We start from the raw sequence: 72,089 nt of genomic DNA on the forward strand, positions 1-72,089 counted from the left end.
TAGCTCTTGCCGTTTATAACCACTCTATTGTATTTTAACTGATATTTCTTCCCGGAAGATTTGGCAAAATCAATCAGCTTTTTACGGGTGGCTCTTGTGGCTCTGCAGAAGTCTTCGCTGATTGAAATGCCGGTATCTCGCAGTTTCGACCTTTGTGACAAGATAGCGTCTTTAATTTTAAACGATAAAAAACGAACTACGACAGGCCGGTGCCTGTCCTGGACGAATGCACCTAATCTATGTGCACGAGAAATAGCGTCGTCGGCTAAATGCAAATCAAACAACTTAGCAATTATTTCTCGAACGTTTTCTTCAGAGGCAGCCCAAGTCTCAGATATACAATCGGAAATCCCATAAAACACTAGGTTGTCCCTGCGGGACCGGTCTTCGTATTCATCTAGCCGTGATTGAAGAGAGACACTTTCGTTCCTAGTTGCAGTTGTAATCAAATTTTCCAAATGCGTTTCATCGCATGTACTTTCAAATGACTGCACCTTTTCTTCTAGCGTAGCAAGTCTTTCAGTTAGGGCACATACTTTGCTATCCAACTGTTTTTGATTTTCTTTTATTTCATCGATACAAGTTATCAGTTTGTCATGTGGCTCGTCAAGTGATATTCGTCAAGTGAAGTCGCTCGCATATAGTGATATTTCCGCTGAATATTGTTTATGTATGGAAGGGAGTTGGCAAATTTAGTTACGAAATAAGTTAGATGTTCAGTATTGGCTTTTGGTCGTTCATGAGCACATCGTTGCTTCTTTAAGCGGTCGTTTTCTCTGGGGCCATGTAATGGCAGTTACAGCGATTGCTTCATTGAATTAATGTTGCTTTCAACGAGTGTAGTTCCTTTAACTAGTCTTACCATGACTACCGACTATTTTAAGTCGTGCCACCTGTCCTACACATATTCCTTGCTTGCAATGCCTCGGATGATAACTTGTGAAAGCTAGGCCTTGTTACTGGTTCTTTGGCTTTTTGTACAAGAAAGTCGAAAGTATTCCCTTTTTCATTGACACCCTCGGGTCGAGAAAGTCTACTTTCAATTCAGAACACTGAAAAGTACATTTATTGCTAGTGTGGTGATTATTATGATGTGAGACAAACGAATAGAGTGATTTTAATCCATGCTGTCATACCATGAAGATATCGTCAATATCGCCAAGGTAAAGGAGGAGGTTTTTCAAGAAATGAATTCAGTATTTTTGCAGTTTAAAACTCTCATCAATAAATTCGTGTACCTCAGTGCGAATGGAGTGCTCATGCTGATTAAGAATATCTGCATATAGTAGGACGAATGAAATTCGAAACAATGTATTTAGGACTAGCGTAAAGAACGATACTCTCTTGCTTTTGGTTCCACATAAATGCCGCCAGTTTCACATAAGTTCCAGTTTTTCACCGACACCTTCTAAAAGATACTTTATCTGGAACCAGATGCTATCAGGAAGACTGCACTTATGTCGCGTCTGTCCCTCATTTTAACTGGAACGAGCTAGTATTAACCGGAACATACTCTATTTATAAAGAATAGCCGTTGTTCCAACTTCAGTGCGTTCCACTTCACTACAACGTTATCTAAAAAACATTGTGGCGTTCCAGATAAAACCCGGCACTGTCGACAAAGAAAGTTGATGCCGTTAAAAAACTTTTCCAGCTGTGTTTTTCCCTCAGAGCAGTTGGCACCATTTGGAATTTGGACCAAACGCCAATTAGTGCCAACTAGTCCAACTAAAGGAGCACACGTAAATGGAAATTTTCCATTTGGAATCAGCTGCCGTTTTTAAACCGGGTGGTTACTGCAGAGCACAAAATATTGTTACCATTACACAGCGGACTGCATATGTCTGACTGCTAGTTTGAAAATTTCTAATTACTGGCTTGATATTTACAGCAAAGATTACTGCTGTATTTCTTAAATTTGATTAATATTTAGCACTGACGAGGGCTATAGCAAAGCAGATGAAAATATTAGGCTTGATTATGGTTTCTTTTTTGTCTTGATTATTGGCAAAAGCTCATAATGTCATGCACTAATGGTGTTGGTCTGGGGCTGCAGATTTCTATTACATAAAATTTCTTTTGATTTTTTCCCGCTGTTCGTAATCGAAAAAGAAACTCGTACTTTTGGATAAGCCGCTTCGGCAGCAGAAATTAAATACGTTTGTTGTCTTCCGATATTATTACCAGACGACCCGAAATGCTTTGATGATTCCATGTCGAAGAAGGCGAAGTAAATATACATGATCCAAGAAGGTTTAATGGACGAAATATTCGTGTACATAATTGTGTTAGAAGTGGATAGCTCAAATGAATAGCGGAAAAAGAGGTTTTAACGTTTGACTTTATCGCGCTTGGAATTTGTCTTGTCAGAAAACAAAAAAAAAATATTGTTTACCATTTATTTTCCCCATTAAGCTATTCCTACTCTGGGCGCAACAACCGCTGCCAACATCGCCAATATACACATTACAAAAGGTATTCGTGCGCATACCTTTATATGCGAATTGCGACGCATGCGAGAGAAAATATTTGCGAATCTGACCTCGTTCCCAGTTGCTGATTTATATAATTCAGTTCATGATTCATTCTATCAGGCAGCGATGAAAAACCTGGCCCTTAGAAAATAGCAAAACCTTTGTAGATACATTACATGCGAACTAATATGGTCATCAGATGATACTGTATCCTTTACTAAATATATTAAGTTATGTCCATGTTACACCTCTTAAAAACGTACTCTGTAATTGTAATCAGTCTAGATGTATCTTTCTTACTTGTATATTATTCCAATTTCAAGGCACAACTCTTGAAGGCACGAGCACGAAAATGTGCCTTGTAACTATATTCTACGCCCCCTTTTTTGGTTGTTTACCCTCATTGCAGTGTGGTATCTTGTTGTAATATCTCTTTTCTTTTTGCACATTAAGTGAAAGTGAACTTGTCCTGAGCTCGCGCTAATCAAATTTGCGCGAGATCGAATTTCGGGGGTCCAGATGGTCAATGTTCGGGGGTGAGCAATCCACATTTGGGGTTGACCAATATTTACCGATATTAAATTTAGATTAGACACCATTTTTTTTTTAATTTTGGACGAGATGAAATTTTGTGTGTCCAGGCGGCCGAATTTCGAGGCTGCGGGCAACATTCCATGATGACACCTTCTATGAAACGATTCTGCATATAGGGTCTGTTATACTCACGAATTAAAATAGTGAAGGCCCGCAGAATAGCATGGGTCCCGATCATATCACCGCATGGTGTCGGTATATATGCGCGCGTAGACTAGAGCCGTGGCATCTGCGGTCAGCTACGAGTGCTCTGCCGGCACAGCAGACCAGTGCCCTTTATGTTTCGCTTCTATATGCAAACGCGGCTGGCACGGTTCGGCTCGAAAATTAATTGGTACTCCGGTGGAGGAACTACGAGGGTTGTGTACGACGCCCTCGATATCACATTCGCAGCGGCGGCAGGCTTTTCCCGCATCGATGAAGGCTAAAGCAAGCCCCCGCGTGCGTGGGTAGAATTGCAGCCGTCGGGTATACAGGCTGAGTTGCTTTATTGCTAACCCGCCTAAGCCGAACCAAATAAACTTATTGACGCGAAAACGCCGGCGCGAACATGCGCGTTCTCTATTCCACACAATCCTGCTCACAACGCTGCGCGAACTAACGCCCGCGAACAAGTTTCTGCAGCCGTGGGGTTCAGGCTACAAGCCATGGAGTGCACCAGTCACCTTAACCATCGCACGTGAGTAAGCATTCGCTTCGAAAAACCCTGTCACGATGCTTGCCACAAATATTTACGTTCTCCCTAAGCAGATTGAACACGCAGTATACCTGCCACTCACTCAAGCAGATATGACGCTGCGCTTTGCTCCACGACGACGATCCCTAGCCTCGCCGAAGATTGCAAGATAGCCAACGAAACCCGGAACTGAAAAGTTCATGCGCAGTACAATGCGTCAACAGGACTACGTGGTGACCCGTTTACGCGCGGGAGAAGAAAAGCGGCGCGTAGCGCTTCATCGCGATAAGCCACGGGCACATTTCTCGATGGCTATGAATCAGACCGCCATATCAGCCATACGAATTCGTTTTGTGGCGCTGCTCAACGTACTTCCTTTGTTGTCGCCTCTAAACCAGGCGAAAGCTCACTAATTTCGAAGCTGCGTTAAAATGAACTATGGCGACTGCGACAACTAATTTCAATAGTCCAGAAGGCCGCGGATAACCGATGTGAGTTGGAAGCGAATCAAGAACACGCGAGGTTTGCGTCACCACGACACTCTGCAGATGGCCTAATGCCTAGGTAAGTGCTGGCTGCTTGAAAACGTCGCAGTTTGTTTGAAATCACGACTGCTCTTCACAAAGAGGCACTCGCACAACCAAGCCACCTCGCACACATTCATGATAGGCTATGGGAGGCATGTTGGCCTTTTCTTTTGCTCGTTGTTACAAACGTTTTCGCAAAAGCTACCCTATAGAAAGCGCAGTTTTTGCTGGAAGCAAAGAACTAAAGGCTGTTGGACGCAAATACGCAGTTCTTATTCTAGCCGCGGCGGTCACGTTTAGATTGAGGCAAAAAATGTGTCGTCTATGTGCTCTTTGAAGTCAGTTAACAACCCCTCATGATCCAAATTCCCCGAAATGTCCACAAAGGCATTCTTTATAGCATGTGTAGCTTTGCTGTTAATCCCTATAAGACAAAAACAACACCGAAGTGTGCAGACATCCCAAGTAGCATAATGTGGGCTATCAGGTGCGGGCCCTAGTGGGTCCGATGAGTGCAATGTTTGTCGGGCCGATGCAGGCTCTGCAAGTCGGGCCCCGGTAGGACCAAAGAGGGCAGCCCACCAAACTACCCCATTGGTCCCACTTTGGACCGATCGGGGCAGCCCAAGTGGGGCACAATGTCTGATTTACTAATCGGTCCAACAGCGAAAGTGGGTGGGCTGCCTACATCAGCAGCCTAAGTGGGTTTTACAGCAGGTTGATGTGGGCTGCCTACATCGGCAGCCTAAATTGGTCCCTCAACAGATTGATGTGGGCTGCTGCCTATATCGGCAGCCTAAGTGGGCCCCACAGCAGATTGATGTGGGCTGCCGACATCGGCAGCCTAAAAAGGTCCCTCAACAGACTGATGTGGGCTGCCTATATCGGCAGCCTAAGTAGGCCCCACAGCAGATTTATGTGGGCTGCCTACATCGGCAGCCTAAGTCGGTCCTACAACAGGTTGATGTGGGCAACCTATGTAGGCTTCCTCAATGGGGCCCACAGCAGGTTCAGGTGGGCTGCCTTAAGGGGATCCACAACGGGCTAACTTGGGCTGCCTAAATGGGCTGGGACAACCTTAGCAACTGTTACGCTACTACAGTTTCTTAGGTTGGCTTAAGCCCCTGAACTGGGAAAGGCAAGCGGCGGCAATGATATTCAGATAAACTGTAATAGTTAACTTTAATGTCAGATTAGGTAAGCAAGTGACATTATTTTCCATATCACTTCAGCCCACAAATCAGGTACACAAAACCATCAAAATGCAAATTAACACATTTTATTTCAAGAATAAAAAAAAAAGCTTGTGGTGGGCAGCCAGAGTTAACATCGCTGTCCTGCTGTAGCACAGCCTATTTCATTCTGGCCCTGCGGCCGCCATCCCGGTCTCGGGCCCCTCTCAAGTAGCCTCCGATTCGGTTATTGATCACTGCCACATCCGCATGCGGAATCCGTCTCTGGACAGCAGCTGAAATCACAATTCTCATTTATGACACAATCGATTGAGAGCTGGAAGAGTACTCATCTTATTAAACATTTAAAAAGAATGCCCCAATGCATAAAAACAGCGATGCAGCTGCCAACAGCAAAATGTACTTTTCTTTTCAAGGTATAAAACTTCATTTGCACTTAACATCTAAACAAAGGAGGTTATGCCAAAATATTTTTGAATATTTGCAAGATACTAAGACCTACCAAACTAAACATCACATTAATAAGTTAGTTCGATTCACCTACAATAGGTGAACTGGTTCATGTGATGCAGTACTTCGTTTCACTGGTGTAACATGGCGCCCTCTGCACGACGCCTTTTGTTTCACAATGTACAGAAATCGTGCTGCTCCAGTTCGTGAAAAGTTCAAGAAAACTGCACCACCACAGCGGTCAATGCAGAAATAGTGCAGCTGCTTCCACCACATGGAAGTAGACGATAGCTTGTGTTGTGATAGTGGCGAAGTGACCCCTAGGTATTCCACTCATCGAAAACAGTGCCAGTCAAGGAAACGCTCACGCATTATGATGCATGCTGACTTCAGTCGCGATTGGTAAAAGTTGTGTATGCTTCGTGCCAGCTGCACCATGGTGCACATGCATCGAAGCTGGTTCTATTTGATGCTGGCACTAGTTGACGTGAGTGGCAATTAATTTATTCAAGGCAAGCTGACCACATGAATGCAGTCAGCTTATATAATTACTTGTGCACCGCATTCATGATTGAATCCATTCTTACATTTATAAATCAACAAAAGCATGCGGTCAGCTGTGATCATGACACGGACTTATAGCATTGTTCGCTTCAAATGGCATTCGCAGCTATAGCACATTACAATAAGTATTCCTGCTACCAATAAGTGCGCGTTGCACCTTAATTGTGGTAGCAGGCGAAAAATGCACATGATAATGCCTGAAGTACATATCCAATTTATTTGCATATTGCTTGCATCCCCACATTGGCTGTCAAAAATTTGAATTTTATTTCTCACATAATCATCGCACCGCCAAAATTACTGTCAGTCGTCTGCTAGTAGTAGCAAGTGCCCTCTTTAGTGTGCTACTGAAACTAGCTAGCCCATTTGTGCGCATGCGCTACGAGGCAACGATAGTGTGCTCAGGTATATCATCATCATAGCTTATGCTCGTTGCTGTGGAGTCTGGGAGAATATTTTTGCAGGTCCTCAGTGTGCCATCACGTGACATTAGTATCGTAGTGTATACGTTGCTCACACGCATCTCCGAGGTTTTTTTTTTTTTTTTCCTTTAAATGAGGCACGCTGCTCAGTCAAGAAGCGCAGTGCAGGAAATGTAGACTGAGTGCCGATTCTGTGCGTTCGCAACCTTTTGCTTTCATTCTTTCTGTTCTGGTGGTTTGCTGGGGTGGCTAGTATTTAAATCAATGCAGGGACTCAGAGTCATGAGTCTGCCTCTTCGCAACGCGTTGCAGATATTATGAGCTTGCTTTCCTCATTGTAATGAAAATGTGTAAGAGTACTGGCCGTATGCGGGGCTGCAAATATATACAGTACCTACGCATTAGTTATTTGCACACAGGCGCGCCCACGAACATGCAGTTTTATTGTGGCAGAAGAGAAATAACTATCAAAATTGAAAGCATCTTATCAGGGCGCATAAGTGTTGATGTTTGAAATTAAGCTGTGAAATTATACAAGATGTCGCTTAGCTTATGGACAAATAATTTTCCGTCATTCTAGTTGTTTCCCATAAAGGGTGTGACTTAAGGTAGTACAAAAGTGGCCTATTGAGCTCAGAGCTCCAACGCACTGTGCCAGATGCAGACGAATCTTTAGCGCTCCCTCTGCTGCCGTTTAGGCCAAAGCAGCCCATACCCCGATCACTGCTAATACTGCTAGGAAGAAAAAAAAAGGAAGGCAGCAAGTGTGCATACTGCTCTATGCTTTGCAAAAGGCAGCTCCAAGCCCTCACTGGCTTGAGACCGTGCTGTCTACATTGAATATCTCCCTCCTTTCATGCCTTCCACACTTCTAGGAGAAAAAAAAAGCGTGCGTGCTTTGCTCGCAGGACAGATTGATGTTCCTCTCCTCCAGCTCAAAGCTATGCTCAGACATCCAAAAGCCTCCTTTCATCCTTCCCACACATTGAACTAAGAGACATCTTGCAGCAGCACCACCTAGCCACCTTCTCGCTCCCTACAGTAGAATGGAAAAAAAAAGAGGCAAGACACGCAGGAGTGGCGTAGGCTCTACGTCACTTTTGTGCCGAGGACTTGCAAAAGTATCCACCATTTTGTGAGGTGTCTGTGTCCCGTCGTTGTTTCTTCGTTCCATTCCTGTTACTTGTTTGTTCCACCGTTTACAGTGTTCTTGACGCCGCATTGTGATGGGGCGGTACCAAAGCTATACAGCTCCTTTTAAGATGAAAGCAGTAGAGCACGCACTAGAGCAATTTAAGTTCTGTGGTTACTGGAGACGGCAGTATGAGAAGCTGAAAACAACAAAGATGTACCAGGCCTTCTATGGTCCAAAGAGCGGAAAGTTTCCTGGCCTTGAAACGTCACTCCTTGAGTGCATCAACTGATAAAGAACCAAGCACGCATAATAAAGTGCTTTAGCAGTTCGTACTTTCGGCGGTCCTGTAGTTTTAAAATAAAGGTAAGTTCTCTTTGAAAGTACTATTTTGGTTATATTTACAGTAGCGGACCTAAGAATCCAGATTCGCACCTATTTCAATTTGCTTTTAGTACTCCAAAACATTTCCTCGCAAAACTTTCCCCACAAAACTATCGCACCTAACTTGGCACAGATTTTCCACAAAAAAAAGTGCGAGCAATATGTAAGTAAACGGTAATGAGTAAGCATCACACCACATACATGTAGGAAGTACGCATAGCCATTTCCATGGCAAACTCTCATTCTCGTCGGCAAGTGGAATACCTCAGTTCTTTTTCCATTTATTACAATGGACAAGTTGCGCATGCATTGCGGCTGGTAATGGGAGAACTTTATTGTCATGTGGTATTTGAAAATTCATCAGGTTAATCGGGTTGTTGACGTCGATTGACGCGAGTTGCACACAGCTTACCGCAGCTTGTTCGCAATGCCAAGGTTAGCAAAAGGCCCTGCCTGCACTCTACCATTCATTTAGGAAGCAGCCAATACTGCACTTGAACTGCTGGAACTGGTGCTGTACACTTGCAGCACCGCTACAGAACTTTGCAAAACTGGTGTAGAGTGCAGCTGAATTGAATGAACCTAATACATTTATCACACTGTAGCAATACAATTTGCTCTTGATTCACTCAAACTATAGACTGCTAGTACACATGTAAGCATAACGCCTGAAGTCAGGCACAAGGACTAAGGATGTGGCTAGTTAAATATAAAATTAGTGTAAAACAGAAACATACCAACAATCACGTTGTAGAGCCTTAGGTCTTTGAAGGCCGGCTTATCTCTTCGCCCCTCCAAGGTTTACTCCAGGGCCACTGGTGTTTTTATAAAGGCTTTCATTATGAGGCGTGTAGCCTCATCAGGAGTTGTTCCCCCAATTAATCCCAACTTTTTCGTCTGAAAGAAAAATGACATCAAGAATTACTTTGCTAGCTGCACAATTGATGCAGCAGGAGTCCCTAGTACTTTTTTCGGTTTTGGCATATAAAAATGCTTCGCAATAACAACTCTGCTAACACTAATAAGACTCAATGACGTTAAGAAATGACAACAGGATTTTACTATATTTGCTAGGATGCAAGGATGATGAAGATGAAGGCTCATGGCAACAATCAGACAAATAAAACTGCTGCACCTTCAGCAAGCATCACTGCATCGAAGTGCAGTCTAAACCCTCAGCAATGAAAGCCCTCAAGAATGAAATTTCAGCGGCAACAAAGAATCTGGCGGCCCTGGCGAACGTCCATAGAGATCATTACATTTGCCGCCGCTCAACAGCGAGCGTTCTTTTTGTTCCGCATTAACAAAAGCTTCAGGAAGGGATCTACAATATTTTTTCGGCACATGAGCCAGATGGGAATACAGAAGTTCCAGATTTGCACAAGCAAAACTAGCCAACAAGCACTGGTGAAGCCATTGTTTTTACGTTGAATTGGTTGAATAATGATGATGCTGACAGCTAGGCGTTTTGTTTGCCGAAAAACTGCGTTTTACTAGCCCATCTGTTGGCAACAACGTAGGCATGTGACACATCCATCAAGTGACAATATCCCAGCTGCCGGCTGCAAACAATGCTCGCTGCCGAGTGCGAGGACGCAAGTTTGTGACCTCACTGTCCACCATATGCACACTATGACTGATCACGCCCTGCTGGCATTAGTCCATTTGTTTGGCCTATTAGAAAGACGCCGCCACTTGTTAAAAAGTACTCGTTTTTGACTCTTCAGAAGTCTGCAATCACTGCCAACTTGATCATGCACAAGGAGTTAAGTGATGACGCTAATATCTACAGTATGCACAAAGGAAATGAAGGATGACGAGGATAGCAAAAGTAATGCGCAAGAAAAGCAAGCAAACTTGCGTAATTTACTTGATGGTTTCGATATTGCAAAAAATTTCCACGGCGCCCATAAAAACAATGAAGCCACGAAAAGCTTATCAAACTGTGAGGCCAAAGTGATGAAACTCGTGCACAGCAAGACGAAGCAAGGCAAAATAAGCTACTTGTTTTCATTGTTTTTTGTTCTTGGACGTAATGGGTGCACTTATTTGTCTATTTTTGCAGCAGCGAAATTTTCATGAGAAAAAAAATATATTTTTTTCCGGGCAGTTTTGCTATTGCAGGGTTCGACTGTCGTTTTACACTTTCACTTCTGCAAAGTCAAAACCTGTTTCCTCATACTACCTAAGGAATGCTCCCACCTCTTGGAAATCAGCAGCATAACCATAAGGTTTTCAGCAAAACGTAGAGTTAAGGAAATAACAAGAAGAATAAGATTGGGATGGTGCGCATTTGGCAAGCACTCGCAGATTATGACTAGCAGCTTACCGGTATCGCTCAAGAGGAAAGTATACAACAGTTGCATCTTGCCTGTACTCACCTATGGGGCTGAAACGTGGAGGCTAACCAAGAGAGTTCTACTTAAGTTGAGGACAACCCAGAGGGCTATGGAACGAAAAATGGTAGGGGTAACATTAAGAGATAGAAAGCGTGCAGAGTGGGTCAGAGAAATAACTCAAGTTACCGACATTCTAGTGGAAATTAAGAAGAAGAAATGGACATGGGCAGGACATGTAGGGCGAAGAGAGGATAACCGATGGTCGCTGAGGGTAACAAACTGGATTCCAAGGGAAGGAAAGCGTAGCAGGGGGCGGCAGAAAGTTAGGTGGGCGGATGAGATTAAGAAGTTCGCAGGGGTCAAGTGGATGCAGCTAGCACAGAACCGGGATAAGTGGAGAAATATGGGAGAGGCCTTCGCCCTGCAGTGGGTATAATCAGGCTGATGATGATGATGAGAGTTAGGTGAGTTAGTAAAAGTATATGCTGAAAAAACAGTGCACATAAAATGGTGGACAAGAAGTGGAGGGCACAGGAGTCTGTGCACTGTCTTTATAGTGCAACCATTATATACCTGCTAACTCTTCCGAATTTTCCGTAAAATGTACGAATTTTGACCAGTCTTACGATTTTACGAATATTGCGGGAAATTTTATGGAAAATGTTTTATTTTCGGAAAAAAAAGTACGGATATCTATTAACAGCATGGCCTCCGAGATAACACCACACGCACAGAAGGGTAATCTCGGAGGCCATGTTAACACTATCATGGTACCTTTGGCGCACACGAGAGAGCAACACATATTTGTGATATCATCATCAGCAGCTGCAATGTTGTAGTGACTTCTATCGTCTACTTGGGGGAACACGAATCCATATCCAAAACACGATACCGCCTCCGCCAGGCTAGTGGCTGTTCCTTTGTTCACGTGTTTGGACAACTTTGGTGTTGGCCTCTGTTTTTGCGTGATCTGCGGCCGCATCCGACTCAGTGTGACTCTGAAGTTTTAGTAGTAGCGGTTTCACAGTGCAATGGCAGGCTCAAACCCGCGACAGTACTTCCAAGTATTTTTGAAGTGGTACGCGGCAGAATTTCCAATTTCCGTGCTTCGTGCCGTCTAAGAAAGGAGAGAAGTTCGGATTTTGCACCATGTGTGCCTGTGATGTTAACATTTCACATGATGGCAAGTCCGACATAAAGATCCACATCGCTTCGAAAAAGTACCAAGGATACCTGCGAGCCGCGGATAGCCAGCCGAGCCTGACAAGTTTTGTTCGCAGTGACAGCGACCTCGGTGTGATTCGTGCAGAATGCCATTTCACGGCGTTTTTAGTTGAACACAACATACCGCTCAGTGTCAGTGATCACGCTGGACCACTTTTCCGGAAAACGTTCCCCAAGTGCGAGGAAGCCAAACGCTACGCCTGTGGACGAACGAAGACAACGGCAATTGTTCGTGAAATGGCCGCGAACGCAAAGACTCCTTTATTGGATGCCCTAAAAAAGCAGGTATTTTCGATTGCTGTGGATGGAAGTAACAATAAGGATACGCAGTTTTACCCTATTGTTGCGACATACTTCGTTAAAGAGACCAGTAGAGTTGAAAGCCACCTCCTTTGCCTCGGTACAATCCAAAGGGAAGCGACGGGTCAGAAAATTGGAAATCTGATTCTGGACGGAATGAAGTCCCGAAGTCCCGAAATGAAGTCACGAAAAATAAATTGTGACACAATGGAGTTTTCGCTCATTCCTGTACGGGACACGGATTTTGCTTGTGGGTGAGTGAGCAAGGGTGTCGCTAAAGATAAATTCTTAGAGAGTAAAAAAAAAAAAACAGCCCCCCCCCCCCTCTCTTTTTCCTATCTATTATGCTGCCTCGGTAATAAAAATGCTGTAACACTGCAAGCCCCGTGTACTTCTGCGCTTTAGCAGACACGAAGCACCGCCTCCAGGCCCCTGTGCTACTTCAATGCGAGACAGTGCTGGATGTGCTGACGCTTCGCGGACCCCAGCCACAATGAGCTGTGTTTGCATATATTTAGGATGGCCCTGTATGTTCCACCGAGCGACATTTGCGGTGTGGAGGAACAGTGGAAAGGGTAGTCTCGTACACTGTGTGCCAGCTGCCGTGGAGAGAAGTAGTGGAGAGGGTAGTTTACGAAGCCTCTATATGAATACCATTCTTAGGGTGGTAACTCAGTGCCGCATGCAAGCCAACGTGCTGTGTCCGCATTGCTAAAACAGTTTAGTACCCAGAAATATGGCGCAACGTACACAAACATGTGAATAGAAACAAAGCACAGGCGCACACTACCAACTGTAATATGAAACTGAACTCACACTTCCTCTTCACCACTCATCCACAACTTCCTCTTCTAAAACCGAGTACATCTCACTCGCACACCTCTTTGCCAAGCAGATGTCTAGCCAAGAATAAATATTAGCAATATAATCATCCCAGTCCATCACCTGCATCGTCTGAGCATGACCGTCAAAACTTCCACCACATAGACACACACTAGAAAGAACCCCCCACATCTGCAGCTGCCACATATAACATATATATATACACACACAAGGAAATACATTGCAGTCCACATATAACGATATTGAGAAAACCTAAAAATCCGATCGTTATAGCCGGTTATCATTATATTTAGATCAACAAAAAAAAAAGAGCATTTTCCAATGCATTTAGGCTTGTCCTTACTAGCGATGAGTAAATGGGGTTGAACAACACTAATCATCGTAAAGAGCACTAAACACTATAACAGTATACATCAATAGCCATAAAATAACTTAAGCATACCTAATAAAGTCTGAAATTCGCGCTTGCTTGAGCAGCAGCTGAAGCTTGACAACCGCTGTGAGTATCGCTTTCAGTAGTGTGTACGCTGGCGGTAGTTCTTTTCGTGTGCACGAAATTGATTAGCGGCTGGATGAACTGAAGAATATCTTCAGCCTTGATAATCGTTAAAATCGTAGAGTGTGGATGTCCGTACTTTTTCACGCGGCTTCCGACTTTAAAACCCTGCCAAAAATCCCGATGAATCTGCCATTTCACCTCGTGAGCTACCGCGCCATCTTCCATGGACGCGGAATCGGCGATGGCAATATGACCGCAGCAGCCCCCTTTGCGTGGCTGCGATTGCAATGATGATAGTGTTGATTTCATTCTATTTTCGCCGCATATGTCGAATTTTCACGTCATTGCCTTCTAAACATTTTATCTTTTATTGAATATTCAGTAAAATTTTCATAGTAAACACCTAACAGGCGGCAATAAAGCTATCGCTGTATCCGATGTACAACCGATAACCGATATTTGGGTCTGCCTCTGTTTGCTGTGTGGTGCGGCATTCAAGGAAGCAGCATATATATGAAGGCGCCGCGCGGATGCCTGGATCGGACAGCCGGTGGGGTCATCTTCATATATGCATGAATCGATATATCACTATATCTGGTATCGTTATAAGTGCACTGAACTGTAGTGCAGGCGACCACCCAACATATAAAGCACTGGTTTAATTAAGCTGTATGGTCGTGCCTTCTTAGCGTAAGAATAGTGTGCTTGACTAGACATCCAAGAGAACTGGAAGGTTGATTCTTATTCCGATTTTATCTTCCCACCTCACATGAACCCGAACTGGCAGCTCCTCCCAACTTTTTGATATCATTTGGCCTGTTAAGTTGAACAAACCAGTTGCGCAAAAAACACCATTGGCCAGCCATGCAAGCCACCACCTGCCAGCCCCATGCTCATGATTTCTTGCTCACAATGCCAACGACGAATTTTCTGAGTAATGAGACCTTAAATGCTATCGCGGTAAAAATTGGTCACCTACTGTACTTGTTAACCATCCATTCTTGCATCAAACATTCTCACACAAGGTACACTCTAAAAACAGAAGGAGTACTAGAACTCCATTTGGAGGAGTTTTCGCTTGTCCCATATACGACTCCTTTTTCCAGAGTAAAAGAACTCTCTCTAGCCATAGAGTAATCGGACTCCACTGATGGAGTACTGCGCTACTCCTGTGAATAGAGTAAAGGTACTCCTCCGAAAGGAGTAAAACTACACACTGTAGTAGCGTCCTACAACTCTTCCAGGAGGAGTTCAAGGACTCCACTGATAGGAGTGCCTGTACTCCTTCAAGGAGAGTTTTATTTTACTCCTCCTGATGGAATTTCATGGCCTGTTCTACATATCCTACCATTTTTTAAACCAGTTCCAGCCATATGTTTTGTAGGACTCACTTTGGCCATACCTTCCTCTGCAAAACAGTGCATAGTATTTCCACTACACACTGTTCAATGGTGAATGTACAAATTTTTTCCACACTTCTTGCACCATACACACAACAGTCTGTGATGTGAAATCGGTGCTTCAATAAATAGGGATGCAAAAGCACGCTGATGACAGCTTTATTTTCTCACAATTGCTGTGCATGCCAGCAATACATTTGGGATGTGCTCTGTGAGGTCTAGGCCCATCAGTGTTTTCGACACCACAGTCTAATTGGCATTAGATGCCCAGAACACTGCTACAAGCCAAGTGATCCTGTGAGCAAAGTTTTAACCAAGTGATCCTGCCGCTCGACCACATCGCAGCTTGCCGAGCCGAGTGAAGCCGCTCAAGATATCCTTGCATTTTCCAGGTGCCTGCATATAAATAAAAACAATGCAAGGGAGGTTAAAGCAAACCATTATAAGCAACTAAACATACTCCTAATTTCAAGTTTTCATTTTAACCTACAGCTAATGCAACAAAACAAAACTTGGTGTGAACGCCTGGGGTCGCCACCTAGGTATGCCCTAGCAGTGGCACATCATGACCAAGTGTAGACTTTTCATTCCAAATCATTAAACAAAGCTAGTGATCTAGAAATCCACATACTTCGTTTATTCTGACTGCCAATTTGCTATACCTCAAGTGGGAATACCACTATGCTAGTCCCTCAGAGGCTAACCACAAGCCTGGCCGGCACTGGACCGTTTGTTGCTCGAGAATTGGCTTTGGATGTAGAACACATGCAGCTGTACTGGCGAACCTCTACTCCCTCTGGAGTTTACTGAGGCCGCTTCTGCAGAGTGGCATCCATCTACAACTAAAAACAGCGCTGCAGAATCTGAATTGGAGTAATGCAAAAGCACGGAATCTGCTGTTGGTTGCTTCTGTTTGCTTAATTCACTTATTGTTTACCCATTTTCTTTGGTACTTTCAAATTGTGCACCAATCCCTTCCTATGCCCTTCTTCAGCTAGACTTCCGGTTGGTAGTGCGACGTCACAGCCTCTAGCTCACATTATCCACTTCTTGTTTATTCATTTTAGTCTTTGGTACTTTCAAATTGCACAATCCCTTCCTATGCCCCTTTTCAGCTTTATTTCCAGTTGCGTGACGTCACACCTTTGACGCCACTCTAATTGATTGCCTTAACTACTTTAGTCTTTGGTACTTTGAAATTGCATGCTAATCCCTTCATATGCCCTTTTTTAGCTCGACTTCAGGTTGTGTAATGTCACATACTTGAAGTCCCCTTAATTCACTGGTTTAATTATTTTAGTATTTGATACATTCAAATGTGGCACCAAGCCATTAGCTAATGAGACCATTTTTGCCTTTACTGTTTCATTTTTTGCCTCTTATTAATTACCTAATTACCTTAATGGCCTAATTCTTTGCACACATTACATCACCCTCTATCAATTAACACCACTCATTAACCTCTACGATTTCTCAATCACTCACAACTGCTACGGACGTGATTTTGCATGTTTTGCCTCTAATTAATTACCTAATTACCTTATTGGCCTAATTATTATTTCGCACACAACACTACGTCACCCTCTATCAATTGGACTCATTAACCTCTACCACTTCTCAATTACTCACAACTGCTGCAGAGAACTTTTACATTTTTTGCCTGTAATTAATTACCTAACTAGCTTACTGGCCTATTTTTCGGCAGCAACATTATGTCAGCCTCTATCGATTGACACCACTCATTAACCTCTCACGTTTCTTAATTACTCGCAACTGCTGCGGACACGATTTTGCGGGTGCGGTCTACGGACAGAAATCTGTGAACATAGCGAAGTAACGCTTTCGTGTTAATAACTTGAATGAATCCTTGAGTTTAGTTATATTTAGAATCCAGGAGAAGAAGGCTTTTGTGTCAAATATCAAGAAGGTCATAAAGGCACGTTCGGTGTGATGACTGCTCCTGAACCAGGCTAGCTTCAGCGATATAGTGAATAAAATCATGAAGCAGATATTGCAGTTTCTTGTTTTTCATGCCTTCCATGACCTATACTGATTTCTGACACAGCCATTGCTATGGCATTGAAATTGAAACAGATGATGGGAGAGATTGCATTATTTAGCAGCCATAAACAAATACTATGTGGTAATCCATGTATAGTCATGCACACTGTTACAAAGACAACACGCAAAAAAATCGGGGGTCCTTTAAACTCTACCTTAAGTGTATGATGGAGCACATTGGGGCTTCCGTGTGGATTCTCATTCATGTACAGACACTTCACTACAGGGTAATTGAGTAACCCCACAATTTATTCTATTATGTTGTGCATACTCATTAACGCAGTTGTAAGCCATCACATTATGTTAGACCACATAAAGATATAGAGACCTGCTTTAACCAAGAGATCTGAACCTACCTGAGTCACCTGGGGATGCCTGGTTGACTGGATCCAAAGAACCTTGGATCCAGACAAAGACATGCTACCCCTAGGTCACTCGGGCACATTTAATGGCTTGGTTAAAGCCAGAATTCCTATCTGCTAACTTAAGGTCTATTCACACTTGCGACTACCAGTCGCGCGACCAGAGGAGAGGAGCTCGCCACTACCAATGTTCACACTTGCGACAGTCGCCTTCTCGTTCTGTTCTCGTTCCGAACGAGTTGGGAGTAGGAGAGCTGCTGGGCGATGACAGTGAACGTCGGTAGCTGCCGCCTGCCAGACACTTCAGCTTTTTCAGGCGAGCCGGTTCGCATGCCGCGCTCTCGTGTTTCCAGGAAAACGCCGACGACGAATAGACAATGTCAATCACCGTGGTGTCAATATAAAATGTTGCACCTGCGTGAAAAATCCATTTCTTAAAAGTTCATGGTATTTACCAGATAGTCCAAATATCTTTCCAATCTCCTCCCAGGCGATATCCTATCTCCCTGCCTTTGAATTCCGGGTGCCGTTTGTTGAAAAGGTAGGGGTATTCTTTAATTCCATTGAGAAGGTGCTCGATCAAGTACTCCGGGACCTCGCTGATTGGTGAAATGGTTTGCGACTAGTAGTCGCGCGACTGAAAATTCGAGCAGTGCCCGATCGGCCCGCGGCAGTCGCTTTTCGACCGATGCGACCATTTGCGACTGTCGCTTTTCGACCAAAACGGTCACGCGACCGCTGCTAGTCGCAAGTGTGAACGGGCCTTTAGCCGTGTCATGTAGACTCGTGACATGCACAACCACTGAGCAGTGTCCAGCCATGTCACCAGCCAACCACCACCTGCTAGAGATATGCCCATGATTTATGATTTTTGCTCAAAATGCCTATATCAGACTATATCCAGAATAAAGCCATGAATGCTGTGGCATTATTATGGTGTCTATACAATTTTAAGTTAATACTGCCACTCAGGCAAGACCATGACAATGTAAATTTTGAAGTGACGCTGCTTTTGTAGTAATGAAATCTATCAAATGACAAATTACATAGGGAAGCTAGCAGCCAGCGAAACTAGAGAAAGCATAAGCAACGTTTTCAATTTTTATTCATATTTGTCTTGTTTGTACCTACTGGCAGCCAGACATGGCAGGATTATTTTATGCTCACTGCAGCCCTCCAACTAGCAGACAATGGAGAGGTGATATAGAAGTGAGAAATTTATGCACTATTTTTAAACTGACTAGAAGGACAGGAGTATCATGCGACATTTCTTTTATCCGAGGGCATCATAGGTGCTCTTAGCTGATCCATGGTGCCCACCTATGGTATCTTTTTCTTTGTCAGCTGTCGCTGCTTATATACGTATAATATGCATGCGGCACTCTTTCCCACCAGGCAACTGACAATTGCAGATTTCTATTTCATAATGAACTCACTGAACTCGGATTCTCTATATATCTTTCATCTGTCAAGTGCATAGCCTCAGCTTATTTTATGGTATCATTTAATGACCTTCTCGAGTGTGACATCAGATCATAGCCCTCAGTACATGCTCAGGCATGCGCATTCATGCAAGCATATCGCCAGTGTGTGAAACACAATCTGGGTGCATGGTATTTTATTTTTCAATGCAGTGGAAATGAGGACATGCTCTGGTAATAGCTCAGATATATTTTAGATGTACCACATGCATGCACTATCATGTTTCACTTCAGCCATCAAAAAGCAATGTTTCTCAAATGGGAGTCACGATTTTAGGAGTCCAAAAACATATGATAAAAAAAATTGAAAGGTCATGCAATAGCTTTGACCCAGCTAGACACAGCTTTAAATGGCTAAAAGGGCACAGGTTTAAAGCTGATTTTAGTTTCTCAAAACTCAACATAAAGGAGTGCGGAAACAGGGAGCATGGGAGAGAGAGCATCAATGGGATTTGTCGATGCCAGCATCGGTGACGCTCGAACTTTGGCTCCATTGCTGGATGGGAATGCAGTGCAGTCTTAGGAATCTATCAGGGAAAAAGAGGACACTATGTGGTAGAGCTGACACGACAGTGTGTCTGTTGCATGCCGTCATCCATGCATAACGTCGATAAGAATGTTTTTAATATGCAAGCGCCTCTACCATAAATAAAAATTAAGCTGCACACCGCAGGTTTGAATTCTTTATGCAATTGGGGCTGGTACAAAAGCAGCCAATGGTGTGTGCTGTGCCGTCACTGTGGAGAAACCGCTAGCATGACCAACGTGACAGTCCTTGCATGTTGGTGTCCATGCATGATGCATGACGCGGAAGATTGGGAACGAATAAAGTGATAGATAGTGCATGCATTGGTCATTTCTCAAATATTTGAGTGTTTTCCAAAACACGTCCTTTTTCCACTTTGCAGAAAAATGAAATGAACATGTGAAAAATGAGTGCACTCATGATACTGATGTACAGGGTCCTTCAAAATATGTGCGAACACGGCGAAGCGTTCGCACATATTCGCATATTCGCACATATTCGAAGCGTTCGCATGCGCACATAGTGTGCGCATGCGCCACATTGTTTCGATGCGCGACCGCGCCGGATGCGCTGACGCTCACGGAGCGCGGGCACGCTTCGCCGTGTTCGCACATATTTTGAAGGACCCTGTACATGTACGAATTAATGTGCCTTCCTGACTAAGCACAGGGAGCTGCAATCCGCGCTAATGCCCGAGAAAGCCCTCAAATAGCAAGCCATGTAAAGTAAACCGAGTATGGACTTGAGATGAAATGCATTTTACAAATCAATCGGCTTAATGCGCATAGTATGACGCAAACATCTGCACTTTTAAATGGTGAGAAGAGATATGTTGCCCCACATACACAAAATAAGTAAACAATGGCAATGGAAAGACACACATGATGTCCATCACGAGTGGCAGAAATAAGCACTATCCTTGAGATTGTACGATATGTCGTGTTCAATGAAGTACCGCACATGCTCACCACTTCCATATCACCTCTGTTGTCTGCTAGCTACCCAAGCGCAGCCCGCACTAAATCATCCTTGTGAAAGTCTGGCATCCAGCAGCATATCGTCGAGAAAAAATGAACGCATTCTGGAGCAACCAAAAGTAGTCCCCCTCCCCCCTACACACAGAAAAATGCAAGAGCTGGCTCCACGCTCGGGCGCCCCGTAGGCTAATGAAATAACTTAAGTGCACTCAAAAGGCAGCACGTATGCAGAAACTAAAATAAAAAAGAAGAGTAAGTGTGACAAATGTCTCAAACGTAATTTATATTCATTATTTTACCTGTTTTTGCTGTGCTTTTGGTCATTTATTTTTAAAGTGACAGTATTGAAGGCCCCATTCTCCCCAAAATCTTGCATTATTGTTGACAATGTCGTGAGCAAATAGTCATAAGCAGGGTTCTAGCATTTGGTAATAAGCAGGTGACATTTTTGTGGGTCAGGCATTGAGTTTTGGTGTTACTTTGTGTGGCATCATGAGGCCGCATGAGATGCCGAATTGCTAGGAGCTCCTTGTGATTGAAGAGTGAGATGGCAATCAAGCCCCTCCGAGTCGCACTTTTATACAATTGTTAAAGCAAGTATATGTATGTCAGGTTGTCTTTCAGATAATGTGGTAGCTTATCACTGTATGTAAATAAATGTTTGAAATAAATGGATCGGTGACGAAGCAACTAGCAGCATACCCTTAAAGGCAGACTTTAGGTATCCCTGCAGGTTTTAAAGTTAGGTTTAATTTATTTTTCCGAGATTTTTAACACCTGCTTTCCTTCCGGACTTGGTTTCCATTTGTAGCACCGCGTCGATTTAAGGTGGTCTCTGTTCCTGCAAGGGTGAAAAAATGAGCTAGCTGGTAGTTCATCTCTGGGAAAAAAAAACAGCACTCTCTTGAGACAAGGACAAAGCGCTGTGTTGTCATCTCTTTCTTTTTCAATGTCTTAGGAGTGCGGTTTATTTTTTTCCCAAGCTCTCTATTCTTACTGAGTTTTTTCATTCCACCCCAGATGCATTACCTACAGCAATGAAGAAGATGAATTTGTTTACGCATTATCGCCTACTGTTGTTTTTATTTTTTTTTAAACCTAATTTAACAGCTGCCACATGTGTGTGTATTCGATATGTCAGACTAAAGAGAAAATCCTCGACAGCTTGGTACCAGTGAGTACTTATGGAACTTGTTGGTACTGGTTTCACTACTTTTTTCTAGCTCTGAAGTAGAGCCCACCTATATTGGCCTCAGCTATCACAAATGCTTATTATGAACGAGGGTAGAGCTACTGTCAAAATATGTGTTTATAGCCTTGAGTTTGAGACAAAAAGAACTACCGAGGTCACCCTGCTTTGTTATAACGAACAACAATGCACCATAAAGTCACCCTACTGTCAAAACATGCATGAAGATCAAAGTATATCCTAACTCCCATTATCATCCTCAAAGAAAGTGTCGAGCATGTAAAAAACAGTGCAAGAAACTATAAATCAGAAGCACTAGTAAAGTTAACCACTGCCCGAGCACATGCTTACAGGCTACAAGGTCGATCAGTTGGTCCGTCAGTGTGCCGGCTAGGCAAAACTTCTGAAGTGTGAGCAGGGTCAGGGTAGCAGCAGCTTCACTAATGCTATTCTACACTGGCAGTGATCAACCACTAACAGGGCTTTGAGAAGTTTGAATACGAGCCACGAAGTATGCTTTGTTAGCCGAACTGGTCACATGACAATGTGTCACCTGCCCAAATGGATCTGCACCTTCTCAATTACTGGAGCGTGCAGATAGCACACAGAGCAAATAATCTGCACCTCTCCTTTGTAGGTAGAGCAGTGCACACTCATCAATTGAAACTAGACAGCAGCCGATGGTGTTATGCTAAAGAGCCACTTCCTACCAGGCTTGTTCGTATGTGCAGATCTACTTGTGCAGAAAGGTTGCTTCAAAAGTAGAGCAACGGCGACTGGGTATCAGTTTATTTAAAGCTCGATGTGCAGCTAGAATGCTTTAAACAAAAACTATGCGTACAATTGATGTTCTGCATGCACATCTGCTTGGTTAGCCTTTAACTGTTGAGGGTTGATGACAAAAACACCGACCCACCTAACCACCAGCTGTCGTGAACACCTCAACTGCTTTATTATTGCATTCCTAAAGCAGCACACCCACAACCAATGACTGCATCAGGCGCCTGAATGCTTGGATATCTGACTTTATTTGTATTTAACAGTAAACAAAAAGACAATGTGAAGGTGTATGTATCTATAGATAGCTCTGTTGCTGACTTTCAGTGGTCAGTTTAAAGAATGTGTAAAGGCCAGCACTTTTTCACGTGTTTATGTCCATAAAATTTAGTAAGGGTTACATTTTTCATTCAGAACTGATACTGGTGTCTTTCTAATGCACCGTTAATGTGTGGTAAAAACTGCAGATTCAGTTCTTACAAAATTAATGCAGTCATGTGATTTATTTCCCAGCAGATGGCTGCGGTTTCACCCCCAGGGCACATATATGGCAATTTTGCAGTGATCTTAACTGAAGGTGTAAGGAAATAACATCATGAAAAGGCAAGCAATTAGCTGAAAGAGCATAAACAAGACCACTGTAAAGGCAAATTGCTTTACGTTGCTAGTGGGGACGCAATAAGTATGCTTATTACGGTTGCCTGTGCATAGTGTCACTTTTCCTAGTAGCCTGAAACAACAGACGGATGCATTGCTACAGACATACAACAGATATCTTTCAGCAGGGTGGCAAGAAGGGAGAGGTAGACTGCAGACTATCTTTGCATAATGCAGTCTAGCACTTTGCCAAGTGTAAATAATACTGAGAAAGGGCAACCCTTTTATGCAATACATTTTCTCAAAAAGCCTAAACGACCTGATCATCCATACCAAGGAAATATAGAGTGCCTTTTACACTCGACTAAGGGCTACATTTATGTATGAGCCACTCCTTGTAAATTTGGAACCTGTTATTTGGAAGGAAATGGAATCTGCATAGTACAGTGGCCCTGCATACACCCCGAGGTACTGCCCCTGCCTGCTGCCATCATTATCATCGTCTAGCTCTGTGGCATATAAAGAACAATTCAGACACATCTGTACTTTGCGCATGGCAGCAGTCAACCACGTAATGACACCATGAGGTTAGCTTGGAGTGTCACTTTAGCCTGTCTGTTTGCGTATTTTCAAATCTTTGCATGTGATGTCCCCAGATGCTGTTGTTGTTCAAAGGTTCAAATATATGGGTATTTGAGATGCAGAGCCTGTAATTGATTACTTCATATACCAGGGAGATGAGGAGCCAGGTTTTAGTACTGCAGACAACAATAGCAAGAAACAAGAATAAGAGCTGGGGCGGCCCTTACCCTATCTGTAACATGCTGATGGGAATCTCAAGAAGACATCGGACCCGCCACATGCCCGAAGTGTTGCACACCAGCTGCAGAAGTGGATGTTCGCCACCTGCTGTGCACTTGTGCAGGGACCATCAAGGACAGATTCAGCAGGAAGTAGGACTAACTGCAACAAGGCAAGCGGACTTCTCCAAATGGCTCACCGACAACGATAAGAGCAAGAGCCTTCTTCGGTTACTTATGGAAAACAATTTAAATGGGTTTTTATAATATGCCTTATGGCCAGCTTGCAGAATAAAAAAAAACCTAAATGTATGTGCAATTAGCCAGATATAGCATCATACTGTATTGCACAGCTGATTACACTGAATATATTTGCAAAATTGACTGATAATTGCTACTTTCATGCAAGATCCACACAGAAGTTATATCTAGCAGAGTGTAAAAGTTTTAGGACTGCCACCACTTCCTTTTTTGCATTATGCTTGCCATACCAAATTCAGTAAGCACCCTGACCCTGTCAAGCTAACGTCTAAGCTCTCTGGAGTGCTTATGTTCTTTTGACCGAGTCATTGGTTGTGGATAAGCCACTATAGCAACGCAATAATATAGTAATCGAGGTGTTCACAACAGCTGGTGGTAGGTAGGCTGGCATTCTTGTCATCGATCCTGAATAGTCAAAGATACTGCGGCAATGCTACCAAGCACATGTGCATGCAGAACATACATTATACATGTAATATTTGTGTAATGCACTCCACCAGCCCAACAACCTTTAAGAAAGGTGATATCGGATCGCTGTTGCTTGGACCACAAAGCAACCTTTCTGCTCAATTACGTCTGCACAGACTAATAACACACTGCTACCTACACTCTGCAGTGGTGGAGAAGGCAGAGATCCAACTAAGAAGGTGATGCATAGCAATGTGACCAGTTGGACCAACACAGCATACTGCGTGACAAGTATTCAAACTAATTAAAACCCTGTCAGTGGTTCATTTCCTGGCAGTGTAGAGAAGCTGCTGCTACCCTAATTCTGCTAACACATCAGCCCTTACACACATACACACTGAGTGGCTGACCTCGTAGCCTGTGGTCATGTGGTCAGGCGGCAGTTAACTTCACTAGCAATGCCTACCGCCTTAGTGTTTCTGCATACTAGACACTTTCTTTGAGAGTGATATCGGAAGGTAGGATATGCTCCGATGTTCATGCATGTTTTGACAGCGGGATGACTTTATAGTGCATTGTTGTTCAATATAACAAAGCAGGGCAACCTCGGTCGTTCTTTTTATCTAAAACACAGGGCTATAGACATAAGAAAAAAATATAATACTACAACATTAAGTGATAAGGCATAAACAAAGAGGCATGTCCTTCTTCATTACTGTAGGTCATGCATCTGAGGTGAAATGAAAAAGCTCAGTAAGAACAGAGAGCTTGAGAAAAAATAACAGCGCATTTTTGAGACATGAACAAAAAATGACAACACAGCACTTTGTCGAGTGTGCAATCATTTTTTCCTTTCCCAATATGAACCAGCAACTAGCCCGTTCTTCCACCCTTGCGAGAAATGAGACTACCTTAAATTCATACAATTATAAATGAAAACCAAATCCGGAAGGAAAACAGGTGCTAAAAACAGCCCTCGGATAAATAAATTAAAATTAAGACCTGGAGGGATACTTAAAGTCTGCCTTTAAGGGTATAATGTGGTAGTTTGACTGTCTTCAGTCTGCATTTCTACAAGGTGACCTACCTTTTCGTACCTGCATACTGCTATTCGCTTCGTCACTGATCCATTTATCTCAAACATTCATTAGCATACAGTGATAAGCTACCACATTATCTGAAAGACAACCTGACATAGATATATATATACCTGCTTTAGCAACATTGCACAAAAGTGCGACTCGGAAGGGCCCATCTCACCCTTCAATCGTAAGGAGCTCCAGGCAATTCGGCATCTCATGCGGCCTCATGATGCCACACAAACACCAAAAATCAATGCCTGACTCACAAAAATGTCACCTGCTTATTACCAAATGCTAGAACCCTGCTCATTACTTTTTTGCTCACGACGTTGCCACCAACAATGCAAGATTTTGGGGAAACGGGGCCTTCAATACTGTCACATTAAAAATAAATGACCAAAAACACAGCAAACACAGGTAAAATAATGAACATAAATTACATTTAAGAGACATTTGTCACGCTTACTCTTTTTTATCGTTAGTTTCCGCATACGTGCCACCTTGTCACTGGGCTTAAGTTATTAGCCTAAGGGGCGCCCGAGCGTGGAGCCAGCTCTTACATTTTTCTGTGTGTATGGGGGGGGGGGGGTCATTTTTTCTCTGATGATATGCCACTGAATGCCACACTCTCACAAGGATGATTTAGTGTGGGTTGCGCTTGGGCGGCTAGCAGACAACAGAGGTTATATGGAAGTGGTGAGCATGTGCGGTACTTTAGTGAACAAGACATTTCGTACAATCTCAAGGATAGTGTTTATTTCTGCCAGTCGTGGTGGACATCTTGTGTGTCTTTCCATTGCCATTGCTTACTTATTTTGTGTATGTGGGGGGCAACATATCTCTTCTCACCATTTACAAGTGCAGATGTTTGCATCATACTATGCTCATTAAATCGATTTATTTGCAAAATACGTTTCATCTCTCAAGTCCGTACTCAGCTTATTTTACTTGACTTGCTGTTTGAGGACCTTCTCGAGCATTGCCGTGGGTTGCAGCTCCTAGTACGTACTCGAGAAGGCACATTAATAAGTGCATGTACCGTCTTTGCCAAAAGTAACCAGGCTGCATGTTTTGCTTCTTGCTTGTATTCTGAACCTAACATGGATCCCCTGAGGGTCATAACTTTTTGGCAAGTGAAGACAGGAGCTCTCATTTATGTTGCACCAATTTACAGCATCAGAAGTTTTATGAATTCTCTGCTAACCGACTGAGAAGCGGAACACGCAGCCTGGTTACTTCTGGCAAAGACAGTACATCAGTATCATGAGTGCATTAATTTTTCAAGTCTTCATTTCATTTTTCTGCACAGTGAAAAAAGAATGTGTTTTCGGAAGCACTCAGAAATATTTGAGAAATGCCAAATGCATGCACTGTCTATCGCCTTAATTTTTCCCAATCTTCCCCGTGTGAGCCATCATGCATGAAAAACAACATGCAAGGCCGTACTGCCACGCTGGTCATGCTAGCAGTTGTTCCCCACAGTGAAGGCACAGCACACACCATTGGCTGCTTTTGTACCAGCCCCAATTGCATAATGAATTCAAATCAGAGGTGTGCTGCTAAAGTTTTATTAAAGTAGAGGCGCTTTCATATTAAAAACATTCTTATCACTGCGGACAGGAGACTATGCACGGTGAAGCGTCGTCTGAAATGCAGGCTGCAATATCAAAGGACACTTTTTTTTTCTTTGCAGGGAAGGGGGGGAAGGAGTTGATTGACTCAGTGGCCGACCCTCAGACGAAAGCGCTTGATGAAGATGCTACTGCACAAAAGCAATATAGAATAAGGCATGTTTCCTTCAGCATAAGGCACGGTCAGTCAGCTTATCAGCTTTAGCTTATCGACGCATGATTTTTCGCATTACACTGGCGACGACGCCAGCACGACCAGCACCTATCACCGTAGTGTGAGGTTTTCGGCCCCGCGACACCGACGGAACTGATCAATGGAAGGTCGTCAAGAGGTACTGCTTTGTTTAAAAGTTTTGTCTGCTCCTTTAATGTTGCAAGGTATGCTCTCGCCTCAAGGTAATGCTTGCTTACTCTTAGTTTTTGGACCGAAAGAGCAACGGCAATACCTCAGCAATCAGGAACATAATGCTAACCCCTCCCCACTTTCGTGGCGCGGGTACACGGCGGGAAGAAACGGACAAGTACCTTTTTATATGCGCGAGTGCTTGTTGCTAAAACAAGCTAAATCTCATAGTGTAAGAATAAGATGCTTCTGATTGTATGCTGAATTATACAGCATGAGCCCGTCCATTTCAGCCTCCTCGGCAATCTCTAGACGAAGCCCAAAACAAGTCCGAGGATCACTAAAGTCGCATATTATAGTAAAGGCTTTTCAAGGAAAAGAGAATATGCGAATAAAATATTTTTGCTGAAAAAAAAAAAATCTGTGACCACCATCCAAGCATGAATGCAAAAGTGCAGCCTACATAGACTACATCGCGAATAGCAGACGACATGGGAATGATATCTCATGACGTCAGCGGCCAATGGTTGCCAGACCAGAAAGCCAATTTCAATAACAATAAAAATTATTTTTAAAACTATCTGCTGCACCGAATGAGCTCAAATTTCGAGGATTTATAATTTAACGTGTGAGGAGTGAAATGCAATAACTAGTTTATGCTCAGTTGTTAGCTGTCGTGACCACCTTAATGAATCAAGTGAAACGTGATAGTGCATGCATGCGTTACATCTTAAAATATTTCTGAGCAATTACCAAAGTATGTCCTTTCCACTGCGCTACAAAAGTAAATACCGAACACTCGGACCGTGTATCGCATGCTGACGATATACTTGCATGAATGCGCATGCCTGAGTGCACAGGGAATTGAGGTCTGCTCTCACGCTCGAGAAGGTTCTCGAACAATACTGTAAAATAAGTTGATGCTAGAACTTGACAGATCAAATATAATTTGCAAATCCGAACTCATTAAGCTCAATATGGAACGAACATCTGATCTTGTAAATTATGTGATGGGAGACAATGTCACACACATACAAAATATGTATGCGGCGACAGTTAAAGATGTAATAAATGAGCACTGCAGATCAGCTGAAATGAGCACCTGCCTGCACATTATTAAAGACACCCTAAAAACAAAAGATAATTTCACCCGAAGCTCTGCGGTCCTAGTCAATAAAAACAGCCGCAGACATTCCTCACCTCCCCATCACCTCTCCGTTGTTTGCTAGTTGGATGCGAGTAGCCAACATAAAATCATCCTGGCAAGTCTAGCAGCCAGCAGGTAGCCCGGAACTGTCCATCTGGAGAAAGACTAACGCCAGAGCAACCCTAGTAAACAAATGGCTGGGCTGTACTCAGGCGACCTGCGGACAGTGGATAATCTAAGAGGCCCACTGATATACACAATGATAGTCAAGGAAAGAATACATATCATCAAATATAAAGCAAAGTCAACTAGTGTATTACAAAAAAAACAGCATTGAAGAACTGTGATTGAGTCCCCTTGAGTACAATTACATGTTTGGGAACAGAACAGATACAGTGACTTATAAACAAGAATCACTGATTCTCATGTGCTGCCAAGCAGAAGCACACCTGCTGGAAGGGCACAAGATCAACCAGTTCACTAATTATTGCCATTACTTAACACAAGACAATGACAACAAAATTATTAAACCAAGCATTGGCTGAAGGAAGTGCTTGAGAACAATACACTCAATCAGTGTCACATGCTGCATGGCAGCAATAGCAATAAATCAGTTGTCAAAATAAGGTAGTGATCCATTTTATGCAATTACCTACACAGATCATTCTCTTAAGATTAAATAAGGAGTGCAACAATTAACACACACATAGCATGGAAGGTAATAGTAGGCCTGTAGTAACTGCACTTAGCCACAAAGTGATTGGTCAAGAGGTTGTACATGGGTTGAATAGCATGCCCACATCTGCTATACTGTTCTTTAAGGATGTTACTCCACATAAGCACACTTCAGATGAACAGGCAGCATGAGCAGACAAACGGCCTTGCTCATATTTTATGTTCTGAAGACTGTCCTATACAGCAAACAATTCAAGAAATGCAATTTAAACACTGGCCAAACACGCCCATTTATGGATCGTTCATTTCTCACTTTCTGATGTGAACGCTTTTTCAATCTGTAAAATGGACAGTTATCAACATGCATTGCTTAGAGCTTCAGCATGGCTACGGACCTATAAGGCTGCCGCGATACCTCAAGCGAAAAGATTCTGAATTAGAGGGACATCACTGGACAGCGCACTACAGAAAAGCAACTGGAGTGGCTGAGGCTTCAGAGGGCATAATCATACATACTTACCGGGATGAAGACCAAATCAAAGATGCTTCCCACTATCTCACCAAAAAGCAACCAAAAAGAATTTACAAATTGTTGCCTCAGTTAGTGACAGCCTGTTCGTAACAGGGGGTGAGATAAGGGCCTTAATGTGTCAGATAAATTTATTAGGCAAAGGCGTGACAAAGCAGGATTCAGATAGGATGGCTACACAAAAGCCCTAACTTTAAGGCATTACTGGGTGGGCCTGTACTGGGTGGGCCTAGAAACAAAAAGAGTGCTGCCTAGTTGCTAAAAAGTAAATGATTATACTTTTGTCTTTTGACATGTGGCTTGCTTTCTTATATACCATGTTTGTTTTGCTGCCAAGGCTGTAACTTTCATTAAATACTGCTATTTTAAGGTATGATCCCCTTTATGTCAATGGCCTCAGGCCAAGCACTCAAAAATCCTTAAACATGTGAAGGGGGGGGGGAGGGGGGGAGGTTGCCACAAAGACAGCCTCTCACCTCTTCCCTGCATTGATGGTCAGCTGAGCTCCCAAGCTTATTTTGTAATCATTGCCACCAGCTCCTTTCTCACCTACTAAAAGGACCTTGCAAGGATAGAAAAAGTTGTCGGGCTAATGGTGTTGATTCATGGTTGACAGTGCTTAATTAACCACACGGACAGAGTAAACACATAAAAGACGAACACAGGCTCTGAACTTTAACCTCATTCTGGAACCACTGATACTCTGCTTATATACCCATAAAGGCACCGACTAGTGGTGATTTTCGACACTTGTGACAAATAAAAACAAAAAGAAGTACCGTAAGAGCAAACCCGAACAAGGGGAGAACAAAATAGGCAAATCATTTTTTAAGCCGCCAACACGTGGAACAACGGACTAATAACAGAAAAAAAAAATGCAATGGTAACAGAAAATGGGTAACAGACGTAAGCTAACAATTACACAGCAAAACGCACGAGATGAAGTACACTAAAACTGAAAGAAAAAGTGCATGACAAGAAAGATGAAGCCAACAATTGACCGCTAAATGCAGAAGATGAGCACTAAATAGCTAAAACAAAGCAAATGAAGGAAATGCTCATGAGCAACAAGGGTGAAGTCTACAATTACATCGCGAAAGGATGAAGATGAGGTGCATAAAACGAAACAATAAAGATAAAATGTCAAGAAATGAATTCAACAAATGTTATAACGCTAAAACCAGGCTAGATTAGAGAAGTCCATAAAGAAAGGCAATCTTTTTTTCCAAGAGTGAAATGGAGGGGGTACTAACACAATCATCCTTGAGCCTGAAAATCTTGGCAGCTTTAACTATTTCATGTGTCAGCTTATAACGATGAGTTTTTAACACAGTTTTTTTTCGAAGATTGGGTGGCATGGCTTCTTTAAGTCGGTTCCTGCAGTGGACGGGCAGATTCCTGGGGGATATACCTGATAAGTCATTTTAATGCTCCATTAGCCTTCATCGGCCAGTTTGGTCCATGTATAGCTTACGGCAAGTGAAAGGCTTAGAGTGAGCGCCTTCCGCATGTGCTGCTAAGGGTTTTCTGTGCTTCTTAGTGCGGCCTCTTTTTTATTTATTTTTTTTTTTGCTTTTCTTCTTCATTAACGATTCATCAAAGCTTCAATAGTTGCTCGAGGGCAGAAAACAACGTCAACTCCTGCTTTCTTTTCACTCGTCGTAAAGTTGTGGGAAATTTGGTGCATGTAAGGAATCCCTGGAACATTATCGTGTTGCCTATGTGCTTCAGCACTTTTTCTGAGACAGTGGAAAGGACTTGTAACGGGTACCCTGATTGCGTGAGCCTGCATACCTTTTTCAACTAGCTTTCTTGCAATTTGTGCTCGCATGACTTGTTCAGGGCATTGACAAGGGCAGACTGGATGATATTTCTTCTAACCAGCTTTGAACGAGCGGAGTCATATTATAGGAAGGGCTAGTTGCCCCTTGGTTCAAATGCCCAGCTCACGTGACTGGGTGTGAAGATGCTTAGTTCCAAGAAGCACATGGAATCATTGTCTGGCATTTCTTGCTTTAATTCAAGGGGAGCCAGGATACTCTTAAAGACACTCAAAACTTCAGGTACTTCATGAAAAAAGGTTTCTACGTCACGGTCTAAATTAACTAAGAAGTCGTCCCGAAAGTAGAAAATTTTTTGAATTCGTGAGTTTTCAAAGTGATTCCTGAGACTACTGTCATGCATAACTAAGAACAGATCACTAAGCAAGGGAGTAAGTAATACATGATATGATGCAGATCCCGTGCTTTTGGATAAGGTGTGAATCATTCCTTTCTGCAAATGTTTGTTTTAGATACACAGAAAACAATTCTAAGAGACCATCTACAGAGACACCACACTCACTCTGGGAGGATATGGTTCCATGTTGGTCAATTGCTTTGCGAACGCATTTCATGAGGTCCATCTTGAGGTATAGAATAAAACAAGCCTTTTGCATTTATAGAAAAGGCATGATAGGCTTTGTTTCTTTTCCCGTTCAAAAACCTAATGACTACATCTGCATTCTTTACCAGAAAGGGATCATCGATAAAAAGTAATTTCAGGTTGCCATGCAAATACATAGTGACGTCTTTCTGCCAGATATACCTCTCGTGCCCTCTGTGCGTTATTGTTTCGGAGGATACCTGGCAGAAAGACGTCTCTATGTATTTGCAAGGCAACCAGAAATTGCTTTCTATCGATGATACCTTTCTGGTAAAGAATGCAGATGAAATCATTAGGTCTTTGAACTGGAATAGAAAGAAAGCCTACCGTGTTTTTCTACAGATGTTAAAATTATTTTATTCTCTACCTCAAGATGGGGGACCTCATGAAATGCGTTCGTGAAGCTATCGACAAACCTGGAGCAGTATCCTTCCAGAATGAGTGTGGTGTCTCTGTAGATGGTTTCTTGGTTATGCTTTCTGTGTACCTAAAATCAACATTTCTAGAATGGAATGGTTTACACTTTATCCAAAGTCACAGGATCTGCATTGGATCATGTATTGCCCCGTTATCAGTGATCTGTTCTTAGCTATGCATGACAAAAGTCTCAGGAACCATTTCAAACACTAACAAGTTCAAAATATTTTCTGCTTTGTGGATGATTTCTTGGTTCTTTTCGACTGTGACAAGGAAGCCTTTTTTTTTCATGAAGTACTTGAAATTTTTAGTGTCCTTAAGAGTGCCCTGGCTCCCCTTAAATTTATGCACGAAATGCCGGACAATGATTCCATGCACATCCTGGAACTAAGAATCTTCTTTACACCCAGTTATGTGTGCCGGGCAATCCGCCTTTTGCGCGAGGATGTGGCACCATCATGCGGGAGCGGGCGGGAAACACATTGAGTGGCAGTGTAGCAGACGACGCGAGAGCGCACCATACGAAATGGCCACGCCAACACTGGTAGAAAGCGAAAGCTTCCCCCCTTTTTTGGCCTCGGAGCGGAAAGTAGTGACAGTGATTGCAGCATATCATGTTCACGCAGTATGGGGGAAGGTAGAGCGTTTTCACAATCCACTCATAACGCACGTACGCATATACTATCTTCGTATTGTAAGAGCGTGTAGCGCGGGCCGTGTTCGACGCGTGCAGGTTTTCGGCAGACAGGAGAGCGTGGGGGCAGAGAGAGAGAGGGATCTCAAAGGGCAAAGCAGCCAGGGGTTTGTTGATGCTGCAGAGCTAGGTGGAATCGTACCCTGTGACTTTGAGCGGCGCATATGCGCGGGGTGTCTTGAGTTACCGAGCACAATGCGGTCACCGCGGCGCCGGCATGGTGCAATGGGCGTCGCTTCCTCCTCGCGTCATCTACAACCGTGCAGCTATAGGATTTCATCCACGAAGATCGGCAGAGAGTCACATATACACACCCCGTGAAAAGGGCATTGTCCCGGCCGAAATGCACACCTGCAGGAAAAGCGCTGCATTTTTCTGGCAATGGATGATTCAGAGCTGTAGCCGGTTTCTGGCCTCAGGAGTCGGAACGGATGTGGTCGCAGTGGTGAAAAGGTTCTCGGTGCGCAGAGAATGTTCATTCTGTTGTGAAAGGATCTCCAACGTTCATTTCTGCCTCCGCCGCGATTTCTGCGGAATCAACAACTTGGTGACACATATGTGAATCTCCTACATATCGGATGCGCATCTCGGTCAGGAACCAACCCTGTTTTACGTCCAGAGCGATCCACTCTGCAAGTGAACGAGCATGAACCCTCCAGGAGACTCATTTATTGTGCCGGGCGGTTTCCTTGCCGTTGCGAACGGTTGGACGAAGACGACGATTATCAAGCTCCCTAACGAAGTGCATCTGATTGCGTACATTAAAGGAACAAAGTCCGGATGCTTTGGCGTGCACGAAGGCGAGCCTTTAATTAAAAAAAAAAAATACTGTGCGTCGTGCAAGTGCGTCATATGCTCCGAGCGGCAAAAACACAGATACTACAGGTATGTATGCATCTAAGCGAAATAGGCATGATGAAAAGTACCTACTGGTTTTCACCCAGGCTGTAGCGCACCAGTGATAGCTGCAATGAGGATTTCTTCGGTGCGTGATTGCTTCAGTTGCACCGGGGCCTGAAGGCGATGTATTTTGTCCCTTCTTATCTTTATGTGCGAAAGGGATAGGTAGCTTAGATATCACAGGCGGCTTTGTGCGCTAGGCCGTAATATTTAGCATGTTTTATCGTAACTGCCACCTCACTAACAAGAAAAAGAAAATACGGCGTTTTAATGCACTGCCGTTCGCGAGCCTCATGACCAGCTCAACCACTCGGCTCGCTGACGGCGGTGCATCACAACACCTTTTTTTTTTCTTCTTTTTAGTAAGGCGGCAGTCGCAATAAAACATGCTAAATATTACGGTCTAGCGCACACAACCACCTTTGATATCTGCGCTACCCGGCCCCTTCGCAACAAACGACAAAATACATCGCCATCAGACGCGCCGAACAAATGCTCATTGCGGCTATCACTGGTGGGTTACAGGCTTGGTGCAAACTCCGGTAGATACTTTTCATCATGCACATTTCCTTTAGATGCATACATACCTGTAACGAAGTGTTTTTCGCACAGTCGAGAGCACGCAGTCGGCTGCCAAGGTTGCCCATTCACGTCTTGACGCTTGGTTGCCCTAATCCAAGCTTTACGCCGTTGCAGGTCGCGGCTTGCCGAAGGAAACCTAACAAAACGCGTCTTGCATCCCGGCACGCCTCGAGAGTGGCAGCCGTAAGCGGCACAGGTGGTTGGCATCGTTTTACCGAGGCTGTGAACGTACCGCGCCTCCAGCCCCCGTGCGTTGGCTATGAGTGCGGCGACGAGAAGCGCCGTCGACGTCTCTCAGTGTGTTTTCATCAGTCGCCGCTGGGGCTTCGCGCATGCGCAGAAAACTCGCGCAAAAGGCGGATTGGACCAAGGGGAAACAATCCCTTCCTAACATGCAGCTCCGCTCGTTCCAAAGCTGGTCAAAAGAAATATCATCCAGTCTGCCCTTGTCAACGCCTTGAACAAGTCATGCGAGCACAAATTGCAAGAAAGCTTCTTGAAAAAGGTATGCAGGCTCACGCAATCAGGGTACCCATTACAAGTCCTCTCCACTGTCGCAGAAAAAGTGCTGAAAAACACCAAGTGCAAAAACACAACCACTGGCTGAAGTGCACAGGCCACGCAAAAAGGTTGCAGTGATTCGTTGCATGCACCAAATTTCCCACAACCTTACGATGAGTGAAAAGAAAGCAGGAGTTGACGTTCTTTTCTGCCCCTGAGCAACTATTGCAGCTTTCGTGGATCGTTAATGAAAAAGAAAAGATGCCGCACCAAGAAGCACAGAAAACCCTTAGGAGCAGTGTACAGAAGGCGCTCACTCTAAGCCTTTCACTTGCCGTAAGGTATACATGGACAAACAAGCCTTTTTGATGCATCAATGAAAGGCTAATGGAGCATTAAAATGACTTCTCAGGTAATCCCCCAGGAATCTGCCTGTCCACTGCAGGAACCGACTCAAAGAAGCCATGCCACCCAATCTTTGAAAAAAAAAACAGTGTTAAAAACACATTGGTAAAGCTGACACATGAAATAGTCGAAGCTGCCAATATTTTGAGGCTCAAGGATGATTGTGTTAGCACCCCCTCCATTTCACTTTTGGAAAAAGAGATTGCCTTTCTTTATGGAATTCTGTAATCTAGCCTGGTTTTAGCTTTGTTACATTTGTTGAATTCATTTCTTGACATTTTATCTTTCTTGTTTGGTTTTATGCACCTCATCTTCATCCTTTCGCTATGTTAATTGTTGACTTCACCCTTGTTGATCATGCGCGTTTCGTTCATTTGCTTTGGTTTAGCTATTTAGTACTGCTTGTGTTCTGCATTTGGCAATGTCAATTGTTGGCTTCATTGTCGCTGTTCATGACGCTTTTTTTTTCAGTTTTAGTGCACTTCATCTCATGCATTTTGCTGTGCTAATTGTTACCTTTACCTCTGCTACCCATTTTCTGCTCTCCTTCCACATTTGTAATTTTTTTGTACTTATTAGTCCACTTTCCATGTGTTGGCGGCTTAAAAGATAACTTGCCTATCTCGTTCTCTCCTCGTTCGGGTTTGCCCTTTCGGTACTTTTTTTGGTTTTTATTTGTCACATTAGTTTTTGTTGCCACAAGTGTCAAAAATCGCCACTTGTCTGTGCCTTTATGGGTATATAAGCAGAATATTAGTGGTTACAGAATAAAATTGAAGTTCAGCACCTGTGTTCGTCATTTATGTGCTCTTTACTCTGGCCGTGTGGTTAAGAGCTGTCAATCATGGCTTACAAGAATGGGCATTTTCTGCCGCAGCATTCTTTCCCTATCCTCACGGCGCACATTGTGAAAGTGCACCTTGAAAAGCTTTGTAGCCCATTACACTAGCTTGGCTTCCTAAGGTCGCTGATATGAAAGTCACTGAAAACATTTCAGGCATTAAAAGCCATTTTGCAAAAAAGGGTCCTGCACACTGCAAATTCTGATGAGTTATGGAAGGCCATCAAAAGTGCGTGGAAAGAGCTGAAGCCGATGCAACACTGTCGTGCCAGTGCTCTATGACTCCTTGCCATGCCAAGTCTGCTGTCATAGAGCTCGGTGATGACTTCCTCCGCTACTCAACTTCCTGTGTGCACTCAACATTGGTCCCCACCCTCATTTTCTTTTTTTTGTGTGTGTGTGTTTCAGCAAGCACGCAGCAGGTCACTGAAATGTTTCCAGATTTTTTTTTAGATGTAGGACATTTTGCATTATTTTGCACAGCAACAAAGAATATTCTTTATGACTCGACAATTAATTCGTGAGCCATTCTTAGCAGCTTCTCTTTCTTATGAGCATGACCTAAATAGCAACTTTACTTCTTTGAGGTTTCAAAGTGGCTTTATAACAGGGCTTTATGCAGCATGTCCATGCTGCAGCTATAAAAAAAGTATGCATACTGTTTATAAGTGACTTTTCTACAGAAGAAAAAAAGTATGCCAGGAAGTGAAAAATGAACAATTCATTTTCTTCGGATTAACTCACGATTACTTCCTTGATTGGCTGCTACACACGACACTAATCTTCAGAACATAAAGTGCAAGCAAACACATTCGCATACTCAAGCTGCTTGCCCATCTGAAGTGCCCTAATATGCAATGACGTCCTCAGACAGAACAGCCTAGGAGACCATGGCAACAGCTTACCGCACTTTGTGGGCATGTGCTTAGCCTAAGGCCGCGGTTCCTCCACTTGTACAGCATAGGTAGGCAAATAAAGCATTTATCACCATTAATCATGGTAGTGCCTTTTGAGAATCATGTGACGGAAGAACACACTTACGAGCTTAATGCTGTTCACGGGACGCCTTTAGCAACCAAGCAAGCATCCACCCTGAGCAAGCAGCTGTCTTCCAGGAGAACATTTTCAAAAACAGTGTACACCTGGAAGTGCAAGGAACAAAATTGTAATGCCTCACTCAACCGGGCATAAACGTGACTGCCGATGCATATTTGTGATGATAAAAAATGGAAGTTATTAAAGTATGTATGCACAAGAACACATACTTCTGTGTCTACGGAAGAAAATTAGCGGTTACAGCACTGCCAAAACAAATAGCGCCTACGCGCCTCCCATGTTCGAACAAGCGACAATGCCACTGCTCCCAGTACAAGAAAATAGCGCTTGGTAAAACTGAGGCTTCAAAATATGTGCTAATGAACAGAAGTCTACACGCTTTTGCGCGTTTTAAACTTGCAGTTGCGGAAAAAAAAAATAGAAGCGAACCTTACCTGAATGACTCCATTATTGTCCGGAGACCGTTGATGCCGTTGGCGAGCGAGCATTGAAAGCAAGTTGCAGGTCATATCCTGTGTGCGCGCTGCAAATGGTGAACACTGCGAAGGCTTGAGGCTTGCGATGCATTTCATAATGATATAACAGGGTAGTTTAAGAGGTCAAGCCGGCGGTAATAGAGGATTTCTAAGCGAAATACGATGTAACTGACAGGCCGCAAGAACAAACAACGCACAGCTAACGCAGCGCTTGAACTGAACAAGGAGAGCAACAGTTGCGCAACGCTAAAAAAAAAAAAAAGAAAGAAGAGGGAGCATGAGTTTGATAACTATCAAGTATTTGTGAATGCATAAATTATTTTCAAATAATAAAGTTCATTTGTGAAGTTAGATGGTCGTAGGTTATTCATTTCTTCAGGTAAATTTGGTTTGAGCAGTTGACAGTTTCGTAGTTGAAAACAGTAGCAGACGACACGCCTGGAAGCCTTTGCCCTTGATAGCTGATTACTACTATTTAATGCGGTATCACGCAGACAGGAGGAAAAAATGAAAAAGAAGCCTGCTTCAATGTCCAATACGGACACTTGTGCTGCCCGAGCAACAATCGAAACCTGTGTGGTACGGAAAGTTATAATTTCTTTATCGCAGGAGTAAAACAACCTTTAACGCTATCTAAATCTGCAGGAGTAGAATGTTCACTTTACTCATTTTTTCTTGGAAGATTGAAAGGCCATTTCACTCTTCCTCGCATATGGCAGGAGTAAAGTGAGATCTGCAGGAGTAATTAGGCTGTTTGACTCTTGAAATAAGAGTTCCAGTTCTTAGAGTGTATTTGGAGTGAAAAGTAACATCAATAGGTCTATTTGTTAAGACTATTAAACACAAGGACAACTTGAGAATATGCCAAATTGACTAGCTTTCAAGCTGTACAGCCCTAACTACAAACAGTACTGCAAAAGCCTCCGTGGACCCTACAACAAAGCCAACTAGTCTACATGGCTGCCGCAGGAAGCTTACCAGAAAGGTTCGTTTGTCGGGATCTGCAAGCTCCTCCTCAATTTCTTTCAGTACCTCAACAGAGGTTGCCGGCCCGATTTCTTGGCATGGGCCTTCACTATATGCAGTTGCGTAGTTCCCTTTCAGCTCCTTAATGTCAGCCCGGACTTCCATCAGTAGCTGCACAACCCGGTGGAGCATGCCTAGGGAAGATCACATGAAGTGCAAAAATGAAACATTCATCTTTTACTAAACATCATCAGCCTGACATACCCTTTGCAGGGCAAAGGACTCTCCCATATCCTTCCATTAACCTGGTCATGTGTCAGCTCATCCACTTGACTCCTGCAAACTACCTAATCCCACCTAGACACCTGGCTTCTTGCTGTTTCCTACACATCCCTTATCTTGAAACCTACTTCACTATCTTTAACCGTCGGTTACATTCCCTACCTTTCTTTTGACTAGCCTATTATTAACCTGCATTTGTTCACTGTCCCGCTCTGCTCTCTTCCTTCCTTATGTTACATCTACTGTATTTACTCGCCTCTAAGTAACTTCTTTTTTCTCTATAGTGACTAAAGTGAGGGAGGAGATAAAAATCTAACCCCCCCCCCCTTAATTTTTCCATCAATATCTTGCCAAGACGGATGCAAGAAGTAACAATTCATTTGGCCAAAAAAATGAGCAAACATCTTCCTAAAATGCAATTGCACTGCACTTGAATTGCAAGCCATGAGAGCCCTCTGCAAACTTATCTGACTTTCGTTACGGATGCCAAACAGCTGACATTAAACAAGGCAATGTGGGCCCACGGCGCCTGCCGACATCGCCAAATGGCTGCCATTTCCAGGTCCATGAAGCAACACGCTGAAAGAGCAATAGGGGTCATTTTCGATCTGCTTTTGCTGTCCTGCGCCACTAGCTGTTGTGTAGTGTCGGAGCGCAGCAACACAAGAAACGGAGACCGCGCCGTGGACACCGCACCAACTTGGATCTCAGACTCCAGTTGGAATGAGTGAGCAAGCGTTCTGGAAGCCTTGTCTAGGTTCTTTTCCTCGCAAAAAAGGGGGTGCTTAGATTCACATGCCAGGTTTTTGTCCAAAATTTCTTTTGCCAAGTTGGAAGGGGGTGCTTAAAATCGTGAAAGTATGGTATTTATAAAAACATGCACAAACTCCTTTTCAAATTATAATCTCAATGGTTTTCAAGGACCCACAAATTCCAGGATTATCAAGGCACTCAAAAACAGCTTTTTAGTTAAATTTCAAGTATTTCAAGGATGCAAATGAGTTCTAATTAAATCATTGTAAAAGAATATGAGTACTTACGTTGGTTTGCGACGCACCGTGGGTCTTCACAGTGTCGACCTGCAAAATTGAACCATATTCTTTAAAAGTGTCAAGTGATATTTCAGAGCTGCCAACTTTAGTTCAGGTTTTCAGTAAAAAAGTATATAAGATATCAAGGAAGTTTAAAATATTATGGTTGAAGCACAGATCAGAGGTTTCCTAAGCTGCCCTTCCAGCACTTTCACAGACCTAGTGAATGTTACGGGCTTCAGCGGCGTTTTTTATAGCACAGCATAGTATTATAGACGGCTACAGCTCGAAAAAATAGTGGATTTAACTCCTCAAAGAACCCTTCTGCAGCCAATGGCATTGAGAGATTCTAAAGTATAATCCCCTTAGACCTGATAGAGAGACAATGCAGGGTGTGGCAGATGAAGGAAGATTCACCATGCCTTCACCACCTTCATCTCCATTTGCACAGTTCTTTTATCGTGCCAAAAGTATGCGTTCGTCTATTGGCGCATTGTGCAGTGCAGCCTCCTCACACTTAATACAGGCACTTGAGAGAGGACACCACCATTACTGAGTCACACCATGAAGGACGCAGGGGTTGAAAATAGGAAACAATGGTCACTGTTCCACACTTCTCATCAAAAAGCAACCATTGCTCAGTCTTTAACAAAATAAATACATCCTCTGAATTCAAGTTAGCTTTTACTGTATCTGGTAGTAAAACGGCAGTGGCCATCGTTGCTGCTGCTGTGCAAGGTGTACCAAGGAATATTTAATATTAGGCACTCTTCACTGCCAATAATGCACTGTAATTAAGTGAAAAGAGCTTGCCAGCCTTCCAATTTGTTCAGTCTATCTGAATGTATATTGTAAATGAATCTCCAATAAATGAAGCTGTGGGCCCCATGCAGAAGCCCAGGGGGCAGTAAAGGCAGTGCCACGAATGGGCACCGAAGTTTTCCCAGGATAGGCATGGCCACCTGGGCAGGTCGCACGCTTGAAAAGGAAAGTAATCGGGATCTGCACAGCGAAACGTTGACAATTTGGGCTAGCTGGAGTGATGTAGCGAAGCATGAACAATGCAGAGACACGGACAAGCCCTGTCTGCCTGCTGGGCGTTTATTTAAAAGAGGAAAATGGAAGAAGAGAGAAGGAAAAGCACGTGTAGTTTAGAAAGGCCAAGCAAAATAACGAAGAAGAGGAGATAAAAAACACGATAAAAAGATAGAAAATAAAAAAATAATTGTGGTGAACTCTCGTCCTTCCACGTGTAATGCAGTTTCACACAAAACCAGCCTCGAATTCTTCATGTGGGACTAGCTAAGAAAAAAATTAAAAATAAAGGAACACTGTGAGGGATTTATTGGCGGAGAAAGGTGGAACGAGCATGGGAAAGGAACAGGAATGAAAGTGGGAGCCGAAAAAGAGAAGGCATGAAAAAAGAATAAATAAACATGATCGAAATGCGCAAAGCCTGAAGGCTCAAAAACGATTACCGGGGCTTGGCAAGCTACAGGCAGCTGTTATTAGGCAGAAGACTTTTTATAAGCTTTGGCTATCTTTCTGGTGATGCGATTGCCACTTTTCTCGACGATAAAGGAAAGGATGGCAGATTCACACTGATCACTCTGTCTATGCAATGCTCGTGCACGCGGTCGCTGATGCAACAAACCAGCTATGAGCATGAAAAACTCATTACAGCACAGCACAAAAGGTGATCTAATGGTTTCTAATACACATGCATGGTTTCCTCTGTCAGATAGGTAATAAAGCTTTCAAAGCTTATTGCCGGCCCATCGCTGAATGCTTTTCAGTTGGTGACAAAAGTCATGAAGGAATTGTAGCATGCCTACTTTTTTATTTCATTGAAAGAAAGCCCTAACTCAAATCTCGACTTTAATGCCAGTTCTTTCACCGTACTTTCAAGTCCTCTGCCACAAAATTAAGTTAGCATGGGGGAATGTAAAAGGTAGCAGCGAGCCATTCGACCGCTTGTTTGGAGTAGGATGAGGTGTAAAGAATGCATGATTTATTCAGAGCGCCCACGAATAAGTAAGGACAAAGAAACTGCCCAGGAGAAAGAAAGTGGCGGCAGTGCATGGAAGGAAAAAAGGAACGAGCTAGAGGGAACAAAAAATATTTAAAAAAAAGTAACCAAGACGAATTCGCAGAACTAAGCGCAAGAAAGGCGAACAGTAAATATACAGTAAAAGCAGTACATTTCCATTGGTTCTCTCTGCATTGCACTGGTCCTCATGCAAGCTATCGTAGACAAGGAAATATAGACCACAGGACAGGTTAAATAAAGATTACGCAATGATAAACTGTGGCCACGAGCGCAGCCCATAAGGTGCATATGGTGGTCCTAATGCATGCGCATTCCTTTTGTCAGGCATGGCATTGACTGCAGATATTGCAGATGCCTACGAGCTGCGAAATTTCTTTTCTTTTTTTTATGTGAGAAAGACTGCAAATGCAAGAAAAGGCAGTGTGCCCTCTATTGGGAAGAACGCCTTGTGGAAAATCTGGAAGCAGCAGATCCGGACATGATTGCCAGCTCACTGCTCGTTGGACAGCAGCTATCCCCAAGCTTCGTGTCACTTCACTTCATAAATCTTATTTGGGGCGTCAAAAGCATTCTGTCAGACAGGTGAAAATGTGTGAAACCCATTGACTGCAACCCAGCTATTCATTGGTGACCTTATAATGGCACGAATACAAGGAGCGAATGGTGAATATGAACCACGCAAAGCAGAAACGCAGCGTCTCCGCAGTGCGGCCGGGCACACCCCTCCAGAACAGACCTCCATTCCTGCCTCGAGGGGCACACGCATTGTGGCGTGAGTTGCTCCTACAGTGCACCTACACATTAGCAGAGCTAGGAAGATTAAAAAAGCATGCCAGATTTGAGAGCTACATTCAAATATTCAATGGATGGGGATATTATGACATGAGATTATATAATTCAAGTGTAAGCTATTCAGCACCTGTGACAGTTCTCAATGCTGACCAATGTATAATTAAATGACATCAACATCCACAAACCCAACAGGTCATCACTTGCGTCGCGCAGACTGTGCGCACTGGGGACATCCATTGTCCGCATTATACATCCCTGACAGTCTCATGACGGACTTCACTACTGGGGATGTTTGCCACAGACATGGGTGAAGCTTGGTCCCTGGGGCTGCCAGCTGAAAGAACCTCTGCACAACTCTCCTGTGCATACTCTGTTAAGTCTGCAAAGAATGGTAGTAAAAAGCAAGAAATGGTTTCACCAGCACAAAAAAGCACAGTGACTTGACAAACTATACCATATTATTGTGTAAATAACTGAACCGTGAATACAATCGGAGGAAGCTTAAGACCTCATGAAAAAGAAATATTACAACTATATTATGATCCCAAACTGCTCAAGCCAGTCACCACCAAGAACTTAAAAAAAACAAAAAATGACAGCTTACAAATATGCTAACTTGGCCTCCTATTTGCAGCTCCACTTCTGGGTCCTCATTTGTGTACATATACTCACTTAGTCACTAATCCCTCATGTTGAGCCTCTATTATCCAAAACACTCATTACCACACAGTCGTAAGCTACCACATCATGTGAAAGACCACCTGACACAGCTATAAATCACTGCTTTAGGCAAGTCTTACAAACATGCTCGTGGCAGCATGTCTGATTTGGGATCCACGAATCTCGGGCTTGATGCCCATCTCAAAGGAGCAACGCGAGTTGGCAGCACTTGCCGCCTCGGCCATGTTAATTGGTCTCATGGCGTCACACAACCCACCATCTGATCAATGCCTGTTGATGTCACATACCAGAGGAATGCTGAAAATTTTTCACTCGGCCACCAGCATTGACGACAGATTTTCTGTAGGGCGAGACCATTAAAGCCATCGCATTAAAGCAAAAATGTTAGCTGAAAGGCAATTATAGTCATAATGGCATGCTACTAGAGGATCAGATGGCAGGCTCATCTGTGCAATGGCGCAATCAACAGTCGTTTCTGTGGGCTGGCAGCAAAGCTCTATAAATGAAATTATGCAGTCATAGGCTCTTTCGGCTCGTCGAGTGCCAACATGTCTACCATTATGTGCACATCAGAGGGGCATCAAAAGCGATAAATCACATTCCAAGAAAGAATATTTGGACAACCCTTTGTCTAGCAGGTCACATTTTGATAATACGCCACTTGAAGTGCCTGTCCAAGCAAACCAATGCTAGTTGCAGGTCATCCAAATAAGCGAGATTCTAGTGCTACTGATTTACATGGGCATTTGGCGGGAACCTGGTAGCAGCCCAAATTATCAGAATTTACAAGTTAAGAGGGGTAAAATTAGCAAGGTTTCACTGTACTAAAGATCACAACAAACAAGGCTATAATCGTGACTGCAAATTAGAGGGCAATGCTGTATTGTTCGAGGCATACTGGTTGTACTTCTACCTGTTTTCTTCTCCGTGCCAGTCATAATTTCCTTCGTGCGTAAAGCATTATGTACGCCGTTTCTGTGGATTCAGCTGATTCGATTACTGAAAGGAATGTGTTTGTTGATGCCTCCTTCCCACTTGCTAAACAAATTCTGAAGCTCGTGTTCAGTTGTCACAGGGATTTAAAAGGGTGCTAAAGAGCTTTTAAAAAAAAATAAGGTCAGAACATGAAGATCATGTACAAATCGGCCAAAACTATATGCAATACCATTATATGGGCCCTAAATCACATCCTGTACTTGGTTTATAATATAGCTCACTTGCTCGATTGTGTTGTAATGAAGATTAGCGCAAAATAATACACCTTTACCTGCAGATCACAGCCCACAATCGCATTAAAAGTTTGGCAGACTCTCTCCTCTGACTTTTGCATTCACTCTTTCTTTCTGTGCAACACTACTATGTATCAACGGCTTTTAATAGCTACTTGTCAGCTTCAAGCATGAATCACATATCTATTTAGCACAAAAGAAAATTATGAATGTTTAGTACGTGAGAATGCTTTTTAAATATTTTTGTTTTGCACTTCCGCTCTCGCATTGGCGGCTCAGGTGGCCTTCACCATTTTTGCATTTTTAACATGAAATCATACACAAAGTCAGCGCCTGGAATGTTTGGCACAGGAATAAGAGCTGCAACCCAGAATGGCATGCATGGAGCAGATGACAGGTGCCACCATGCCTGGCCATGCTAGAACGGAAGCTCCTGTTTGCAGAGACAAGTAAAAATGCAAACGCACAAAACTACCAAAGGTGGGCACGGGACCCAAGGAGGAGCTCCAGACTTTGCGCATGACAAAAACATCAAAAGGAGGAATGCCACGAAGGCACGGAATTTCAAACTTTGGTTGCAAACAACTTCGCTGCTAAACATTGCTTTGAAAAAAAAAAAATTTGCTGAAGATAATTGTATAGTGAAACAGTATAAACTAGCTGTTTAGAGCTTCTTTAACTGTTGAAAAATGTGTGTCCACAGCCCTGCCCACACACCAGTTGTGGCTGCTCCATGCAATTGGGCATTACAGCCATGACATAAGAACTTCGGTCCATTATGCTGCTGGAAAAGCCTTTCTCATGGAGGAACATGCTGCTAAAGTGGCCCTTCAGAAAGTGAAGAGCCCCTGCCACCCGTACAGCATAATTAAAGAACACCGCAATGGACACATTACCTGCAAGCTCTGCAATGAAAGTTGTATGAGCTGCAAAACAATAAGAATATAAAAATACCCTCTTTCAAAGCCACAAATGACTATGTTACTAGCTTATTCATTGCCGAGTAAGCACTTAAACATGGCGCCATCCAAGCCGCTAGTGATAGTACAGCACAAGGTTGTGCAGACCACTGGCATAACCCCACCACTTTATTTGGATTCAAACTGCTTTTAGTAAGCTTGTTGACCAAGCCAAGAAAAGCGGGAACTGTTGCAGCCTATCGTGGGCTCAGTTGAATGGCAGATGCACAGGAGTGAGTGTGACTGCCAGAGCTGCAGAAACAAGAGGCCATAAGACTGAATTCATGCCGCTGGTTTTTGCTGCTACCTGCTGCCAGCACAGATGAAGTGTAAATGGGGCAGGGTGACAGTATATTCTTAATCATTCATTTCAATGGTCCTAGAAATGTAACTGACAAAAAATATTTTTGTTGATGACATATGGGTTCATTTCCATGCATCAGCAGAATTTTGAACTAGACAATCTTTTGTGTCCCTTCAATTAACAGATAATCATTCAGAATCTTTCTTTGAGACATTCGGTGCATGTTAGTGTTTTCATATGTTTGTGATGTTATCAGTTTATGAAACACATTGTCCCTGACCGCAGAGTGAATTTTAGTTTGCTGTTTTTGTAGTTTTAAAACAGTCCCACTTTGTACAGTAAAAGACACTTGTGCAAATGTAAAGGAACTCCAAAACATGTGACGTTCATAAAACCCCAGGAGTTACAATGCCACACCGCTGACCATCTTCTGGCGTAATAAAAGCGGTCTTCTCACGGTCTCGCTCGTCAACCTCTATTTGCCAATATCCACTGCGGAGGTCAAGGGACGAAAAGTAAGTGGCATGGCGAAGGCGATCGAGGGAATCGTCTATGCGTGGCAGGGGGTACACATCCTTTTTCGTGACGTTGTTGAGGCGTCTGTAATCCACGCAAAACCTCAAGGTTCCATCCTTCTTTGCGACGAGGACAACAGGCGAAGACCAGGGGCTCGTTGACGGTTGGATAACGTCGTCCTGGAGCATTTCTGTTACTTGGCGGCGGATGGCATCACGTTCTTTTGAAGACACCCGGTAAGGACGCTGACATAGTGGACGTTGGTCATCGGCAACTATAATTCGGTGCTTCGTTAGTGGCGTCTGTCGGACCTTGGAGGTTGATGCAAAACAATCTCGGAACGAATTGACAAGATTCTCTATGCAGCGTTTCTCACTGGGCGAGAGGTGCGGGTTCACATCAGTCTGAATGGCTGTAGGCGTCGCATTGTCGGGGTCTGACGTGTTGGTTAAAGCGTACTGGCCTGTACATTCTCCAAGTTCTTCAAAATAAGCGACCGCCGTGTTCGCCGTCAAATGTTGGGGTTCACATGTGAAGTTCGTCACTAGCACGTTGGCTTGGCCACGGACAAGTTCGACAAGGCCCCGAGCTACACAAACTTGTCGAGTTAGAAGCAGTGACATGTTAGCTTCAGCAATGCCACTCGTGCCGGTGCTATGATCACATTCGACTGTGACGAACTTGCTCGCACGCGGAGGGATCGTTATGTGGTCGTCACAGACGCGCAACATCGTTTTCCGGAAGTCTGTGTTGTTATCCACGGCTCGCTTGGTTGAAAACGATACCATGAGCTGCTCCCGAAGGTCTATAACCGCACCATACTCTTAAAGAAAATCCATGCCGAGAATCAGGTCTTAGCAGCACTCTTGTAATACGGCAAATGTGCCAGTGAACGTAAAACCGCAGATCTCTATGCGGCAAGTGCACATGCCAATCGGCGTCATTACATGACCACCGGCGGTACGCATCATTGGCCCAGACCAAGGAGTCAGAACCTTACGGAGTGCCGTGGCTAGCTGGCTGCTCATGACGGAGAAATCGGCGCCGGTATCCACAAGTGCGGTCACATCACAACTGTCGGCGGTTACAAAAATTTCCCCGGAAACTACGCGTTCGCAGCACGTCGGTAAGTTCATCGGATCGGGTCGTCGCCGCTCGGGCCGTCGCGTCAAATCGTCGGGTGGAGGCTGTTTAATCTGAAACGTAGCGGCGGCCCCACCCCCGGAGGTCGCCGTGTTTAGTTTTCCCGGTGAGGGGACGTGCCTCTGAATTGCCCAGAGGAAGAGTACCGACTGGGCGAAGCAAAACGCTTCGGAGATGTCGATCGCGACCACCGTTGTGGTGACGTTGGCTGCATCTCGTTAGCAGCGAGGTACTCCTCAATCTCCTGTGGTCTTTCGCCATAGCGGGGTCGAGGCGCGTTTGGTGGAAATCCTCGCAAGCCTATTCTCCGGTATGGGCAATTGCGAAGAATGTGACCAGGTTCGCCGCAGTGATAACAGAGCGGCCGTCTGTTGGGCGTGCGCCACAAGTGCGCCTTGCTGATAGCGGGACGCTGGTATTGCTGTGGCTCGACGGGGCGCAGATCTTGTTGCTGCTCGACGGGGCGCATGTAGCGAGGCGGTGGTCCGACAACGGGACGGAATGGATTTGGCTCGGGAGCAGGTCGACGTAAGACATCACTATAAGTCATGATGCAGGGCTCCGGTTGTGGTGCTGGTGGTGGTGGTGGCTGCACCGCTCGCCGAATTTCATCACGGATGACGTCCACCGTAGAATAATTATTTGCAGAGGGAGCATTCAAGTGGAGGTTTTGCAGCTCTTCGCGGACAATGCTCCTCACAAGCTCCCGCAATGCCTCGTCGCTGGCTGCTGGCACGGACGCGCAGCAGGGTGTGGCCGCTACGCTTGCCTGGCGGCCGTATTGGGTACTCCGTTCCTGCAGGGAACGTTCCATGCTGGTAGCTTCTCTCGCGAAATCTGCGACAGTTCTTGGGGGGTCGCGAATGAGGCCAGCGAACAACTGCTCCTTCACCCCGCGCATGAGGTGCCGTACCTTCGTTGCCTCAGGCATTGTAGGGTCGGCCCGATTGAAAAGCCGCGTCATGTCCTCGACAAACATGGCCACACTCTCATTTGACTGTTGAGACCTTGACCGAATTGCAATCTCTGCATTTTCTTTGCGTGCACTCGAGCTGAATGTTGTAAGTAACTCACGGCGAAAGGCTGCCCAGTTGACAAAGGACGCCTCGTGGTTCTCGAACCACGTCTTGGCCGAGTCTTGCAGCGCGAAGTACACATTCATTAGCTTCCGCTCGTCGTCCCATTGGTTAAATGCAGCCACACGGTCAAAACTGGCCAACCAGTCTTCCACATCCTCTAACCGGTCACCATGAAATGATGGCGGTGATCGCGGGGCGAGAAGGACGAACGGTGGGGCGTTGCTGGAAGGCTGGCTTGTCTGGCTGCTCGTCGTGGATGTCATGGTTCGTAGCGGGGTGGACAGCGGTTCAAACTCAGGTTGTAGGCCTCGCAGGCGACGGCTGGCTTTATGGACAGGAGTCGCGTCCACGCGTTGATGAGCAGCGTCACTGACGTCTTCGGGGGCAACGTACATGGGATCTTACCCCGCACCTCCACCAAATGTCACCAACACACGTAGCAAGCAGCACAACAACCGAGCTGGCCCTTTTTTTAATCAAGCGAAAACTCGAGAGAGACGAGGATGACGCTAGCCACGTGCCAAGACATTCGGCCACTTGGTGGCGCCAGAAGATGGTCAGCGGTGTGGCAATATTAATATTGTACTTCATGTAAAAGAAAGAGAAATGCACTTACCGTCCTCAACCCGAGGCATGCGATGTTGTATATCTGGAACTGAAACAAATACCCAAATGCAATATTAACTCTCGGCACAATCTTAACCACGATTAGCTCCTTTCTGAGCCCTGCAAGGCCTGTGAGCAAATCTTAGCCCTCACAGTGTCATCATCATCATCATCATCATCATCATCAGCCTGATTATACCCACTGCAGGGCGAAGGCCTCTCCCATATCTCTCCACTTAACCCGGTTCTGTGCTAGCTGCATCCACTTGACCCCTGCGAACTTCTTAATCTCATCCGCCCACCTAACTTTCTGCCGCCCCCTGCTACGCTTTCCTTCCCTTGGAATCCAGTTTGTTACCCTCAGCGACCATCGGTTATCCTCTCTTCGCACTACATGTCCTGCCCATGTCCATTTCTTCTTCTTAATTTCCACTAGAATGTCGTTAACTTGAGTTATTTCTCTGACCCACTCTGCACGCTTTCTATCTCTTAATGTTACCCCTACCATTTTTCGTTCCATAGCCCTCTGGGTTGTCCTCAACTTAAGTAGAACTCTCTTGGTTAGCCTCCACGTTTCAGCCCCATAGGTGAGTACAGGCAAGATGCAACTGTTGTATACTTTCCTCTTGAGCGATACCGGTAAGCTGCTAGTCATAATCTGCGAGTGCTTGCCAAATGCGCTTTATCCCAATCTTATTCTTCTTGTTATTTCCTTTTCATGATCCGGATCTGCGGTTACTACCTGTCCTAAGTAGATATATTCGCCTACTACTTCCAGTATTTCGCTACCTAATGTAAACTCCTGTTCCTTCCCGAGGCTGTTGAACATTACCTTAGTCTTCTGCATATTGATTTTCAAGCCTACCTTTCTACTTTTCCTGTCTAGGTCATCAATCATTATTTGCAGTTCATCTCCCGAGTTGCTTAGCAAGGCAATGTCATCAGCAAATCGCAGATTACTGAGGTATTCTCCATCTACTCTTATCCCTAACTGCTCCCATTCCAAGTCTCTGAATACGTCCTCTAAACAAGCTGTGAATAGTACTGGGGAGATTGTGTCTCCTTGCCTAACACCTTTCTTTATGGGAATTTTGTTGCTTTCTTTATGTAGAACTATGGTTGCTGTGCAGCCACTATATATATCTTCCAGCACTTTCACGTACGGCTCGTCTACCCCCTGATTTCGCAATGCCTGCATCACCGCCGAGGTTTCAACTGAGTCAAATGCTTTTTCGTAATCAATGAATGCTATGTATAAGGGCTGGTTATATTCCGAGCATTTTTCTATCACCTGATTGATGGTATGGATATGATCGATAGTAGAGTACCGTTTCCGAAACCCTGCTTGATCCTTTGCTTGATTGCAGTCTAAGGTTGTCCTGATTCTATTAGCGATTACCTTAGTAAATACCTTATACGTAACAGACAGTAAGCTGATTGGTCTGTAATTTTTAAGGTCCTTAGAGTCCCCTTTCTTGTGAATGAGGATAATGTTTGCATTCTTCCATGCTTCCGGTACCGTCGATGACACCAGGCACTGCGTATACAGGGTGGCCAGTTTTTCTAGCACGATATCCCCCCCGTCCTTCAGCAAATCTGTAGTTATCTGATCCTCTCCAGCTGATTTCCCCCTTTTCATAGTTTCTAGTGCTTTCTTGACCTCGTCCTTCGTCACTGGTGGAACGTCTGACTGTTTTTCCCTACCGTCAATCTCATTACGGTCCTGACTACTTTGGCTACTGTAGAGATCTGTATAGAATTCCTCGGCTACCTTGACTATCTTGTCCATATTAGTGATGACGTTGCCCGCCTTGTCCCTTATCGCATACATCTGGTTTTTACCTATGCCCAATTTCTTCTTTACCGCTTTAAGGCTTCCCCCGTTCTTTACAGCATGCTCAATTTTCTCCATGTTATACTTCCTTATATCGGCCACCTTGCGCTTATTGATTAGCTTTGATATCTCGGCCAATTCGATCTGGTCTGTTGGATTGGAAGCTTTCATACTCTGCCGTTTCTTAATCAAATCTTTCGTCTCCTTAGACAGCTTACCGGTATCCTCTCTAACTATCCTACCGCCTACTTCTACCGCGCACTCAGTAATGATATCTCTGAATTTATTGTTCCTTGCCTCTAGGGTAATGTCGCCATCCTCAGTTAGAGCTGAATACCTATTCTGTAGCGAGATCCTGAACTCTTCTGCCCTCCCCCTCACCGCTAATTCGTTGATGGGTTTGTTTCTTACTAATCTATTGCGTTCCTTCTTCAGATTTAGGTTAATTCGGGACCTCACCATCCTGTGGTCACTACATCGAACTTTCCCGATTACCTCTACATCCTACATCCTCACAGTGTAATGCAGTACAGTTGAACCTCAATATAATGAAAGCGTACATTCAGGAAAAACTTCGTTAAATCACAGACGTTGTTGCATCGAGTTTTTTTTGTCTTTCAGTGGTCAAATCTTATTGCGCCTCTCTAACAGCTTCCTGTTCCACTTTATTTTGCCTACGCGGTTATACAAGCCATTTTAGAAAAAAACACCATGCCAAACTAGCACCGAGAGTAATTCAGTAAAGCTTTAACTCAAAATCGCATATTTAAAATCTCGCATTGTTCAAATTTTCTGCAAAGCCAAGCAGCTCCCAATTGGAAGTGATCATTTATATGTAACCCTTGATGTATTTTGTGACCAAACTGAGAACATCTCCACATCTTGATTGGTGGCTGGAGGTATAAATGTCATCACCAAAAATTATCACAAGCTTCGCACGCTGATGCAGTGATTGCCACGGAGCTGGCGCTCTCACCAAATACAAAACCAAGCAGCGCTGCTGCAGACCACTACTTGAGTCAAGCAAACCTGAGACACACGTGCCCTTGCGGGTCGGTGAAAATGAGACGTGCAAGCAGCAGGTTTCTGCAAAATAGCATAGCTGGTTTGGTCTGCTTTGTGGACCACGAGCAACGTTTTTAGGAATGCTGATTGTAGGCACGCACAATGGACGTGATTTAACGGCTGTCTGTTTTCGGACGTCGTGGAACTGATCGTATACCACATGCCTAGCGCCGTGCGGCCGCCGCACTTGGGGACGACGATGACGAAGCGGTTGCTAGCTCGAGAGGCGCGCTGGTGCTAGACTCTGTTATCGGAGCTAGAAACTGACCTTATTCTAGGGTTCTCACCTACGTGTACCTTCACGGCTCCCTGGGGCTCGAGTCGTGACAGTATCACGATGGGACAGGCGGGTGGTTTAGTGTTGTTTATGAGGTTTAACATCCCAAACTGATATCATTACTGAGGGATGCCATAGTGGAGGGCTTGTCAACTCATGGGGTAAAGTGCACTGACGCCACATAGCACATCGGAGCCTTGTGCCTCGCCTCTCAACGGAAAGCAGCTGCAGTCATCAGGATTGCTTTTGCATTAATCTGGAGGTTCAAAGCCTATCAAAACATGCTACACTTGTATGTCCGAAAAAAATATATATATATATATATATCACGTGATTTCACACTAAAATTGTGGCGCAACCATTCTTTGAGAAGCACTCAGGGTGGTGTCATACTATCTTACTTCCCATCAAGTTGGAGGTAATTAGTGATAGCAATTTGAACCAACAACATATGTACCTCCAATTGTATGCTCTTACTGTAGAAGGCGTCTATCGAGAAACGAGACACACAGTGCGCCTTTCCTTTCCTCAAAATCGGCCAATTTTCATTTTGGGGAAGACACACTCTTGCTACGTCTATGTGCCTCTCAATGCTAAACCGACAAGCAAACCATGCCAAGCAACGACAAACAATGCTTTCACAGTCTTAATCGGATTAGATGGAGTTAAAGGCCAATTAATGTTTTTATTTGTGCACTTTTGGGAGTAAAGGATTAACGTAACTTCACACAGCAACAGTTTAAGTCCTAATGGTGAACTCACCGTGTCTTTTTGGTGATGAAAAGTCTTCACTTGAGTTGGCAGACTCAATGTGCGAAGTCTGCTCCGCTATTTCCATTTTTCTTTTGGCGTCAGCGTAAGTATCTATTTTGTAAAATAATTAAAGTGACTAAACCAGGTGCACAGGGTACTGGACACTGCTTCGCCAGCTGCATAGACTAGAGCGACATAAGCTATGCATGCAAGATAAAACAATATTACATGAAAGCATTTGTTCACAGGTCATCTTTCATATCTGGTCATCTGCAAATTCAAAGTTTTGTGCAAGCCTTAACTAGGCGCAAATTTTTGCAGTACTCAAATCTCATCGAACCTTTGGATGTGTTGCATTTATTTGTGGAAGAATATGTCAACCAGGAAAACCGACATTGTAAATTCTATCCTGTGTACTTTACGATATGCTACCACCACTTTTCACTGCTTGTGCTAGTCAGAAAATCAAGAAGCTTAGTTTCATGCCAAAACAGGCAAGTATTAATGTAGCGATGTTTAGGACGGTAATTATATTGTGAATAAAGGAGCTGCTCATACCTGCATAACCCAGCACCCTGCAGGGACACCGTTGCCAATCAGGGCCAGGCTTCAGCCTATTGCGGGCCATCTGATCGACAGCATGAGGCCCAGTGCCTTTTTGGGGCCACATGCACCTCGTCGTGCTTTTGCTCAGCCAGCAAACTGGCACTGCCCCGACGGAGTCTTTTTCATTGGTGAATAAAACCACACAGTACATGCGGTCGTGTCGCACTCGCTTTCTTTTCCTATATAGAGAGTAAACAAAGGTATAAAATTTTGCATGCAATTCATTGTATCTTGGATGTGATATGCCCATCCTTAACTTAGACCAGCTATAATATAAATATGCAGACAATTTAATTAAGCCAGGCTTCTGCTTAATTTGTGCTATTGCATCAATGAGCAGAGGAAAGTTGACTTCTGACTTGAACCGAAAAACCCCTTACACCACATCTGCTGCATCTCAAGACACTGCAGATACTTATGGGAGCTGAAAGTTTAGTGCCCGGCAAAGCACATTTTTACATACACAGCAGTTTGGGTTCATTATGGCATGCATCACAGTCATTAAAAAAAGTGGTAGCCAGTACCATGCTGCCATTCCTTGAACCACATGTTTAACGCGACCAGCGAAAGCTGCTACTAAAATCCATCTGCTCAGACTCTTGCTGCTATAGGAGGGATGCACAATTAGGAAATGGTCTTTCACTAACACTTTTTATACAACTGTGCGAACAACCGATGTTATCAATTCACCAGATTTAAAAGTCACAATTATTCACACTAATGAAAAAAAAAAACACATAGTTAGGTTTGGTTTGTGGGATAACTTCCCAAAGCAACACATCTGCACCAGGGCCTGCACTGTAAAAGACCCTGTAGAAAGGCACTGGCAACATAACATCGCAAAATGCACAGTACAATTTCTTTCGTTTTACTGTTGACAAACAATCGCTTGAAAACCGCGCTGAAAGAAACCGCAGACTTGCTCTGACTTCTCTGCGCCACCCTAGCGGCGGGTAAGAACAAAGGATCAGGTAGTTCTTAACCCTTGTGAAATGTGGTGCAAGAGGTGCTACGAACTACAAACAGTGTAAAGGTGCGAACCTAATAAACGGAGCGCGATATTCTGCTGAGTGCAATCGTACCTTCCCTAGGCGAACTGAAGAAACATCGTTTCTCCATAACACTGATTCAACACGTGCACCAGGTTGTGTTCGCCAAACGAAGGCGTGTACATTTGAAAGATGTGGCCTATTAGACCGTCAAAAACGCGTCAGCCGCGCAAGTGAAGGGGATTTGACCAATTTGACTACCGATCGAAGCTTGTGATAAGGCGCGGCATCTATGCGCACGCCTTGGTTTGTTTTCGCTAGGTTCGCATTTCAGTACAGGCGCCAAGTAATATTCAACAGCGCGGCCACATGTCTACAACGCACCCTATATAAAGACAGTCTAAGGTATGATTTAATTCAATTAGCAGCCCTATTTGCCAGCTTAAATTAGCATCCATGCCTGGTCATACCAACCGAATCACACAGAGCACCGCTCGTACTACAGCTTATTCTGACATAAAAAAAAAAATCAGAGCTCGAGCTCTAATTCGGCGAAGCTGCCAAAATCCACCCGGAGAAACAGTCAACGCACAAGCCCAGCAGTTGCATCTGCCGACGTCGAGGCGGCGCGCGAAGTGGTGCTAGTCGTGTGCACAAGTGCCCGTTTGGCAAGCATCCACTAACTGCAGGCGCATTCCATATAGGTGACAATTTCAGCTGGGGAAAGCGCAAAAAATGTTTGCAGCCAATACAATGCACCATTTTCTTTTGCTGGAACCTGTATGTAGCTGCGCGAACTCTAGCTGCGCAAACAAAGCACTCGCGGGCCGCAGGAACAGCCTTTCATTTCAACACATGGAACGGGTGTCATCGACTTGAACTGCAGAGAAACTCGAAAAAGTTAGATTTTATTAGGACAAGAAGAGTACTTACCGGTCATTCAAACGGCGATCCATAATAATGCAGCACACGTACGTTGGCTGTCGACGGCAAAGAAGGCGGGAATGCAGCGCACGTTGTCACCCTGTCACTGTCGACGGTCAAAAAAAGCGGTAATGCTGTGGTGGCTTTGGTGGCTTTGGCTTTGGCAAGATGAGGGAGAGGATGAGGAGGTGCTGCGAGGGTACAGTGCGAGGGAAAGCCAGCGCAGCGCCTCCTCTGACATCAAGCAACATCAAGAAGGTTATATCGGTGATATCTATATAACCTCCTTAAGTAGCATCATATTAACTCTATGAGCAGCATAAACAAATAAGTAGACATATAAGGAACAACAGCAAAGGTTGGAGCCAAACAGTTGAACGCGTCTTCTTGCGATCAAAACATTCATTACTAGTATTTTTTTTTTAACGTGCAGACGCGGACTGAGAAGATGACGGTCATATTGTTTTTTAAGATGCAAAAAAAAAAAAACTAAGCAAAGTAGACTTTTCAGGTGCCACGTCTAGACATTTGCAACGACGGCCCCCTGGGCGTCTCCATAATTCCCGCTGGGCTGTTGTGTGCGCCTGACGTCAGCACAGTTAAGGGGGCAGCGGAACCGGTTTGCAAGAGTCCAGAGAGGACGCGTTTCGACAACCTCCTCGCCCGATGCCATGGTCTTATAGATCTTGTGCGCGCTGAATGTATAGCAGGCCGGTTCTGTGACAGAAGACAAATACAGTGTTCTGCAACTATATCGGAATCGTCTTGAAAAATTTTCCCACCGGTCGAGGCGGGAAAATTTTCCAAGACGGGTTCGATAAAGTTGCAGAACGCGTATATGTACATATCGCTTCTCGCCACACTGCACGCCACGAACAATAGAAACATTTAGTATAACGTATGGACTCTTTCGTACGATAAACGCCAGCAAATTACGGGTGTGTCGCCTCGGCGCTTTTAGTTGACCGTACGAAAACGCGACCGTGTTTTTTTTTTTTTTTTTTTTTTTTTGTAAATCGGGAAGCAAAACTAGTCAAGTCGCGCCGGGACTTTAGACAGTTATTTTGATCCTGTGTGGAGCACTGAGCCAGGATAACACATTACAAGCTACTAATTTCATTTTGCGTCAAGTTTTGTGTTGATATCTTGGCTCCTCCATGGTCTCTATAGGCAACAGTTGCCTTTTATCATCGCCCAATCTTTCCCACCGCCTGAATTCGCTCTGATGTATCGGCCATTAAACGAAGGCGGCGCACATTAATACCCCTGTCACACGGACAGTTTCGATCCTCATTGAACTCGATCTGCATTCAACTCAATGCAGATCGAGGTTGTCACACGGCAACTTTCAAGTGCAATCGAGCTCGAGCCTGCTTGACTTCAAGCTGCTTCTTTATGCACTCTTGAGATTTCAAGCACACTCGAAAGAGGTCATCGGCACCCTCATCATAAGTCAGCTCTAAAGCGCACACGAGGAAAATTTCTCAATGCTCATTGAAAACGCCCGTATAGCACGGGACGCTTCAATTCTTGAAAACCTCAATGCAGATCGAATTCAATGAGGATCGAAAGTGAACTTGTGACAGAGGTATAAGGTTGTCGTGCATAGTTCCATTCTCTTTCGGTCCACTTTTTTTCCCCATCCCCGCATCTCATCCTCTCTCACATATCTAATCTTTTCCTCACCTCACATCTCACTATATACCTTTGGTCGTAGGTCAGGGTCAGCAAACCATCGTGGCAATATTGCCTTTTTAAGCAGGGCTGGGCCACTGCAGTGAATGCTTAATAAAATATTATTGCTGTTTTTATTATTGTTCATTAAGAGTGATGACGTACGTTCGTCGTTTTAGCGGGCACATACACGTATGTGGACGACTGTGCACCATATACCTCGGCAAAGTCGGGAATGCCCGCGCTCGGCTCACTAACACAATTTTGGTCAGCTTGCGGGTTCACTCAAACCTAATCTAATATATATTCACACATGCTCGGGATCACCGAAATTGCGAAATTACTCAGACTCACAATTACCTCACTCGATCTGCCTCACGATTCATCTAGTCATTGTTACGATTCGATTAGGAGTATCTGCTGGGCTCATATATGCACATCTCGACAAGCAACTCACAGTGGAATCACGACTCATTTTTAGCTCACTCATCTCGAGTCACGATTCATCTGGACTCATTGATTTATTTCGACTCGAATGATTTAATTGGACTCACTCACTGAGTTGAACAATTTCCCAAGTCCACGACCCCCAATTAAGTCCTAAGGCTCATGATCGACGGAGGCAATACTTTTCTAGAAGGCCTCGTTTCTTTTTTTTTTTTTTTGCGCGTGTGACTGTTTGAACGTTTTTATTTCGTGTAAGTGAAGCACCACGCCTGGTGTTATACTTTGTCATTAAATACAATCAAATTTTAATATATCTATATAGGTTGCCGGAACAAAAAGTCCGAAAAGGTTATGTTGCATACGTGGCAAGATATTCATTGTGTGAAAGTGCATAAAAAGTTGTGCGGGTTTGAGCATGACTTGAACCTAGTGATACAGCGAAAGCTGTAAGTGCTGATTAGCCTCTTTAACACCGGCTTTTCAATCAGCGTTTTTTTTTTTTTTCGTAATTGTTATTTAAATTAGGTTTTAGGGAAAGGAAGGCCTTATACTTTTGAGTGGACGTCATGGAATTGTGGGCACCTACACTAGGGTTAAGATGAATTTTCATATTTCTTCTTGTATATTGTAGATTGGTGCTGTGCGATGTCAGCGCACGTTAAAGATCCCCAGGTGGTCGAAATTACTCCGTAGCCCTCTACTACGGCTCCTCTTTTTCTCTTTCCACTTGCACTCCCACCTTCCTCCCTTCCCTTACAGCGCAGTTGCGGTGTCCACAGAAAACAAGTGAGACAGTTACTGCGCCTTTCCCTTCCTACAAATAATAAAAGAAATCAGCCTAAAAACAAAAAGAAAGGAAAGGCGCAGTATCTGTCAGACTTGAGAGAAGGAAGATGGGAGTGGAAGTGGAGAGAAAGAGATCCCGTAGTGGAAAGTGTGCGGACATCGCAAAACCCAGGACTGCATCTTCGTTTTTAATTTTTCAGATGACCTTGACCTAATTAAGTTCGGGTGTCCACGATTTCGTGGTATTCACCCAAATGTATACAGCGCCTTCCTTCTTTTCCCCAATTATATATTCTTATTATTATCGGGAAATTAAGGAAGGCGCAGTATACATTTGTGTGAACACCACGAAATCATGGACGCCCACACCTAATTAGGTCAGGTAACATGGAGGGCAAATTTAATGTCACACAAAGACCTGTTACACCTAGCAAGCCTTCGCTGCCATTGTAAATTTGTTCATAAGAATTAAATAATATAATAATACAATAATTGGTTCACAGGAAGGGAAAGGCGCAGGTTATCTGCCAGACCATATTTTTCTGTCGACACCTGGACCGCATCGTAAGGGGAGGTATGAAGTTGGGAGTGAAAATGAAAAGAGACAAAGAGGAGCCGTAGTGGAGGACTAGGGAGTAATTTCGACCACCTACGGACTTTTATACGCGTGACAGTGCAGAGCGCACGGCCGCCTTTTGCATACATCGAAACGCAGCCGCTGGCGGTCGGGATCGCGAATTCCCCTTTGGCGGCTGCGTTTCGGTGGAGTCTCTCCACCGAACCGCAGCCGCCAAAGGGGAAGGCGACGCGTTCGTGTGCTGTGCGATGTCAACGCACGTATCCCCAGGTGATCGAATTGGAAAGCCGCGTATATCTGTCAAGGCAGCTGAACACCGGCGCGCTACGCTGGCGGCCCGAAAAGCTGGCGTAGTGAAACTTTCGCTTCAAAAACGTCAGGGAGTGCGCATGCAGGAGGCGGCGCACAGAATTATCTCTACCGGTCACCGAAATATGTAGGTACGCAAGCGGCCTTTGTCGCGGCTATGTAAAATCCCCTCCCCCCCCTCGAGAAAAAAAAAAAAAGGCGCACACCGTCGTCAAGAAAGCACAGATCATGATCTGAGCCTGAGCCCGCGCTATCAACTTAAGATCGCGATCTGAATTCGAGTCCGACGCCTCACTCACGACTCAGACCATGAACTGAAGGTGAGGCCGCAGACACGTACAATATTCAGATTATGATCTGAATGCGCGTACGTCCGTGTATGCCAAACCATATTCCGTAGGCGCACTGGAGCAGACGGCGCTCTTAGCGAGTTAAACCCCAGACGGCCACTGACGTGGGGGGGGGGGGGGGGGGGCGCTGCGAGCGCGCGACGAGAGCAGACGCGTGTGTTTCGGCTCCGCCAATTTACGGCTGGGGCCGCGTCCCAAATCATCCTACCCCGGCAAAACTGGCATCGATCGATCCGAAAAATCAAGCGGAACAACTGGATACAAAAGTCGTCCAGGTAGGCCGATTTTCTTCAAATCTACGGCCATTTTTCGACCGACCACGTTGGCGCCGTCGTTAAGCCTAACGGCGTCGCCGACGCCTGGCCTGGCGGAATCGGCCCTCCGAGGAAAAAATGGCGACTTCCGCGGATGAAATACGCGGTTACGACCCTGAGGCAATGTTGTGGACCTCGGTACCCGCCACCGGAGATACGAATTCGACGGTGATCCCGAAAATTCGGAGTCAAGCTTTACTTCAAGCGGCTGCACGCCGCTCCCAAGACAAAGCCCAGATGGCGGCGTTCGGCGCCGCCCCGGCCGCCGTTTCGTCGGTTGGAAACATGAACGCTCCCGCGACGCGCGCCACGGGAAGCAAGGACAAGGCGTTCTCGAAGTGGAAGCCGCGTCCAATGCCCAAACCGGCTCCTGAAGACTACGTTATAGTCATAAAGCCCAGAGAAAGTGTTTCTCTTCACGAGGCGTTCACGGAAACTGGCTACGGCACTGCCATTTCGGCGTACCTCGGGCTGAAACGGGCCAGCGCCGTCTCCGTTCTACCCTCACGAGAACAAAACATCATCATTGTGCATACCCCGGACATCGAGGCGGCCGACCTGCTCATCGGGGACTTCGCAGTAAACACCGAGAAGGGGTCGATCCCGCTTCGGGGTTACCTGAGACAAGACGGCGGAAACATATGCCACGGCGTGATCGTGGTCCGTAACTCGGACACCACAGAAACTCTCCAAGACAGAGTGTGCTGGCGCGCCGGCACCATCCTGGAAATCCGGAAATTCGGAACATCCAACAAGGCACGCATCACTTTCGCGGGTAAATAGAAGCCCCGTTACGTGCACTATGACAACATGGTCGTCTCTGTGCGAAACTATTACAAAACTATTCCTGCGTGCGGCCAGTGTGGGGCCGTCGGGCATCGCGCGGATGCATGTCCAAACTTGCAGTCTGACACCTGTGGACTCTGCGGATTCCAAGCTCCGCTAGTGGAGGGGGTGCGGGCTCCTCACAACTGTGTTCCGCGGTGTTCTGTGTGCGGTGGCCCCCATGTCACCAACTCTCGCGACTGTGCGGCAAAATTCCGCACACCCAAGATAAAAAAGAAAAAAGTGGCGCCCAAGAAGAAACGCCGCCATGTTGGGCCTCCCGGCGATCAGCCTCGCCAGGAAATCACCAACATCGAGAACCCACCTACAGGAGGTGCTGAAAAACGACCATCGAAGGTGTCGCCACCACACGGCGGACTGGCGAAACAAACGACGGAAACGCGCGGTGATACCAGGGCCTGTGTCAACGCAGTCAAAAACGGACACCAGTTGAGCGGTTCGGGTGGGGCTGCTTCTCTCTCCCCCCTTTCCACTCCCCTCCCAAGGGCGCGTAGCGCCGAGCAAGATCAAATAGCAGCACTCAGGGCCCAAAACGAGATGCTGCTTAAGAAAATTAACGAATTGGAATCCAAAATTAACCAGTCTTCTCCGCCCTCGCCTCCCGCGGCTGAGGTAATGGAGAGTGAGCTCGTGGTGCCAAATGCGGTAACAAGCTTGGAGGCAGCATTCGAGGCCCGATTCGGGGCCACGGAGGCACGATTCATTGCCAAAGAAAATCAAATTTCAATGATGGTCAACGCCATCTCCAAATTGCAAGAGACAATCCCCGCGATGATTGCCAAACAAATTGCGCATTCCTTACGCTCCTCGCGCAGGCCCGGCGGTCCCTTAGCCGGCCGTCCTAACAAAACTTCTAGACGCACCCCTGAGGTAGACGATGACGACAACTGCTCGCTCTCCGGTATGGAGGATGCCCCCTTCCCGCGAGTGTTAACTCCGGAGCAGCGTCAATACAACCCCTCCTCAGCCTAAATGACCATGGCGAGCAGCCCTAAGATCAAGCGCTCCCCAAGAACCAATTCGGCCACCCCCGTCCAAATTGTCCAATGGAACTGTCGGGGCTTCCGTTCCCGCGCAAAGAGGGCGGATCTCCGACTTTACCTTTCAACTTTCGACTCTCTTCCCGCGGTGGTTGGCCTCCAGGAGCCAGGGAGTGGCGTCACCCTCACAAATTACATCACCTCTCAGCAGGACCCCTCTTCCTGCGTCTGCGTGCATAAAAATTATACGGCTACTCTAGTTGACTTAGAACTTGACACTGAATATTCCTACGTGATGGTGACACTTCTTCCGCTCAAGAAACAAGATGCGCCACTCCACGTACTCAACATCTACTGCTCCCCCAGACTCAAAAATGTAACGTTCGCAGCACTCTTTAGCCGCGCTCTAAAGGCTGCGGGCAGGGACTCCTTGGTGATTGTGGGTGATTTCAACGCCCACAGTACACTCTGGGGATACGTGCGTGAAGAGAAGCGGGGACGCAAGCTAGCGGAACTCGCGTCCACGCTGGGCCTGACTCTTCACACTGACCCTGCATATCCAACACGGATGGGTAATTCAGTGACCCGGGATACATGCCCGGATCTCACCTTTACCAAAAACATTGTACACGCAGAATGGATCAACACCGAGGAAACCCTCGGTAGTGACCACTGCCTTATCAATACCACTGTAAGAACTAAACCATTGGCAAGACCCCACGCACAAGCTCGGCTACCCGACTGGAATAAGTTTCGGCAAAGCTACATCAATTCGGCCTCTATCCACGAACAAGGATACCACGCGTGGGCACAAGGATTGGTTACACATCTTCATTCGGTGGAAACACAAATTCAGCTCTCGGAGGCCACTCCAGAGGTGGACAACCACCTAATGCACCTTTGGGAAGCGCGGCACAGCCTCGTCCGCAGATGGCGACGCCAAAAACATAACAGAAAGCTCAAAATTCGTATCGCCGAGCTCACTCAGCGAGCGGCAGAGTACGCGGCCCAACTCGCCGACTCAAACTGGGTAGACCGCTGCAACACGGCGGCCAGACAAATGTCGAGCCGGAGCATGTGGCGCCTTTTTCGTGCCCTAATTGACCCGACTCAAACTCGCGCCGAGACACAAAAACATCTCCAACGAGCTATTCATAGCTTCGATGGAAATACATCAAAATTAGCATGCAAACTGCGCGACCAGTATCTTTGCACTAAGCAGGACCCCGGAGGACCCGCGTACTCGTATGCAGGTTCAGAGAACGCGGATCTGGATCAACCGTTCCAGTTGCATGATCTGAAGGCGGCCCTGGCTAAAATGAAACGAGGAACAGCACCGGGCCGGGACAAGATAACTGTGAAACTGCTTGCCAATCTTCCCGACCCCGCCTACGAAACCCTCCTCGCTTTCATCAACTCGATCTGGCTTGGTGAGGCACCTCTGCCAATTGAATGGAAGACCGCCCTGGTAACTTTCATTCCGAAAGCCGGCAAAGCCATAAACACAGACAACCTCCGCCCCATCTCCCTCACGTCTTGTACGGGAAAGCTGATGGAGACCATGGTGCGGGACAGGCTGTCTGGGTTTCTGGAAAATAAAAGTACATTCGCAGACACCATGTTCGGTTTCCGCCCGCAAAGGTCCGCTCAGGATGTTCTGCTTCAACTCGATCGAGAAATTCTCAACCCTGTCGAATATCCCTTCAAAGATAAGGCAGTACTCGCCCTTGACTTGAAGGGGGCTTTCGACAATGTCACACACGAAATCATACTGCAACATCTCTCCCAGACGAACTGTGGACATAACACATTTCAGTACATCAAGCAATTTCTCTCAGATCGGCAATCTTTCATCCGAATACAAGACGAAGAACACGGCCCATATAAACTGGGAACGAGAGGCACCCCACAGGGCGCGGTCCTCTCGCCATTACTTTTCAATCTGGCCATGATGAAACTCCCGGCTCAGTTGGCGACGGTCGAAGGCATCCAGCACGCGCTGTACGCCGACGACATAACCATCTGGGCCAAAAACGGATCGGTTGGAGACATTGAGGCCAACCTGCAGCAAGCGGCGCAGATCGTAGAGGCTTACGCCCGCCGCTGCGGTCTTCAATGCTCACCGTCCAAATCCGAATTTGTGCACATTCGCCCGCCGCCTAAGTGCACCACAAAAATGGAACTATCCCTGGCCAGCGGTCCAATACCCGAACACGATGAGATTAGAGTACTTGGTCTCCTTATCCACAAACATCGACGGGCTGATACAACACTAGCAAAACTGCGCAAGGTGGGGGACCAGGTAGGCCGGATGGTGCGCCGGGTTTCCAACAAACGCGGGGGGTTACGGTGCACAGACGCTTTGCGGCTGGCGCATGCATTCGTGACCAGTCGAGTACTCTACTCGACTCCCTACCTCCACCTGCGCAGATTTGATGAGAACGCTCTCGAAGTGATTCTCAGAAAGATGTACAAGCGTGCCCTCGATCTCCCGATCAACACATCCAACCAGCGTCTTATGGGTCTGGGGATGATAAACACATTCGCGGAGCTCCGAGAGGCGCACTTGACTAATCAATACACAAGACTTTCAAAAACGCCGTCGGGACGCCGCCTATTAGCCCGACTACACATCCACCACCCAACATTTACGGAAGAGCGCGTACGCATTCCTGAAATCTGGAGATACGCCCTGCACGTACGCCCTCTTCCGGCCAACATGACACGTGACGACCACAGTGGCAGGCGCCTTGCGCGGGCGGAGGCACTGGCCCGTCACTATGGGAACAAACACGGAATTTTCTACGTGGACGCCTCCGGCCCTCACCATGGGGGTTGGTACACAGCCGCAGTCGTCCATCAAAAAATCACGGTGAATGGCCTAACGTTCCGAGCTCAAGACATAACACATGCGGAAGAAGTTGCCATCGCGTTAGCCGCCGCAGACAAGGACTCACGAGTCATTATCACCGACTCGAGAGGGGCCTGCAGAAATATTAAACAGGGGTACATTCCTCTCTTTGCGCACCGCATCCTTCAAAACAGTGACTACCTCGGGGCCCCCGCGTCTCGAACGATTGTATGGGCTCCAGCTCACATGGGCCTCGAAGGCAATGAAACGGCCGACGCCGCCGCCCGCGCGCTCACTCTCCGGGCAACGCCTTCAGACCCTTATGATACGGATCTCGAACCCAATCCGGCTCTCACTTTTCGAGAAATTATTGAATTATTTCAATTCGGCCATGCAATTTATCCTAAGCCTTGTAAGGGTCTTACAAAGGTGGAGGAACGCACACTCCTCCGCCTTTACACTAAAACGCTGCTGTGCCCGGCAGTTTTAAAACATTTTGATCCTGCCTGTACAGGAAAGTGCCCGCACTGTGCGGAGAAGTCTTCGGACATCTTCCATATGGTGTGGGCATGTCAGTCAACCCCGAACCTCACCCCCAAACCCAATCCCACCCGGGAGGACTGGGAGGCAGCCCTGCTCGGCTGCTCCGATCTGGCAAGCCAGAAGGCCCTGGTTCACCGAGCCCTAGCCGCAGCGGTCGCCAATGGGCTCCTGTAATGAGGAGCCCACCTAGTGTTTGCGTGAGGTTGCTCCGGCTACCTCAAGCTTCCTCCCAATAAAGGTTTTACACACACACACACGCCACTGACGTCCGACGGACAACCGAACTCGGCCGCAACTCGGCGGCCGATTTCGGACGTCCGCCGGTATTCCGGCGTACGTACGAAAGAGGATGGTCGAATCCGTTCGCCCAGCGCACAGCCGCCGTACGTCCGCCACTGGATTTGCTTTTACACAGCTATGATATAGTTTGTAGTCGTCGTGCTCGTCTGAACTGCGTATAAATCAGTAATGCCGTCAAGTCTACATTATATGATGCCAGAGCGAATCGATGCGATAGAAAGCGTTTCCATGAAACAGTTTTTTTTTATTTTCCGCATGTTTCATCGTTGAATTCTTCCATCAAAAATTTTTGATTAAAAGTTAAATGACCATTAAACATTTTTTTATCATGATGCTTCGGTGAAATTTTAATCAGTGGCTGAATATAGACGGAGGAAGCAGCAAGCTCAAAAAGAACGAAACCGAACCTATCCTCAAAAAAATCTGAAATGAGCCAATCCAATCCACCTGACAAGTTGAAGTTTAGTCATGGAAGATGGCTTCACGTTTCCGTGTTCTGCATTTTCTGCGCAGTTACAAATACCTACGTCTGTAATGCACTGCTAGCATTGTTTTTGCTGTGGCTTGATGCACCTGGCACACTTTGTTCACCCGCCGATTCCAAAGTAAGTATTTCACCGAACTTTTGTTTCTTTAGTGGAACTTTTCGATGCACCGATAGTGGTGAGCTTTTGGGTAAGGAAACAGCCGAACGGTCGAGTGTTTTAGGCGAGACTGACAGGATGGCTCCGCGCCGACTAAAGTGCAGCCTCAAGTCTGAGGGCCATCTTTCTCGGCATTACTGGACGCTGCGCCAGTAAGCCGCGCAACTTCTCTGTCTCTGATAAAGGAGTGCCTGCCCGAGCTTTAAAGGAGTTAATTTGTTAACCATGCGAAACGTGCTGAGTTGTAAAAACTATACGAGAAAACTTTCGCACTCCTCGAGCCTATCGTGCGACATGCCTACACTTGTGAAAACGTCGCGAGTTTTTTTTTTTTTTCATGGACAGCCGCTGATCTTTCTCTCTCGAGCTTTACGGCAACTACAGTTTCTAGAAGGAACGGCTGTAGCTACTAAATAACTAAAGGTTTAGTACTCTCCTTCAGCTTTGACAAACCAGGACAGCACCTTGCGCATGTTGGTTATGCATGTGGGACCGAACCGCGCAGAAGAACCGGACAAGGAGATGAGAGAAAAAAAGAAGTCAGCACTTGTCTTTCTTGACCCGTTGTTCTGCGCTGTTCTGGAACGAATTTGACATACCGCCGCCGCGATACAGTTGGGCTGTGAGCTCTGATGCCTGCAACGCCTTCTTTTATGCAAAACAGGCATACTGGGAGGCCATGCAAGCCGCGGGCTCAAAAAGAAAAAAAAAAAACACGAGTTGAGCAAAAGTGAGATGAAAACAAAATTGTTGTTGCTTTGTCCTTACAGATATTCAAAGGCTCCTCAGAACTTCACTGCATTATTAACAGCGAAATAATGCCAAAGCTACACTAGAGCCATGCAGCACCTTATAGTGCATGATACTGAGCTTATGTCTCGCACTGAAAGCTCTTACCATGTTCTTAGATTATCATATTAAAGTAGCTTTAAACCCGTGCTTGTTAATACAGTGATAGCCATAAATTTAATCTAGGGCATCATGCTCACATACAAGGCTTCTAATAACCGCTGGTCACATGATGTGGGCTATAGCAGAAACCTGTACCTGGTCATCTTACAAGCATTTGTGCAATTGATGCTTTTAATGTGTTGTAAAAGTTTTTGTGTTCTGTTTCTCTATGGGAATGCTTTCCTTATTGAAGGCTAACATTTGGCTTGCTACAGCAAAACCTCTACCTAGTCATCCTAAAAACAGCACTGCAGTTGGTGCTTTTAGTGTGTTGTAAAAGTATTTGTGTTCTGCTTCTGTATGGCAATGCTTTTCTCGTTGAAGACTAGCATGAGGCTTCCAAAAATTTTTCAGATGCCATTTGCTGTAGCCGATTTCGTAGGCCAACAGGAAGCAGCACTTTGAACATGGAAAACTGTCATCCACTGGGGAAAAACAGCAACATCCCTTTGCATTCTCATTTCTTTGGTATGGCTAAAAGTGAGTATTGTATTATTATCTATATTATTAATATTGAATCATGATTGTCAGTGTTGAAGTTGTTTGAGCGTGATGATTTTAAACACACAGGACATCCCTTCGACATTAAGGTTTTAGCTTGTTTACATGTAGGATGTAGAACTGGTTTCAACAAACTGTATGCAGCAAATTCTTTTTACATTGTCCACCATGTTACTTTTTGTCATTGTCCATTGAAGTAAATAACCAGTATTTTACGTTTACACAGTCGTCCACTCTTAGCTTGAATGGGAATGTGTGGCATGCAGTTTGCAAAATAGCAATGCATCCGTCACAGCCATGCATCAAGGCTAAGTGGCTTGTGCGTAGAGGAACCAGCCGCTCCAGCTTCACGTCATCTGTCTCTTTGCTCCGGTGTGCAGACGTGCATTGAAGCAAAGTGGTTTATGTGTAGAGAAACCAGGAGCTTCTTTGTCACATCTGGCTGTTTGTTACGGTGTGCAGATGCGCATCGAGGCAAAATGGCTGATGTGTAGAGGGACCAGGAGCTGCTGCTTAACGTCTTCGCCTCTTTACTACAGTGCACAGCCGTGCATTGATGCTAAGTGGCTTGTGCATGGAAGGCTCAGGAGCTGCAGCTTCACGTCTGCCTCTTCGCTCAGGTGCTCAGGTGCGTATTGAGGCAAAATGGCTTATGCATAGAGGGACCAGGAGCTGCTGTGTGGCGTAGTCTGTATATTTGCTATGGTGCGTATCGAAGTACAATGGGGGGGGGCTCATGTGTAAAGGTACGATGAGCTGCTGCGTCATGTCGTCTGCCTCTTTACTATGGTGTGCAGGCATGCATCAAGGCAAAGTGGCTTATGCATAGAAGGACCAGGAGCTGTTGCTTCACATCTGCTATGATGCGCAGCTGCGTATTGTGGGTGGTGGTGGAAAACATTGCCATCAGATACAAATACAGGAGGTTACTCACTAGCTGACCCTGAGGGGGCCTGTTCTGACAAAAACAAGGGGTCCCTAGTTTAGGACCCCAGTGGTGGTAGAGGGACTAGAGGCTGGTACTTCCCGCTGTCTGCCTCTTCGCTATGGTGTGCAGCTGCGATGGATGCAGTGGCATCTCAAAAAGTGTATGCCACGCACTCGCATGTTCAGCCTGAGTGGACGACCGTGTACCTGCTATAGCTTTGTTATTCATAGAGTAAACCTAGGCCAAGTTGGATAAATTATACCTCATCTCATATGTGGTCAGCAAAGAAAAGCCACTCCAGAAAATCTGATGCATCTACTGTCATAGGATTCGTATTCATATACATGCTACTGACAAGTCAGATTCTTCACCCTCAGAAATGCCAGAAAAATAACCAAGGGTGTGTCTGCAATAGTCTAGCTTGCTCTTTCTCTGCAGACTTGAGTCAGATGTATGTTCCATTGCTGTGGGTGGGACAGGTGTCAATCTTTGATTTTAAGCTTGCAACAAATATGTTATTGTTGTTTAAAGGCAAAACGGTACTAATAATCGCAGTCCCCCGTGGCCTTTATCCCCTTTTAATAGCGTTGCTAGACACTGAATTATTAGTTTACTCTGCACTGTTTCTGTCTAGTTAATGTGCGGAGATGTACATATATTTATATGACTTGGAGTTGTCGACTTTGCACTTAGAAACATTGTAGCGTTATCTGATGTGTTGCTTTCATTTCTTTAATGATTTCTTTAAGGGATCGGTGGGTATGCTAGGCACCATTATTAGTCTGCTCTTATTGGGTCACCTGTTCAATGCCCAGTTGCGGCCGTCTCCCACTTGCCCTCGGACAGGAGGCGGAGAGACGCGCACAGAGAGGCAGCTACAGCAGCTACAGTGCTTAACGGAAACGTAGGCAGAGAGGGAAAGAAGTCCCCTCTTCCGAGGACTTTGCTGTCGCACTCGAAGACGCGGGGACAGGCAGTTTGTTCTCGTTGCTGTGTCATGTAGGGGGCTCATTTTTATTTAAGGAGCTTACGAACAGTATACAACTAAGGGGTCCTTAGTACTAAGCGTACTAAGGGGTCCTTAGTACGCTGACTGGACATATCACCCGGAGGCAGCACAGCTTTGAAACGAGCACCTCTTTTGCAAGAACTGCTTATCGTTCAAAGAAAAAAAAACTGTCAGGTTGAAGGGTGTAAGGCCCTCTTCCTTGTGGGGGAGCCCATAAAAGTGACAATTATTCAGTGCAGGCGCGCTGAGTGGGGTCTCGTTGAGGATTCCAACCCTGGATGTCAACAATGGTGGGAGATGGCGGCGTTGAAAAAGGGCAAGTGTGTAACAGTGACGGTATGATGCGAAGCGGGAGGATGTGGGTTGGCTATTCTGATGTGGTCCGCAATGGTGCTGACTCGGACGCCAATAATTGCAATAATTGCCCTGTAAAAGGAGCCGCCAAGGATGCAAGCTTTGGGCAATGGTTGCGCACGTGGGACACCGTTTTGATGGGTTCTAATTATTTATTTTCTTTTTTTTCCTAGGGGAGAGAATTTGGCATGTGACCTAGTGAGCCAATCATTTCGAGGTCCATTCTCTAAATTCCGTTTGTTGTGAAACGAATTTGTTGTCCCTTTTGCATTGCTTGTATTAGGGAGAGGGTGAAGAACTTATGAAAGTGGAAAGACATGCCAAAATGTTTGTTAGCCAGTCATGTGTGAGTTCGTTGTCATTGGGGATGAGAAATGTGGGCGGAGTCCCGAAGTTAATGAAACGGCCCCGCGGCCTGGAGAACTCGTTCCGAGCTAGATTTTGATCTCTTTCCTCTTCGGCATAGATCATGTTCATTGTTTCACCTGTTGTAAATACGTACATTCATGTATAAAATTTTCAGTTCATCTTCCTCTCCGTGTGCAAGTTGTTGTGGCCAGATGCAGTAAATTCACTATTTTCATTTCTATATAACGTGCCTTTCTGAAGTTGGTGAGCTCTTTTGTCCAATCCTGTAAGAAAGCAGCAAAGCGCTCCCAAATCTTCCACAAAACTGTGTGATATCTTTAATACTAACTGCGGCTTGGTGTCACTCAAAACATGTAGTTGAGGTAGATTTCTTCCCCCTCTTTTTGTTCGTTCAAATGAGGACCAGCGGACACTAACTCTTGCTTTTGTAATGCCCTAGGCAGTACTCCAATGTACTGCTTTTTACCATTTTTATAGCTATGGCTGTCCAACAGCACTAATGTCTTTCATACACTTCTTTTACTAATCTCTTACCCAAGTGGTGGCTTATACTGCGGGGGCGAAAGTCTCTGGACAGTATGTCTAGATTTTAGACTAGAATCGCGATGTAAACGAATTGTGACCTTATTTCTCTTGCACACATGAAAGAACTAACGTTCAGCTTTCACATCGACAAGTATGGTCCGAGTTTCCTGGTCGATGTGAAAGTTATGTGCTTTGATTGCAGTTTGTGTAGTCCACACACTTGTCCCCGATATTACATAGGGGCAAATTAGGCGCCTTTACAGGGGCAGATTCTTTGGCGCCCACTACCTTCCCCATAAAAAAGCTACAGTGTTTCTTGTGAACAGCTGGCTGCATTTATAAATACCATTATTTTTTTGTAATTTGTTGTGCGTAGTTGAGAAATCCATGACATACATGCACAGCTGGTTGCCAGAATTATGCAACCATATTTCAGTAACTAACATCCATGCTGCATGCTGCCGGTAATACATCAAGAGCTTGTGGTTGTCAGCTTTTTGTGTTTTGTGTAACTATAAGCCTTGCTATTGTAATGTCACATATAGCGCTATGGGTAAACAAATAACTTTACTTTTAACTCTT

General features: G+C 45.1%; 2 long non-coding RNA genes and 1 pseudogene across 2 annotated transcripts in view; 2 read left to right on the forward strand and 1 right to left on the reverse strand.

Moving 5' to 3' along the window:
• Nucleotides 1–15,185: 15,185 nt before the first annotated feature.
• On the reverse strand, nt 15,186–38,382 carry LOC146180127 (uncharacterized). Its single transcript, XR_014700785.1, has 3 exons — nt 38,122–38,382; nt 37,673–37,773; nt 15,186–15,417 (listed from the first exon to the last, which is right to left on the reverse strand). It is a non-coding gene; the product is annotated as an uncharacterized LOC146180127 (long non-coding RNA).
• Nucleotides 38,383–60,784: 22,402 nt separating this feature from the next.
• Nucleotides 60,785–62,547, forward strand: LOC146180128 (uncharacterized; annotated as a pseudogene).
• Nucleotides 62,548–66,809: 4,262 nt separating this feature from the next.
• Nucleotides 66,810–72,089, forward strand: part of LOC146180129 (uncharacterized) — a 6,333-nt gene continuing 1,053 nt past the window's right edge. Inside the window, exons 1-2 of the long non-coding RNA XR_014700956.1 lie at nt 66,810–66,831; nt 68,176–68,301. This is a non-coding gene — a long non-coding RNA (uncharacterized LOC146180129). The remainder of the gene's footprint in view (nt 66,832–68,175; nt 68,302–72,089) is intronic.

This window comes from Amblyomma maculatum, chromosome 9 (genome assembly GCF_055883805.1).
Source record: "Amblyomma maculatum isolate TAMU_Amacu chromosome 9, ASM5588380v1, whole genome shotgun sequence".
Lineage (NCBI taxonomy): Eukaryota > Metazoa > Arthropoda > Arachnida > Ixodida > Ixodidae > Amblyomma > Amblyomma maculatum.